Raw genomic sequence first — 68,792 nt, forward strand, 5'->3', positions numbered from 1 at the left:
GGGGAATGGATGAATAATGGATACAGGGATGAGCAGGTGGATGAATGTGTCGATGTATGTTGATGCGCGCATGCATGGGTAATAGGTGGATGAAGGGATGGGTGGATGACATGGATGGCTGGATAGATGGATAGGTTGATGGATGGATGGATGGATGGATGGATGGATGAATGATGGTTGGGTAGGTGGGTGGGTTAGTGACTTGAACACTTTCCAGGGAAACTCTCAGTAGTGAACTGCAAGCACAGCCACAGCAAGGAGACCTGTGTGAACTGAGGTATTGAGGGTAAGGGTATGTGGGAAGACGCTGGTAGCATGTGCTATCAGAGGCGCACGCATGCACGGGTGCACACACACACATCAACAATAGTAACTGCTATAATTAGTACACACAGGGCTCTGAATCAAAGCCTGGTCTGCAGGGTGGTCCTATTTGGGGGTGACTAAACATTTTGGAGGCCTTCAGGTCACTAGGGCATGCCCTTGAAGACCATGGGACCCCAGTGCCTCCCGCCTCCCCCTTGCCCTATGGCTAATGAGGTGAGCGGCTCTGCTCTTCCATATGCTCAGTCACTGCTGCCGCGAGTGATGCACCCATGAACATGGGTGTGCAAATGCCTCTTTGAGCTCCTGTTGCTATTGTGTGTGCGTGTTCATCTGTGTGCAAGGGTACGTGTATGCACACGCATGTGGAGGCCAGAGGTCAATCTCAGGTGTCATTTAAGTGCCATTCACCTTATTTTTTGACAGGGTTTCTCCCTTGGCCTGGCATTCACCAGTTCAGCAAGGCTGGCTGGCCAGTGAGTTCCAGGGATCTTCCTATTTCTGCTTGCCCAGTGCTGGAATTATAGACACATGCTTCAATGCCGGGCTTTATCTTTTTAGTTTTATTTATTTATACTGTTTATGTATAAGTGCAATGCGTGTACACCTTCAGGTCAGAAGTGGGTGTCAGATCCTGTTACTGATGGTGTGAACCACCACACGGGTTTTGGGAATTGAACTCAGGACCTCTGGAAGAGCAGCCAGTGCTCTTAATCTCTGAGCCATCTCTCCAGCCCTGTATTTTGTTTGGTTGGTTGGTTTTGGTTTTTCAAGATAGTTTTTCTCTGTGTAACATTCCTAGCTTTCCTGGAACTCACTCTGTAGACCAGGCTGGCCTCAAACTCACTGAGATCCACCTGCCTCCGCCTCCGGAGTGTGGGGATTAAAGGTGTGTGCCGCCACCACCACGCAGCTAACGTTTGGCTTTTTCGTGTGGTTTCTAGAGTTAAATCAGGTCCTCATGATCACAAGGCAAGTACTTTGCCACCTTAGTTACTTTTCTGCTGCTGTGAGAAAAAATACTCTGACTAAAGCCACTTAAGCAAGTAGGGATTTACTCTGGCTTGTACGGTCCACCGTGGCTGTTAAAAGGAGCGCAAAAGAGTTGATCACATCAAACAGTCAGGAACCAGAAAGCCATGAGGGCACGATGCCGTTCTGCTGGCTCCCTTTCTCCACCTCTACAGCCAAGGATGCCAGCCAGGAAATGGTGCCCACCATGCTAGAAAAGTCTTCCCACGTCCATTAACACTTCCAAGATAATCCTGCACAGGCACGCCCAGAGGCACAGCTCCAAGATTATTCTAGAAGGCTGGAGATGGAGTGAGTGGTAAGGTACCTATCTTTACCAGTTTAGTTGTCTAACGTGTATGTGTGAGACCTTAAGTTCAATCCCCAGTACTGAAAAAGAGAAAAATGTCAAAGCGGGGTAGTGTAGCTAAGCAATGGAGCCCCCGCCTTACCTCATATGTGAGGCTCAGGGTTTAATTCCCAGCACTGAAAACAAAACAAAGCTGGTTACCCAACTGCTTTCCAGTGCGCCCGCACTTCTTCGCGTGGCTGCCAACAATAGCAGGTGTTCCGGTTGCTCCGCACCCTTGTCAGCACTTGGCGTTGTTGGCTCGCCTTTAGCATCGCGTTTGTTTCGCACGGGCAGGATTTAGCAGCAGCTGTCTCGTGGTGAGTGTTTGGATCTCCTCTAGCTTGCAGAGCTGTCGACATTTGGATGTGGGAAAGCCCTCCCGACTCTTTGCCGAGCTGCAGATATTCAGATGTAGGAAATTGTAGGAAAGGCTTCCAAACGCACAAACTACAGAAATCCCTGTGTGAGTCCTTCGTCTGCATAACCGCCCCCCAGGCTCCATCCGGTGATCCTTCGTCCGCATAACTCCCCCTCCCCCGCCCGAGGCTCCGTTCCGTGACCCTCCTGGAAGTTTCAGGACCAGAAAGCCCTGTGTTGAGCCTCCACTGCTGTCCTGTGAACCTCTGCCCCAGCCCAGTGACACAGATAAGGCATTTAAGAGTCACACCGTGCCTTCCTATTTCACAATACTGCTTTGCTCCTGAAGGAAAAACAAAAACCAGCCCTGCAGTTAGAACTGGTGTCCCAGGCCTCTAAACCCAGCTCCTTGAGAGGATTGCAAGCTCCAAGCATACTGGAGCTACACAGTGGACGCGGGGCTAGCCTGGGCAATTCACCCGGCCTCAAAATAGTAAAGAGAGGGCTAAAAATGTAGCTCAGCAGTAGAGCTTCTGCCTATAATCCGTCAGTGAGGGGCGGGGTGCATGACTCCACACGAGGTCACCTGCCTATGTTCCCTCAGGAAGTGTCTAGAGGAATGGATTCTTAATAGAACATTTACCTAGAAGGCCAAGCATCTGGATTCGGTCCCCATCATGACAGGTGGTGCTGTGAGCAAGCATGTGACTACAAAGCTACGGGCCTGGGGCAGGGAAGGTGAGGGACAAAACACATCACTCTTATCTGTCCTGGAAAGTCCCTTTCTGGGGCTCTAGAAAAATTCTATTCTCCTCTGAGGGCCTCTATTTCCTCTTCTTTGAAATGAACAAATGGCAAAATGCCCCAAGGTTTCTGCTAGGATTGCCATAGTTCTAAGCAGGTGCTGAACTTTTGAGCCATGACCCCACCCCCGCCTGGGGGATTCTAGACAGGTGTCGTACTGTTGAGCCACACCCCAGCCCCTCCATTTCTCCTGGAGGGGGAAAAGCACACGCTGCAAGGCACTTACATTTAGACCGATGATCTTGACAGAGGCACAGGAGAGAGCAGGCTTCTTTGCCAGGGTAAATAACTTCTTAAAATATTGAAATAAAGGCTCCCAGCAATTGCACGTGGATCAAGCTTTCATTTCTTGGAGGGCTAAACAAATAGTTCAAGATATGGGGTGGTGTTTTCCAATATCCGAACTGAAGGCAGAGAGCGTCGGTTGAGAAGAGAAAGGTTGTCATATTTGAGCTTGACTAGTTTCGGCACAAATAAGCAGACGCGCTAACTCTCAATTCTGTGCCACTGCGGGATCTGGACTGACAATGAGGATACCCTTTGTGGGATTTTCCTTCCTTGTGGATTTCATTTGTTTGGTCTTGAACTGGACTGAGCTCCTGATCCTCCTGCCTCTATCTCCTGAGAGCTGGGATTACTGTTTCAGCCAATGCTGGGGATAAAGCCCAGAGCTTTGTGAATGCTATACATGCACTCAGCTAACTTCTATCAATACAACACACACATACATATCAGACACACACATCATACACACTAAATAAATGAACCCTCAGTGAAGCCCTGGAAGTCACCCAGCAGGAGGCAGGCAAGGGCACTTATGAGGCTGGGTGTCAACTGCAGAGCTTAGGATAGGAGTGTGGAGGGAGGAAGACATCCATCCACCTACCCACTCAAGAGTCCATCCACCTACCCAACCATCCATCCATCTATGCACCCATTCATCCATCTACCTATCCATCCATCCTCTTACCAACCCATCCATCCACCAATTCATCTACCCATCCTCTCCTGTAAATATCCATCCTTCCATCTATCCATCAGCCCATCCACCTACCCAACCATCCATCCATCCGTCCGTCCATCCGTCTGTCCATCCATTCATCCACCCATTTATCCATCCACCACCCAACTACCCACTCACCCATCCGTCAGCCCTCAGCTGAAGGGTAGCCAAAGTAGGGAAGGCTCCAAAGGCAGCCACTTCCCCTGGCCTGGCTTCTTCTTTGTTACCTACCTCTAAGCCATCATCCCAGAACTTCTAGAGGGTGTAACTCTTATGTCTTTAAGACTGCTTTCAGGCTTATGAGCCTGGGGCAGGAGTTATAGAGGCAGGTACATTACCCGCACTGCCAAAACTTGTCTTTTTTAAAATTATTTTTATTGATATGGTTTTCTTGATGTTTATTGGGTTTTTTTTTAAACAAAATTCAAGGTTCTCTAGAGAAACAGAATGGCTTTTTAACTTTGTGTTAAAAGGAGGCTTACTAGATTGATTTATATGATGTGGTCTGGGTAGTCCAGCAATGGCTGTCTCACACTGTAGAAGCTGAGAATTTGGTAGCCACCTGGACCATTCCCAGGCTGTCTCAACAGTCCCAGTCGGTGCTGAAGGCAGAGAATTCCTGCAGAGGAGCTGGTCTTTGGCCCATGCTGGAAGGCTAAAGAAGCTGGGTTCTGATAATAATGGCAGCAAGATGCCACAGAGTAGATGCACCTGTCAGCTGGACATGAAGGCAAGCAGGCAAAAGGGCAAAAGCATTTCCTTCTCAGACCTCTTTTTATCTGAGCTGCCAGCAGAAGCTACTGCCCACAGGTATGATGGGGCTTTCCACCTTAATTAAAAGGGTTGGTCCCTCACTGTGCGCCCAATGACTTACCTGTTGGCTGGGTCTGGATTCACTCACATTAACAACCGAGAACATCCATTGCGCAGAGTCTCACCAAGTAGCCCAGGCTATATAGGACTCATGCTTCCCATGTTTTGGCCTCCCAAGTTCCGGGAACATAGGCGTGCCCACCTGCCTGACTTGCCCTGCTTCTACTCGCAAACACTCTTGAGGGGAGAGAGCAGAGAGCAAGCCGGTGACTCACCACTTGTGTCCACGTGGCCGTGGCTTCTATTGACCTGAGAAGAGACAAAAGCTGTAGCAAGTCTCTTGGGTGTGTGAGGTCCTCCAGAAGGAAGCCTTTTGACAAATGGGATGTCATTTAATCCCCGCCAGGATCCAGGAAGAAGGAAGTACAGACACAGACTGTGCTGTGGAGGTCTTTGGAGATGTGGTGCTCAGCAAAGAAGCCTACTTAGTGAATTCCAGGCCAATAGATCCTGTAAGGGACCCAAGAGAGGACACCTGATGTTGTCCTCTGACCTCTGCATGCACGGTGCACACACAGGCAAGCATCGAGAACAGGGGACAGAATGTCAAATGATGATACTCCAATAAGAAGCTATTTGATTTGATATTCAGTGAGGATGTAACACCCTTGAAAAAAAGTAAATAAGTAAGTAAATACAAAACCACCATGCTCCTCTTTACTACAGAATTGGAAAATCCCCCACACCAGAGGATTATAGTCAAACCACCATCCAGCTTGTTAGAAAAAAAATTGTGACCCTTCCAATACACAGATCAGCTCTGGGATCCTTGTTATTTCTGTCATCTAACCCGAACTACATCCGCAGTCCAAAATGTGGCCTGTTAGTGGCCTTGTGGGTGCTGCAATTCAAAGTCGCTTCCTCTGGAAGAGCAGGAAAATCTCTTACTGGTTGAGCCATCTCTCCAGCCACCTCAATCTCAATCTTTTTGTTTGTTTGTTTGTTTGTACATGATGTCATGTATCTCAGACTAGCCTTGAGCTCACTTTGTGGCCCACACTGTCTTTAAACCCCTGTCTTGACTGCCCAGTACTAGCATGCCAGGTATGCACCGCTAACACTCCATTCCTGAAGGGCCGGGGATCAGACCTGACTTATATTCATGCCAGCAACAGAGCCTCATCCCCAGGCTCTCAAGTCAATTTCCTTTTCAGTCAGAGTCTCATTATATAGCCCAGGCTAGCCACAAATTCACCATCTTCCTGCCTCAGCCTCCCAAGGCCTGGGTACAGGTATGACCTACCGCACTTGGCCTCAAGGCTTACCCTCTGCGACCCACTTCCTCCAGCTGGGCTCCACCCACCCTCTGCAACCCACTTCCTCCAGCTGGGCTCCACCTCCTTAAGGCTTTAGGACCCCTACTGAGCACAAAGGAGATAGTACAGACTCAAATTACAGTTGTCATTTTATTATTATTATTAATTTTGTGTGTGTGTGTGTGTGTGTGTGTGTGTGTGTGTGTCATCAGTGAGCATCAGTTTCCCAGGAGTTGGAGGTACAGGTGGTTGTGAGCCACCCTAGGTGGGTGCTGGAACCCACCTTCAGGAGAACAAGAGCAGCAAGTGCTCATAACCACTAAACCATCTCTCCAGCCCCAACAACGGCTATTTCAAATGTGTCCACTTAAGGGTTTTGCTTTCCAGCCCAGCCCAGTGGTGCACGCCTTAATCCCAGCACTAGGGAAGCAGAAGGCAGGCCTATCTCTGTGAGTTTGAGGCTAGCCTCGTCTACATAGTGAGTTCCAGGACAGCCAGGGCTACATAGTGAGACCCTGTCTTGAAAATAAAAAGGGTGGAGGGAGTCTTTCTTTCCAGTGCAATCGCCCCCCCCCCCCACACACACACGGAAGAACAACCAAACAGGAAATGCGATTCCTCCTTTTGTTATCTCTGAGTCTGGTGTGTGTGTGATGGTGTGTGACTGGGAGGCTCTCATGCAATGGCACACGATGGAGTCAGAGGACAACCTCGGGCTTTGGTCCTCGCTTTCCACCTTGTTTGAGGCTGCTGCGCTCACCACACTAGCTGGTCCTTGAGCTTCCAGGGCCTTGAGCTTTCCGGGGACATTCCTGTCTGCACCTCCCATCTCTCCCTAGACGCACTGGGATTACAAGTACACATTACCTCAGCAGGCTTTTGCATGGGTTCTGAGTATTTGAACTCAGGTCCTCACGCTTGCACAGAAAGTGTTTTTCCCACTGAGCCCTGATTGATTGTACGAATCCCGTCCAGGCATCCGTTTAAGCCATGGGGGAGGTCTCCTCCCTGAAACAACAGCACGTCAGCCGGACACAACCTTTCCCCTGTTTTCCTTCAGGCTTGTTCTTTATCAACAGATCAAGATCCAAACCAGCCCTGAGTCAACCCCTCACCTAGCTGCTCAACAATGTGACCAGAATGCCGTCCACCTTGTTCTCCAATATCCCTTTTGCAAAGGTGATCGGTAGGTTTCCAGGGCTTCCACATGCTGGGGAGGCAGAGTTCCTGGACCTCTGTCTCCGAGAGAGAACGCCTAACAAGGTGGATCAAAAGCTTTTGAAGATTTCTCTAGGCAAAGCAACACGCCAGCAATTTGCTTTTGCGGTGTGTGGGCGGATGCATGTTTAAATTTAGAACCGACAAAAAGACTTTGCTGAGAAATCTATACGCTCCTTGCCTCTTGAGTATTAGTGCCATGAAACCCTAATCTTCCCCCTTCACGTGCCAACCGCGAGAATGCTCAGAAACGAGTTTCCTCTCGATCTGTGTCTGTTCCCATCATGCTTTGTATGCATGCCTTTTCTTTTACACCACCAAGAAATCATTTTGGAAGCAAGCTTCATACAGCTCGACGGAGCTTTGGATAAGGAGTCATTAACTCAAGGAGGGAGGAAATTTATTGAGAAGAATGCCTGAGCTGTCTAAGGACTTGAGTGTGTAAGCAGAAACGGGGATTTTTTGGGGGCAGTCAGCAGAGTGTACAGAAAAGCTTCTGAAGTGGGGTTTTCAGGACTCTGGGAAAAGGTCTCAAGGTTGCAGCTTTTCCCAGTGTCTGCCCAAGACATTCCCAGTCTGTGAAACCTCCATCAGGGTGGCAGGGGAGCTTTCTGGCTTGGATGCAAAACTCACCCCGCAGTTCAGGAACTTCCTCCTGCTTTTCCCTGAGACTCAGTGAGGTCAGGGGTTCCAGGAATTAGCTGGGACCTGGTGAGGGTCAGTGGCCCAGGCTCAAGTATCCTCAGCCAGCATCAGGAAACCAGGTCAGGCATCAAGCTGAACATCAGGGAAGGTCAGGGTGGGGTCAGACCACGCATTCGAGCATTCTGTTTTCAAAGGGGCTCATGGCGTTTCTAAGGCGGCTGCAAAAGATGAACTGATCTAGGTCTATAACAACAAAGGGATGGGTAAGGAAAACGTGAAGTATATACACAGTGGAGCCTCGGCTGTAAAGAATGAGGTGAGGCCAGCAAGATGGATGTCAGTGAAGTTCTTACCTTGCGAGCACAAAAAACAAAGTTCCATCCCCCAGAGGCCATGTCTAAAAGCCTGGAGATCTGGCACAGCCTGTAAGCCCAGCACTGGGAAAGTGGAGACAGGCATATACATCCCTGAGCTTGCTACCTAGCTCAAGAACCTAGCTCAAGAAACAAGGTGTAGCCGTGTGTGGTAGCACACCTTTAACCCCAGCAGAGGTGAGAGAATCTCTGAGTTTGAGACCAGCCTTGCGTGCATAATTAGTTCCAGGCCAGCTAAGGCTACAGAGTGAGAACCTGTCTCAAGGGGGCGGGGAGGGAGCAGAACAGAACAGAAAAAAGGTGGGTATACAGCTCCAGAGGAACAGTAACTAAATTGATCTCTGACCTCCACACATACCTGCACCCCCCCACACACAGATAGGAATATACACACACACGAATGAGGTTATGTCATTCTTAAAAGTAGTCAAGCCGGGCGGTGGTGGCGCACGCCTTTAATCCCAGCACTCGGGAGACTGAGGCAGGCGGATCTCTGTGAGTTCGAAGCCAGCCTGGTCTACAAGAGCTAGTTCCAGGACAGGCACCAAAAACTACAGAGAAACCCTGTCTCGAAAAAACAACAACAACAAAAAAAAAAGTAGTCGAAACTGGAGGTAATCATGGTAAGCAAATTAAGCCAGTCTCAGTAAGACAGGTATTGTATGTTTTCTCTCAGTTGCAGTTCCTAGGTTTTACATAGTCACAGGAAACGTGTGTGTGTGTGTGTGTGTGTGTTAAGTGAAAGAAATGAATTTGTTTGGGAAAATGAGGATTAACAGAAAGGAAGAGGAGGAAAGGGCAGGTAGAAGGAATAAAGAAAAAACGTTCAATTTGAAATCTATACTTTTATGAAAAAAATCGTTTTAGTTTAATGGCTCAATGTTATGAGCATTTGCTGCTCTTGCAAAGAACCAGGTTTGGTTCCCAGCATCTACATGGCAGCCCACAACTGTCTGTAACTCCAGTTCCAGGGAATCCAACTCCCTCTTCTGGCCTCTGAGGGTACTGCATGTACATTGTACACATACATTCCAGGCAGGCAAAAATACACAAATAAAAAATAAACAAATACTGTTTAATTTTTTAAAGCATTCTGTCAGATGAGCAATACCTATTTAAATGAGTAGATTTGTTTCTCAATACCCAAAAGAAAGAAAGGAAGAAATGAAAAACAGAGGGAAAGAGGAAAGAGATTAAATGGGGGCTGGAGTTTAGCTCAGTTGGTGAGTTTGCACAAACTCCTGGAGTTTTTTTGTTTTGGTTTGGTTTCTGGTTTTTCAAGGCAGGGTTTCCTCTTTGTAGCCCTGGTTGTCCTGGAGCTCGCTCTGTAGACCAGGCTGGTCTCAAACTCACAGAGATCCACCTGCCTCTGCCTCCCAAGTGCTGGGATTGAAGTTCATGTGCCACCAACACCCAGCCAAACTCCTGGATTTTATCCCCACAACACTTAAACCATGCATGGTAGGGCGTGCTTGTCATCCCAACACTTGGAAGGTGGAGGCGGGAGGGTCAGGAGTTCAAGGTCACCCACCCTTGGCTAACCTAGGCTACTTAAGACCCCATCTCAAAAAAAGAAAATAATCCCAGAACTCCGAAGGTAAATCCCCATGAGTTCGAAGCCAGCCTAGTCTACATAGTGAGTTCCACAACAACAGGGCTACATAGAGATACCCTGTCTCTAAAAAACAAACATACACACACACACACAGAGAGAGAGAGAGAGAGAGAGAGAGAGAGAGAGAGAGAGAGAGAGAATCAGTCAGTCAGTCAAAGTCAGGTACACACCAAATGAAAATAAACATAAACCGGGCGGTGGTGGCGCACACCTTTAATCCCAGCACTTGGGAGGCAGAAGTAAGTGAATCTCTTGAGTTCGAGGCTACACAGAGAAAACCTGTCTCCAAAAAAACAAAAAAGTAAAGAAATAGTAACTATTATGGCCATCCACTCCACAGCTGGGTCCACAGCCGGGACACGAAGCCCTCTACACTGGGTTCAAGCACCGCCCACAGGGTCTAGAAGCGCCTAGACCCAGAGGCGACACAGAGTTCTTTTGTCACGAAGCCTAGCGGTCCCCGCAGCAATGCGGAACCTAAGGCTCTGGGATTGCGGCGAACCACGGACCGGACTAAAGACCGGAACCGGAAGTTCTCTTCCCGCGCGCGTTTGCGAAGTGTGAGCTGGCTCAGTTGTGCCCGGACTTTTGTTTTTGCCGTGGTCGATGTGGTGAGCGCTGGTTGCTGCTGGTTTCAGACCCGGCTGCAGTCGGTAGTGCCCCAGCCGTCCCCAGCCCTGCGGGGTCGGAGAGCTCGGTAGTTTCCCTTCTCCCTGGTAATCTACAAGTAGGTGACAGCGGGGAGAGCGATGGGTTGTAATCGCAGGCAGTGTGGCTGGACAAAGACACTAATAGAAGCCTGTCTGAGCATGCGCACACTCGGTTTTGAGCCGGGGTAGGATATTAAGATAGTGTCTCTCCCACGTAACTCAGGCTGACCTCGAACTCGGGGTCCTCCAGCCTCGGCCTTCCTTGTGCAGGGATGACAGGCATGCACTACTACTTAAAACTTTAAATGGCTTGCTTGGCATTTCTGCTTTGGAGCTCCAGGATGGACCTGACTGAGTGCTCCCTCCCCTTTTTCTTTCCTTTATGACTGAAGCCCCCACTGAAGAACACAACCATGGAAGACAAACCATTGGTAGTATCTAAACAGAAGACAGAAGTGGTATGCGGTGTGCCCACCCAGGTGATCTGCACGGCCTTCAGCAGCCACATCCTGGTTGTGGTGACCCAGTTTGGGAAGATGGGTACGCTAGTCTCCTTGGAACCCAGCAACGTGGCCAATGACATCACCAAGCCAATGCTAACCACGAAAGTCCTCCTCGGGAAGGACGAGGTAAAGGGGTTGGGAGAACAATCTTTTTCTGGGAGTCATTTGTCCAGAAGGATATGGGGTGTCTGATAGGTGCCCCTCTGTACGCACCCAAGGACACAGTAAGCGTTCTCCAGGACCTTTCAGATCTGAGGGTGCCCTGGCTGCCCCGAATGATGCTTTTCCTGGCGTGTCAGCATTTTATTCAACACTCAGTGGAGGTATTGATTTTTGTGACACAGCCATCTCCTCAATTTGACCCCCATTGTGTGGCTTTATGCTAATGAAGGCTTTATGTGTATGTCTGCTTCTTGAGTCTTGACAGCAATCCCCTCTGCAGGCATGTCTGTCTGGGTTAGGGGTAACCACAAGATGGTACCCAGAGACACCCAGGGAAAATCTTAATGATGCCTCGTCGGCAGCTGGTTATGTCTGCCGTGTGCAGTCCACTCCGCGCTCTGAATCACTGTGGCCTTTTTGTCCCTGGAGGTGATTTAGGGAAGGTGTGGGAAGCTGGTCTGGATCCCTGATGGGTGCTTAAGGAGAGGAGAGCATCAGGAAAATAAAGTGTTTGAGCCGAGTGTGGTTGTGCATGCCTGTACTCCTCCCTTGGGAGACTGGAGCAGAACGGTTGCTACGAGTTTGTGATCAGACTGAGCTATGTGGTGAGTTCGAGGCCAGCTAGAGATAGACCCTCTTCTCCTCCCCCCCTTAAAAAGAAACAAAAACAAGGGCTGGAAAGATGGCTCAGCCGATAAGAACACTTACTGTTCTTCCAAAGGACCTGGGTTCAATTCCCAACACTCACATGGTGGCTCATAGCCATCCATAACTTCAGTCCTAGAGGATCCAGCACCCCCCGCTGTAGGCACTACACACACATGGTTCACACTCATACAGGCAGGCAAAATATCCATACACACACACACACATACACACACTACATATATATATGTATATGTATAACAGGGTTTAGTTTGTTTTTTGTTTTGTTTTCTGAAACAGGGTCCTCTGTGTAGCCCTGGCTGTCCTGGAACTACCTTGTAGACCAGGCTGGCCTCAAACTCATAGAGATCCACCTGCCTCTACCTCCCAAGGGCTAGGATTAAATGTGTGTGCCACCACCACCGGGCCAGGAGTTCAGTTTCATTCCCAGCTACATAAGGCCAGCGTGGGCTATATGAGACCCTTTATTCAAAAGGCAGGGAGCTATGAGAGAGCTTGGGGGTAAAGCGCTTGGCTTGCAAGCCTGTGTTCAGTGGATGGAGAAAGCTAACTGCCACAAGTTGTACTCTCACTCTCCCAGACAAAAAACACACACATACATAGACAGAGGCTGCTTGTTCATTTCCTGGCTGCCCAAACCCAAAATAATCGCACAGAAACTATATTTTAAAACACTGTTTGGCCTATTAACTCAGGTTTCTTATTAACTAACTCTTACATCTTAAATTAACCCATTTCTATTAATCTGTGTATCGCCTGTGTAGGCATGTTACTCCTTCTGCAGCTACATGGCATCTCCTTGACTCCGCCTACTTTCTCTCTCTTTTTTTTTTTTTTTTTTTTTTTTTTGGTTTTTCGAGACAGGGTTTTTCTGTAGCTTTGGTGCCGGTCCCGGAACTAGCTCTTATAGACCAGGCTGGCCTCGAACTCACAGAGATCCGCCTGCCTCTGCCTCCCGAGTGCTGGGATTAAAGGCGTGCGCCACCACTGCCCGGCTACTTTCTATATCTCTGTTTGGATTTCCCGCCTGGCTTTTCTCTACTAAGCCATTGGCTGAAACAGCTTCTTTAATAACCAATGGTAATAAAACGTATTCATAGCATAAAGAGGGGAATCCCACATCATCTCCTCATTTCTGTCTTAATAAAAAGGAAGATTTTTAACTTTAACATAGAAAAATTAAATATAACAAAACATATATATTTGTGTGTGTGTGTGTATATATATATATATATATATATATATAGAGAGAGAGAGAGAGAGAGAGAGAGAGAGAGAGAGACTAAATAGCCATGCATACATGCATATCAATGCATGTCTTTAATCTTGACACTTAGGAGATGAATGTAGGCCCTGGTCTACATAGCAAGTTCCAGATCAATCAGGGCTACATAGTGAGCTCTTGCTTTATAAACTAACTAAACAAATAAAATAGAGACTGAGGAAATAGCTCAGTTCCTAAAGTCCTTGCGAGCATGGCCTAAGTTTGAGTGTGAGACTCGGCTTGGTGATGAGCACTTTTAACTCTAGCATTGGTGAGGCTGAGGCCAGCCTCATCTACATAGCAAGTTCCAGCCATAGAGAGGGCCCTGTCTCAATATTTACAAAAAAAATAAATAAATAAAAGATATTCTCAGTGCTGGGATGGCAGAGACAGAAGGATCTTGGGGCTTGCTGGCCATGCAGTCTGGAGGATTCCAGGTCAATGAGAGACCCTGTCTCAAAGTAGATGATGGTGCTCTATGCCTCATACCTGGGGTTGTCTTCAGGCCTCTTCATACCTATGTATGTGCACACACTCTTTAAAAAAACAAACAAACAAAAAACCTGGGTATGTCAACACATGCCTGGAATCCTAGAACCTGGAATCCCAGGAGACTGAGGCAGGAAGATCTCCATGAGTTCAGTAACTTGCGCTATATGACTTCCAGGCTAGCCGCCTGGGCTACAGAAATTGACAACCTATCTTTAAGAAGAAGAAGAATAAAAGTGAGGTTTCCTGTCTTCTCCCCTCCCCAGCCGCTCATCCATGTCTTTGCAAAGAACCTGGTAGCGTTTGTGTCTCAAGAAGCAGGAAACAGAGCCGTCCTCCTGGCCATGGCTGTGAAGGACAAGAGCATGGAGGGGCTGAAGGCCTTGAAGGAGGTGATCCGGATGTGCCAGGTGTGGTGAGCTGAAGTCACAGTACATGACAGTCGGATCCGGTGGACACGCGTCAGGGTCTATGCGACCCATGTTTCTAGGACAGTCAGGTGGAGGCTCATTCTCTGGCTTTAGCCCTTGAAGCTGGGAACAACATTCAGATCTCAGGACTTGCCCTATGTGGCTACTGTGTTCTGCCTGGTGCACCGGAACTGTTCTGGGCTACAACAGAGGCATCTGCTGAGTGGAAATCACCCAGTTTGGGCACTGGCAGCCCTCGGTGTGCAGAGGCACCTGTGGGGAGACTTTTTTTTTTTATCAAAAATAAATCTAAAATACTTCGCTAGCCTTGTCAATAATGCTGAGACATTATGGTCATGTGTCAAGGTTCGCTTCAGGACACTGTAAGGAAAACCTCCTGTTTGGCAAAAGCACAGTGCATGGTTGCTGGCATGTGAGGTAGATCCCAGGCATGTGGGGTCATGGGCCAGAGCCTCAAATTACATAATATAGTGAGGGACAAGTGTGTGCAGAGACTGGACATGTGGGAAGCCAAGCAAGGGTGGAGTCCCTAAAGATGAGCTGGATGGGAAATCCATGGGGGAAGAAGAGGGCGCAGGTGAGCAATCCTCAGCTCAGAGAGGAGGAAGGCTTCTGAATCAAGTTGGGATCCGCTATTAGAAATACTTCCAAGGCTCACTGCAAGGATTGAGAGCCCAATATCAGGCCTGGACATTAGACTGGCATTGATGCCCAGAGTTGGCCTGTTGGTGCCCATTCCTCTGAAGATTGGCATCCTGGGACCCCTGGGGTCCCCTGCCATGGGAGGAGATGGGCAGAGGGTGGGGTCCCTGATCACAGCTGAGTGGGGATTTCTCAGGTCCGATAGGGAATCTGCTCTGACATTCTGATGGTCACCAGAGGAGAAGAGGCCACAGAGAAGCCGTGTAGAAGTCCAGGATGGAAAGCAAGCCAGTGCCTTTTCAGGGACCCAGGATGTCAGCTGTGTGCTCAGGAAACAAGGACGGAATTGCTGACTTGGCCTCTGAGCCAAAGATTCAGGAGTGCCTGCCAGGTCCGGGGATGGGCGGTGAGCTTGGGTAGCCACTTTCACTTAGAGTGGGTTGGGACAGCTGGGGACACTAGCTCAGCTGCGGTGGGAGTGGGGAGTTGTGCCCAACTTCTGGAAGGAGGTGTTGCTGCCTATAACAGGGGTGTCCCAAAGCCTCTGAGAGCCCCGTGCTTGCACCCCCATCCCTGGCAGGCAGCTCTCCCACACAACTTTGCCCTTTGTCCATCCTTTCCCAGACCCTGGTTTCCCTTCTCCTTTATGTCCCCTGGGTAGACTGATGGTGGGGTCTGGCACTTCTCAACCAGGCGTCCCCTCTGTAACCTCTTCCCCATCCTCCCAGTTGCCACCAGCCTCTGGAGAGTATGGGCCATCAGAAATCTCACAGGCCGTGAAGGAGAAGGACCGGTGTGGAATACAAACAGCTGGTAGAGCCAGCCAGGGCAGGGCATGCTCAGGTGCGCCCTGTAGGGTGGCGGCACTGGCCAAAGGTCTCTGTTTGGTATCACCCTGTGATTATTCAGATGGATAATAATCAGCAAGCCCCAGCTTCCTAGCCTTAGCAGATAGAGAGCACCCTGGGTGGAGCTCAAGGCCAGATCCAAGTTCTGGTTTGTGGCTTTGGTTTTCTGATTTGTTCCCTAGGCAGACAATTAACATGACCCATTGGGTGACCCATTACTTCCCTTTCACCAACCTTTTCCCGACACCTGTGCCCCAGAGAGGCTATGCAGCAGCTGTTCCCGGGTAAAAGAGCTGGGATTCGAGCCCAGATGAAGGACCCAGGCACCAGGCCCTTTAACAGCTCCTTCATCAATGTCAGCTCCATCCGCCAATAAGGCTCAGGGATGCTGGTTTTGCTTCCAGGCTTCTGGTCCTGGGTCAAGCGGTTTCCTTTCCAGTCATCTCTTTGGGTCCTCCACCAACCCAAAACGCAAGTGACAGAGTGTATTCCACATAAATGACAGCTGGGGGCGTAAAGGTAGCTTCATTCACTTTGTCTGCAGGGCTGGAGGCTGCCTGCTTGGGAAGGGGTACTGAAACTGACCTGTAGTTGAACCGGCTCTCTCTCCAAGCTGGGCAGTATTTACAGCTGCTTGGAGCTGTCTGGAGCTGTCTGGTAGCCGTAAAACACAGGCCCGTAACAAATGCCTTAATCATCTAAGCCAGTGCCCCTGGCCCAAATCTGCTGTGTAAATCAGCCAAGGCTCTACTGGAGAAGGGACCTGGCCAGAGCGTCCCCTGTGCTCCGCTGCTGCCGTAACTCAGGAGAGACCCACGTCACCCGGAAGCGATCCACAGCGCCAGCAATTCCTGGGTGGAAAGGATTTCTGTGGACACAGGCGCTGCACGTGGCACACACCTGGGGTAGATCTGTAATCGACTCCTAGCGCACGTAAACATAGACTGCTCTGCCTGTCACGTGCTCAGGCCAGGCTGCCCCCTAAGGGCCATGCCTTCGCCACCATGAGGTCGTTTAGCAGTTTTCTGCTGAGAGGAAGCAGCCTCCCCAGTGGCTAGGACAATGTGCTCTTGCTCAGTCGGTGACGGCACTAAAGAGGTCAAAGGAGGCCTAGGAAGGTATAAATCCTCAGGGGACCCTGCAGGAGCCTTTCCAGGAGCTTGACCAAGCCCTACCTTGCTCCCTATAGCCAAGTAAGCAGCACACAGGCAAGCCATTGAACTGTCCTGGCTTGAGGTTGAGGACTGGGAAATCAAGAGGCCCAGAGCTGTGATGAAAGACTTACCAAACTTGAGGGCTGGAGTTCCTATCTCCAGAACGCATGGAAAAGCCAGGCAGATGAAGCAGCTGCCCAAAATGCCGCATGCCACATACCAAAAGAGACAAAGACAAGCCCTAAGTGAGCAACTGGAGCAGGGGCCAGTGGTGAGTGAGGTCAGGAGCCTACATGATGCACAGGATGACTGCAGGGGCATTACCACTATGTCTTACAGTTTGCCATCACACATCGGGGCTTGTCCGAAGGATCAAGAGTGCTAGGCTCGGCTGAAAGTGGAAATAAACAGATTCTACAAGGACCACAAGATGTAAGACCCCAGAACCCTGCTCAAGTGGGAGAAATCTCTAGATACAAGCCCAAGTAACACAGCTTGAAAAGGCTATGTCCCAGGCCTCAGAGCCCACTGCAGAGTGGACATGGCACCTAAGGCCTCGTGGAGCCCTGAACCCAGCCCCACCACCAGACACTGGCTTCGGGGGTGACAGACTGCCAACATCATGATGGAAGGCCGAACACAAATGAAGCCTTGGGATTAAAGGGTGCTTGGAAGAAACAGGGAGATGGGGAGAGATCTTCAAAAAAAGATTTGGTGGTACCTACCACCCAGAACATGAGAAGCATTGGGCATCCCTCACAACTAGGTCCCAGCTGCAGCTCCCCAAGGCCATACCAAAGATGTAGGACAAACGAGATTTTTTTTTTACTTTTATTTTGTCCCATTTCATACATGTGGGGGGATAGTGAGAAAGTAAAGATTTTCCTTCTACCATGTAGGCCCTAAGGATCAAATCAAACTCAGGTCATCAGACTTGGTGGCAAGCACCCTTTTGTTTCCTGAGCCACCTTGCTGGTCCCAATCCCCAAGATTCTGTTAGTGCCCTGACCCACCCACTTTCAAAGCTCTTCCATGCCCTTGGACAACCATGGCAGTCACTTACTTAGCCTGTGTCTCCTGATGCCAGCATCCTGGGACAGACGTCAGTGACCTTGATTAGAGGTTAGAGGTGATGTCTGCCTTCAGGCGCTTCAGAGATGAAAGGAAAGGGAGCTGCGTGGATAAAGGGAGAAGCTGGAAATCATCCTTGCCCTTCAGTCCATACATGTCACTGGCATCATGACCCTACCTGAGAACCCATGTGGGATGTGGAGACCAGCTCCCACTGGGTTCATGGTCACAAGCCTGTCTATCCACGCAGCTCTAAGGACTTGGCCTGTGGACACTATTGACTGGGACAGGGAAAGAAAGGCTGGTCCCAGAATCCAGGATGACAGAGGGTGTGGCCAGGTGAAGGGTGTGTTCCTACAAGGCTGTTGGGCAGGCAAGGCAGGCCAGGCAGGACTGGGAGGAGTTTCAGGGCCTCTGAGAAGCCATGCTCGGGAAGCAGCAAGAGTATCCAAGGGGCCTGGGCTTCCCTGGTTGCTGAGAAGAAGGACAGCAGAGATCTGGAGACCACACTGAGGAGGGACCTCCTTAGGTCCGGAAACTGCAGAGTGTGTCCTGAGAAACCAAAGCAACGCACCAGCCCAGTGGGCCCTGCCAGCTGCCCAGAGCCACCATGGAGGTGAGCTGTGTGGGTGTGAGTGAGTGTGCATGCGTGTGGGGCTGGCTCAGGAATAGAATGGTGTCCAAGCAGTGGCCCCATGACACCAACACAGTGGGGACACACTTGCTGCCAAGAATCAGAGAATCTCATCCCCTAGCCAATCTTCTCCACCTGTGTCCAGACTCCCTCCTTACTATGAAGGGTCTCAGGACCAAGGCAAGGCTTTGCCCATCTCCAAGTGGAAGGGCCCCCAGGTCCACACCCAAGTCTGGCATCTGGCTGTGGGGCAAAGTCAAGCCCGGACAGGCCCCGACAGGTTCTCTGAAGGCTGAAGAGTCGGGTCTAGAGAGGAAGGTGGGTACAGGAGCAGGAGGGGGCACAGTTGGCAGACATCACGAGGATGACCCACCATGGGGTCTAGGGCCATTGGGCACAAGCAGATTCTACTCATCCTCAGGGATGAAAGTCGGATCCACCTGTGCTTCAGCTGACACCAAGGCAGCTGAGCTGGCTCTGAGCCCCAGGTCCTCACTGGCCTGGTGAGAGAACCTATAGCCACCTGAGATTAGCAACCCAAGTCCCCTCTGTGTGTCCAGACCCTCTGTGAAACCATAAACAGAAAGATAACAGCCTGGGGAAACTGAGGCAAGGCTTGATCATGTTGACTTGTCTGCCCCCACCTTTCTCAAGGCTACATCTATCCAAGTAGGGGCCACATCTTGGTCACCAGAAGGCACTACATACGCATTCTAGACTCGTATTCTAGGCAGGTAGGCTGGAAGTCTCAGCTGGAGGAGGCACAGGCAGAGAGAAGGGGTAGCTGTGGGGATCCCCAACACGGAAGGCCAGCAATCGGGACTCATCACCCAGACTTCCTGGAAGCCGCAAAGAGAGACACCCAGGGCCTCTCAACCTACCTGAGCACCTTGACCCATAGGGAGCTCTTGGCTTCATCTCCGCCCTGCCACGCCTCAGGTGTGGGTGCTAGCTGGATCAGGGCCAGAGCGCTGACAGAAACAAACCTCATTGACACCCAGCGGACACTAGCAGGGGATCCAGAGGATTTGGAGATCAGCCTGGGGCGACTGGATGCCAAAATTATACTGCCCACCCTGCAGGGCTGGCCCTGAATGTGTCAGCTGAGCCAGCGAGTTCTACCAGCAGGTTACTTACCCCGGGGCAAACAAACCCTGACCCCGACTCTAGAGAGACCACATGGCCAGCTAGAGACTTGCCACAGACCAGCCTGAAGCCCAGTGTGGAAACCTCAGCCCACATCAGAGGTGGAGGCCATGGGACAGTGGTGGAAGCTAGGAACAAGCAGAGCGGCTTTCCTGAACCCCCACCCCCAGTTCTCTCAGTACCACCTTCTGGATTGGCAGGAGTCTAGTGTCCTGGTCACAGTGAACAGTAGGCTAGTGGGACTATCCTCATATGGGTGTGGCCAGGGCCTAGCCCTCTGTGACTGTGGTCTCTGATACCAGCCTCTGGTGAGGCCTCACTCGGCAGTGTGTGTGTGAAGAAGCAGGGACAAGAAGCTAGCTTCTCAGCCGGGCGGTGGTGGCGCACGCCTTTAATCCCAGCACTCGGGAGGCAGAGGCAGGTGGATCTCTGTGAGTTCGAGACCAGCCTGGTCTACAAGAGCTAGTGCCAGGACAGGCTCCAAAGCCACAGAGAAACCCTGTCTCAAAAAAAAAAAAAAAAACCAAAAAAAAAAAAGAAGCTAGCTTCTCTCTTGCCGCCTTCCCCTGTGACCCCTCACTTCTCCAGCTGTATCTGAGCTCAGCACAGCGGCTCCCCCTCTTTCTCCAGCTTCCGGGATGTGGTACTCTGTCGAGACTGTGGACTCCCTCTGCAGGCGAGTCATTTGGCAAGCCCTTCCCTTGTTCCAGAGCCAGGCAGCAAAGATGGTCCCCAGCCCTAGACATATCAAGGATGTGTTTGCCAAAGCCACACGGTGCACCCAGCAGAGACCCATTTCTGCCCCCACCTCACATGCCCAGAAGGGGGAGCCAGAAAGGGAGCTCCACCACCCAGAAGGGTGCCATCGCCTCCATTAAAGTCCATTCCTGAGATGGCTACCTGATCTCTCCCATCTCACAGCTTAGAACCCACTAGGAAGATGCTGCAATGACCAAAGTTTTCCAGCAGGGGGCAGAGCCTGCTGAGGTCGAGGCATGATCTGGAGACCCAAGAATGGGGTGGGGGGGGGGGCTTCTGCGTTATTAAGGACCCAGGCACAGCGTCAGGTTCCAGAAACTCCTAACCAGAAGGACAGATAAACACCCAAACAGATCTCAGATGAAAGCTTTTAGCAATGGGATGCGGAGACATTGCTAGAAGTGACAAAAGGCCGGGACATCAGTATCTGGGAGGTGAGGGTGCAGCAGCCATGGTCCAGGGTCTATATGTCAGGGACAGAGGTGGCCTAAGCAGTCAGGGAATGACTCCCAGGACATGTGCAGTCATGGGAAGTACATGATGAGAAGACATGGATTATAAGGGATCATGGGGTTGACAGATCTCAGCCTTGTACAGTTGGGTACTTCTGGAGTATCCCAGACACGTGCTAAGCCTCCAGTGTTCGTGTCTCAACTCCAAAAGGAAAGTAGCCTGAAATCATCAGTAGGGTCACATGGCACAAAGGACCAGATGGGTGACATCATAATACACCCACAGTGGTAAAGCCCATATGAATCCAGAACAGACCTGAGATATGGCCAGAGCACCCACCTACTCCAGGAGCCAGGACAGGTGAGCCTCTTTCCACAGGCATGTCACATGGTAGGGATTCTAGGCAGGTGTTCTACCACTGAGCCACACCCCAGCCCCTCACTGGGGGATTCTAGGAAGACAGTCTAAAGATGAACTACATTCCCAGCACACTTTTTATATTTTATTTTTAGATAGGATCTCACTAAGTTGCCCAAGCTGATCTTGAATTCACTCTGTATCCTAGGCTAGTCTTGGTTTACCAGTGTTGCCTCAGATTCCAAAGTAGCTGGGATGACAGGCCTATGCCATGAGGTTTGATTAAATTTACCCATTTTTATTTTTTCGCTCATTTGTATATTCATTCATGAATATGTATAGTGATTGATTCAGTGGGACAGGCTTTCCACTAGCCCAGTTTAGCCTAAAGCAGTTTGTAGCAAGAATGACCTTGAACTTCTAACCCTCCTGCCTATAACTGAAGTGCTGGGAAAACAGTCGGACACCAGCCCACTTGGTTTATGCCACACGGGGTGGAACCCTGAGCTTCACGCATGCTAGGCCAGCACTCCACCAACTAAGCCACATCCTCAGCACTACCCAGTTTTAAGCGCACAATTCTGGAGTAGTAGGGATGCCCACAATAGGCAGCCCCCACTTTGTCTAGTTCTAGATCTTTCTCACCACTCAAAAAAGAAGTTCTATGTCCGCGAATCCCCCATGGCCTTCTTCCTCCAGCTGGCCCAGCTCACGCACGCCCTTCTCTCTTGTCCCTGCCTGCTCAACTGCCTGACAACCTGGTGCCAGCAGGTGAAGGCACCTGCCAGCTAGGCTGTTCCTGGAAGCCAGCTGCTGCTGAGCAAACAACCCCAGAGGGATAGAGTGTCGACAGGGGCGGGGACAAGCCTTAGCTTCCCCTCCCTTTGCCCCTCCCTCAGCCCTCAGCCTAGGTGGGCCATTGGCCAGGTGAGGCCCTGTGTACCTTTCCTGGCCTAGCGCTACCCTCCAGAGACCGGCCTTGCCCCAAACCGAAGCTTGACTTCCAGTGGGGGCCATGTGGCCGCGTGAATGACCAGCCAGGCTTCCCATGAGGCTAGGCCTCTCAGGCCTGGGCCAAAGAGCTTCCTGCTCACCGAGGTAGGCTCCCGCCCCCGTGACAGACAACTGAGGGTAGGAAAGAGGCCCAAGGTTGTTGGCTCCCAGCTGGTACATGCACTACTGCTTACTGCTGGAGCTTGTGGAGACCCTAAAGAGTATCTGGCCAGAGTCAGAGGCAAACAAGGGTCGGGTGGGGGTGGAGCACCTTCTCCTGCCTGAAGGTATGATTACTGGCCATCCCTCCCAAATGTCCCAGGCAGGTGGATCCCCACTTCCCAGACAAGTTTCGGGTTTATTGTTTGCTTTGGTAGAAACAAGTTTCGGGGTTTATTGTTTGCTTTGAATTTGAGTTTGTTTGGAGATATTTTTCTATTTTGAAACTGAGTAACTAGGTAGCCCAGGCTGGCTTTATATTTGCTAGGATTACAGGTGCGTGCCATCGCCACCTGCTTAGAAAGTCTTTGACTCCTAGGAAGTAGCTGTCAATAAGCCCAGAGCACAAAGGAACCTGAGGGGGCTTCCTCCCTGAACATCCACCCAGGATCTGAGCCCCAGGCAGCAAAGCGGCCAGGTCCCTTGTCCTTCAAGTGGGATCCCATGGCTACCCAGAGTCAGGAGAGTGGGTGGGAAAGCCAGGGCAGACTCCCACAAAGGGGACAGGTGGCCACGATGGGCCCCCAGGGAAGCTTCTGTGAATATGGGCGGGGTGCTAGGGATGGTAGCCAGGCAGGCAGAAACGGCTGTGGGCAGAGCTGGCCCCTGGGCGACACCCACATGGCCTTGCCCATCTCCTGCCCCACCTCCTGCCCCTCACACTCCTATGGAGGGGAGGGGGCTGCCCTGGCTGCTCACTCCTCTGTTGGCTTCTGCAGATGAGGAATGCATCAGGCTTTCTGAAAACAGCCGGAGCTCCTTTGGTGTCAGCGACCTGGATTCCACCCAGCCCCTCTCCGGCAATGCCCATGGTGGCAGCCGGGCCGCAGATGGAGCGCGTGGACAACGGCTCACAGGGGCCCCACCAGCTCTTCCTCACCAGTGCATTGGCTCGAGGGGTGTCAGGCGTGTTTGTATGGACTGCTCTGCTCTTAACCTGCCACCAGGTAAGCACCCCAAAACCCTGCTGGGCTCACAGTCTCTATGGGACCCGGCAGGGCTCAGATGGACCCCCATGGACAAGATACTGGGATCATGGAATCTCCAGTCATAGCCTCCAGTACTGGACACCCCATGCATAGTGTCCGTCTATGGCACTTGTCCAGGGCTTACATGTAGGGGCCAAACCCAAGGTGGGAAGTCTCGGCCAGACAGAGGGTACTTTGCTGGGTGGGCACCCCCAGTCATGTCTGAGGCCTCTCACTCTGCTCACCAAGATCAGTGATTGGTCCCAGGTCCCAGACAGCAAGAACACTAAGGCTCAGAGATGACTGGAGGCTTCCCCAGGCTCACACAATTGGAAGAGAAAGGGCCTCTCCCCCCCCCCCCCCAGGAACGTCCAGGGCTTGGACTTTGCTCTATACAGAGAACCTCAAGTCAGACATCGGGAGTTTGGGGAGGAGGGGCAGGAAGATGGGAGAAGGAGCGGAGCTAGGAGAGTGGGGACTGAGAGGAATGGGAACTGGGGCAGTGAAGAACTGGAAGGGTGCTGAGGGCAGTGAGCCGAGAGGTAGTGGGTGGAACTAGGAGAGTTGTGAAGTAAGAAGCTGGGGCTAGGGGCTGGGCAGGCAGAGTGGAGAACTGGGGGAGGAAGATGGCAGCTGGAATATGGTAGCAGTTGGGGAGCTGGAGCCAGAGAGTTGAGGACTTTTGGGAGCTGAAAGCCCCAGGCCCTTTGGAACACCCATTTGGCACCAGGGGAGGGCCTGAGTCAGTAGGTAAGCTGTGTGCAGGAACTAAGCAAACACCTCTGCCTGTGACAGCCACCTGCTGACTGGTACCTGGCCAGGTGTGCCTCAGTAACCAGGATACAGGCCTGGCCCTGAGGGCAGGCCAGGCAGGTGTCAGCCACTTGTTAGGATCAGCAGGATGACCTCTGGGAGGAATAGGGGCTGGCACAGAGAGAGGATCAACACCTCCATTTACAAATGGAGAAACTGAGGCAAGAGAGGGCAGCAAGTTGTCAAGGTCACCAGCCAGGTGGTGCTAGCCTGGGAAAGGTCTCCCCGCTGGCTGGTCACATTCTGTCCTCCCTCAGCGGCTGGGGAGGGAGGAAGGGACTGATAAGGAGCTGGTCTCTGACGCCAGCAGCCTTCGCACCCCACGCAGCCCCTGTACACACACAGCTCCCTCTAAAAGCATGACCTCCATGCCCCGCAGGGCACCTCCCCAAGGAGTCTTTCTCACAGTGGCCTGGAACCAGGAGGAGGCACCCAGCTCCTAGCCTACTTCCTCTTAGAGACTCTGTACAGAGGGGCTTAGGGGCACAGGCTGACCCGAGAGGATCACAAGAGAAGGCCTCCGTGGAGTCCACAATGTGTTCAAGACCAGCCTGAACAGCTAGCAAGACCCCCACCCCCAGATAAAACAGAGGAAAGAGAATGGCTCAGAAGTAGAGTACGGCTGAGGGCACACGAGGTCCTGGGTTCTGTTCCTGGAACTGGGGGTGGGTGTGGGGGGCATGTTCCTATTCTGTTTCTGGTAGAAAAAATGCAGAAAATTCAGAAAAACTTTAAGACGAACAGCATAATCACCTTCCTGGATTGGTTTTTGTTTTGTTTTGTTTGTGACAGCATCTTGTAGCCCAGCATGGCCGGCCTCGAACTCCCTATGTAGTAGAGGATAACCTTGAACTCCTGATTTTCCTGCTTCCATTTCCCAAGTTCTGAAATTACAGGTGTGCATCACACACCTCCCGGTTGATATGGAGCTGAGGATGAAGCCCTGGGCTTCCTTTGTACTCGGCAGGCACTCCATCGACTGAAACACATCCCCAGCCCTTTCCTTCCATTTTCGTTAGGCAGAGATGACACTTGAACCTGCTTGGCTTCCTATTCTGACCTTGGGTACCTCGTCTCGTCAGAAGATTTCCCTTAGAGCTGTGCATTGAAGCCCCGTTCTTACTGACTATATAGCGTGCCTCCACACATAGGCTCTATGGGGTGAGCCTGGCATCCCATGGTGAGCGTAGCCCCAGCAGTTGTAACTGGGGTTCATGTGATGAACCTCTTTACACACAGATTTTTTTTTCCTCTTTATTTCTGTAAAGGGACAGATTCCTTGAAGGGATCAAAGAGCAAGAGGCCTGCCATGGTCCCCAAGTTGAGAGCCTACCTGTACCACAGGGGACATTTAGGTCTCCTTACTGAGTTCTGACACTTAGCAGGACTCAGGAAACTCTTGTTGGATGAGTGAATGTCCTGACTTCGGGTATGTTCTTCAAGATGACCCCACAGGGCATCAAAATATGTTACAAGCTTGAAAATGCCTAAGGAATGAATTTTAGGCTTAGTGTGACAGACGGGCTCATCACTTCACCACTGGGCGAGGCTGAGGCAGAAGGATCATGCATTCAAGGCCAACCTGGGCTACATAGTATAACTCTCAAAAGCAACAGCAGTGTTTTTTTTTTTTTTTTAAGATTTCAGGGCTGGAGAGATGGCTCAGCGGTTAAGAGCATTGCCTGCTCTTCCAAAGGTCCTGAGTTCAATTCCCAGCAACCACATGGTGGCTCACAACCATCTGAAATGAGGTCTGGTGCCCTCTTCTGGCCTTCAGGCATACACACAGGAAGAATATTGTATACATAATAAATAAATAAATAAATAAATAAATATTAAAAAAAAAAAGATTTCATACCATGTCACAGAATCAAGTGAGGCATGAGGTTGGCTGGTCTCAGCCTTTTATGGTCTGTCAAAACAGGAGATGGCTCTGCCGCTGTGCAAGCCTGGGACCAGAGCTCCATCTCTGGGACCCATAAAAAATATGCCAGGCAGAGCAGGACACATCTATAACCCCAAGGAGGGATGACCAATCAGATCCCTGAAACTGACCAGCCCGCTCTAAGTTGAGTCAAATCCATGACCTCCAGATTCAGTGCAAGATCTCATCCTACAGTATGAGCATGGTGTCTGAGGAATGACCCTGGAAGGTACTTCTGTTCCCTCTTCTCAAGAGTGAACGAGGACTAGCGGTGTGGCTCAGTGGTAGAGCATGTGCCTGCAGATCCTCTAAGGAGGGGCTGGGGAGATGGCTCAGCAGTTAAGAGTACTTGAGGCTCTTGCAGAGGACCAAGCACCCGCAGACTCAACTGTCTGTAACTCCCGCTGCAGGGGATCTGACCCTCTTCTGGCCTCCATAGACACCCACACATAATGGCATATCCTCAGTGCAGATGCTATAGATGCATAATGTTTTTATTTGTTAATTGCAAACGCTTTTTTTCTTGGTGGTACTGGGGATTGAACCTGGGACTTCACACATGCTAGACAAGTGCTTTCCCAGTAAGCCACACTCCCTGCCCACTGATACTGTTTCAAAGAGCTGAAGATATGGTTCAGTGGGAAACCACTCACTTAGTCTGTGCAAGACTTTGGGTTACATACAATAATAAAGTCTGGCAGTGGCTCACACCTTTAATCCCAGCACTTGGGAGGCAGAGGCAGGCAGATCTCAATTCATTCAAGGCTAGCCTGATCTACAGAGTGAATTCCTGGTCAGCCGGGGCTACATAGTAAGTCAGGCTATACTGAAAATAAAAAAAATAATATATATTTGTATATATTAAGCATGTATTCAGTTTTGAGGGAGCATATCCTAGGGATTGAATCCAGAGCCTTGCTCTTGCTAGGTAAGGACTCTACCTTAGCCAGGACCCTGCCCTGCTACCTCCTGTATTATTCCTCAGGTACCATCCATCCTACTTTTAAGGGACAGTCTCTCACGGAGACCTGGAGTTCCCTGATTTGGCTGCACTGGCTGACCAGTGAGTTCTAGAGAGCCAGCTGTCTGGGATTAAAGGCATGCATTAATGTACCTAGTTTTTTGTCCATGAGTCTGGCTTGAACTCCGGTACTTATGCTTGCAAAGGTGCAACTGAGCCACCTCCCCAGTCCTACTTTCTAGTTGGAGCCAGGGATGCTCAACTGGTCTTGCACTCACCCACGATGCTCCTGTCATAAGCAGATTTGACTCTTCTAATATATACGCTACAACCTCCCTCTAACGGCTTCCACTGTCTACTCATCCTGTGCTCAGTGGAACATTAGGCAGTGTAGGAGAGGGAGGGCAGCCTGGAGCTCTGCCCGGCTCCGGTTCCTCTTGTATTCGGGCTGGCACCCATGTGGTGGACGACAGGGCCAGGAGCAGGGACAGAGGCGCCACAGAAACTCTTCTGCCACAGATCTACTCGCACCTGCGTTCCTACACCGTCCCGCAAGAGCAGCGCTTCGTCATCCGCCTCCTGTTCATTGTGCCCATCTACGCCTTCGACTCATGGCTCAGCCTCCTCCTCCTCGGGGGCCATCCATACTACGTCTACTTAGACTCTGTGCGAGACTGCTACGAAGGTGATACTCCAGGCTGGGCCTACGGGAGCTCAGCGGGGACCCTCAGCTTCACACACGCACACCTACCTGCACACACTTCCCCTGCCATCATCCCCAAGGTGCCCTGTCTCAGCTGGGACCTGCTTCCGGGGTTGTGCAATCGGCAACCTCGATGCCTGGGACTCACAGTCTGAGTAAGCTCGCTCCCTCTCCTGGGGTATGCTGAGTGGATCTGGTGGCACCTGCATGCAGAGGGGTTCTGTGACTGACCCTCACTATCATCCCCTGTCCCCCTGCAGCATTTGTCATCTACAGTTTCCTGGCCTTGTGCTTCCAATATCTGGGGGGAGAGAGCGCCATCATGGCTGAGATCCGTGGCAAACCCATCCGGTGAGTCCACCCACAGGCCCCGCCCCGTCTGGGGCCCGAGCCAGGCCACACTGTAGAACCCCCAATTATCTTCCTAGTGACCTTAATGACATCTTCCTCATCTGCAGGTCCAGCTGCTTCCATGGGACCTGCTGCCTCCGTGGCATGTCCTATTCCATCACTTTCTTACGTTTCTGCAAACAGGTGAGGGGGCCTGCTCACCCCACCCCAATGCCCTCACCCTACCCCACCCCATCCCAACCTCACTCCCTTCCCCCACCCATCCCAGGCCACACTACAGTTCTGCATCGTGAAACCTGTCATGGCTTTGACCACCATTATCCTCCAGGCTTTCGACAAATACCACGATGGGGACTTCAAGTAAGGGGGACTATGAGCAGGTGTCTGAGGGGCAGGGCTCCCCCGCAGGTCCCTTCTTCAAGTGGCCTTCTTCCTCCTCTCTGTGGTAAAGTGTGTGCCTAGCATGCATGAGCATCTGGGTTCTATCCCCAACTTCATATAAACTAAGTGTGGTGGTGGTACACGCTTGACATGTAGCACTTGGGAGGTTGATAGAGGAGGATTAAAAACTAGAGGTCATCTTTGGCTATCTGAGGAGTTTGAGGCCATCCTGGGCTACATGAAATCCTGCCTCAGAACAAACAAACAAAAACAATGCTAAGGTTGTGGGAGGGCTCAGGAGGACAGGCCACAGCTCTGGGGGAGGCGCCTGAACCATGTCCTATTCCTGAGGGGTAACCCCAGGCCCCCAACCATTACTCCCTTTGGTACTGTCTGAGGCCCTGGAGGGAGGATCTAGATGGAGCTATCCTGGGGGTTGGGTGCCCAGCCAGGGGACAGGCTAAAAGAATGTCATGAGGGACTATTCTAACCAGCACTTCCTCTGACCCAGCATCCACAGCGGCTACCTGTATGTGACCGTTGTGTACAATGCCTCAGTTAGCCTGGCTCTCTATGCTCTGGTCCTTTTCTACTTCGCTACCAGAGACCTCCTGAGGCCCTTTGAGCCAATGCTCAAGTTCATCACCATCAAAGCCATCATCTTCCTCTCCTTCTGGCAGGGTATGTGAGCCTGGGCAAGGGTGGGGAGCCAGGACTGGCATCCCTGGGACCTGGGTTCAGATCTGACCTCTATCTCAACCTTGTGTGCCTCGGCATCTGTAACCTTACGAAAAGTCAATAACTCAGCTGATCAGCTCAGAGCTGGCAGAGTCTGGAGGGGAGCCTGTTGACCGTGAGATCTGTCAACAGTAGGAAGCCTTGGCTTCCAGAACCCTGGTCCCCACCAAGCCCCCAGCAGGCCATGAGATCTCACTCAGTCCCCACAGCCAGCAGCATAAAAGCAGGGATTCCCAGGCCCAAGTTGGATATGTCTGGGTGAGAAACAGGAACCCTGACTTTGAGGTACCCAGCCCTTCTCAGCCCCTCCACAGCCCCTCCACCAATGTGGTCAGTATCAAAGAAATCCTGGGATAAGGCTAGCCTTTCCCCCTGCATACCCTCGGCTTCAGTAAGAACCTTGGCAGGGCTCAGCTTCCACCCAACAATGGGGCCTGAATGGTTGTCTATCTCTAGGAATGGTGCTGGCCATCTTGGAGAGGTGTAGGGTCATCCCTGAGGTCCAGGCCATGGACGGCACCAGGGTGGGGGCTGGCACCCTCGCCGCTGGCTACCAGAATTTCCTTATCTGCGTTGAGATGCTGTTTGCCTCGCTTGCGCTGCGCTATGCCTTTCCCAGTCAGGTGTACTCAGAGAAGAAGAACACGCCAGGTGAGCTGGGCCCCACCACTGAGGGGCACCTGCAATGGCTCAGCCATGATGCCTATCCCTGGAGGGGTCTTAGCCAGGCAGGCAAGGGGAGATTGTGAGCTCTGAAAGATGAGGACAGAGGAAGTTACTCTCTTAATACTTGGTGCTTGCCGAGGGTGTCAAGAGTGGCTGAGTTGGCTGTCCTAGTGAGTGTGCTGACTGGCCACATGGCTGGTGACTGCATGGCTCCTGGCCACTCAAGGCAGGAGTCTATTCAAAGATAGCCCAAGACCAAGGCTAAGACACAGGAGCGCCTTTAATCCAAGCACTCGGGAGGCAGAGACAGGCAGATCTCTGTGAGTTAGAGGACAGCCTGGGCTACAAGAGCGAGTTCCAGGACAACTAGGGCTGTTACACAGAGAAACCCTGTCTCAAAAAACTAAGAGAGAGAGAGAGAGAGAGAGAGAGAGAGAGAGAAAGAAAGAAGGAAGGAAGGAAGAAAGATGGATGAAGGAGCTGAGCTGGGTCTCTAGTCTAAGGTCACCTACTAGCCAATGGCAAGGCCTGGACATGCTGGATCCTCAGACCCAGATAGCCCAAGGTGAGACAGGGCTGAGGGACTGGGTTAATGAAGCGGGGTGCTGTGGACCAGAGGACCTGTGACTCAGGCCCACATGTTCTACCTTCCAGCCCCGCCAGCACCTATGCAGAGTATATCCAGTGGCTTAAAGGAGACCATCAGTCCACAGGACATCGTCCAGGATGCCATCCATAACTTCTCACCAGCATACCAGCAGTATACACAGCAGTCCACACACGAAGCTCCTGGGCCTGGCCAGGGTGGGCACCCATCGTCTAGCACCCACCCTGGCCCAGCCAGCAGCTCCGGAGGGGGTAAGAAGAGTCGCAACATAGAGAAACGCATGCTGATTCCGTCAGAGGACCTGTAGGGGCATGGGGTGTGTGGAGCCTAGCAGGGGACCCACCCATCAGCATTTCTTTTGACAGAGGCCCAGCCTCTTCTGAGAGCTCACTGGGGGGGCGCGTTGGGCCTCTCTATTCCCTATATATCGCCCAGAGCGAAGTCACCTGGGCAAATTGGACAAACCTAAGGACCCAGTGAGATGTCTTAGTTACAGCCTGCAGGTGGCGCTATGAGTTGGCCCTTCCTTCCACAGGCAGAAGCAGTGCGTGGTAGATCTGCAGAGAGAGATGGCCAGGGAGAATGGGCCCAGTCACTCAGGCCTGGGGAGTCACACAGCCTCGGCCTGGCTGTGGCTATCTTAGATGTATGAAGAAGGCCCTTTGTCCTGCGTTCTAGCACAGATACTTGTCCAAGCCCTCCCAGGGGCAGCCTAACCTATTCAGCACAACAGGGTTGCCAGGGCACCAGCCTGCCAGCTACTGACTGCTTATTTATAGATAAACTCCTTGCATTTTTTAGAGTTTGTTGGGCTTTCTTTTCATGTGGGGCTTGTCTTCTGAGTGATGGATCCCTAAGTAGTGGGTTTGCTGGTGCCCACGGAGCAAGGCTGGGTGTCAGAAACAGCCAAGGTGTGAGCCACGATGTGGCTCAGAGCAGTATAGGGCAAAGGGTGTGGACCTTGTCCCCAGATGACCAGCTCTGTTCCACAACAAAAGTTGGGACAGTCACCTCCCTCTGAACCTCAGGTTGGCCCAACCCTAAAGTGTTTTATAAAGCTTGTGGCACACAGCCTAGCATGCCTGAGTACAGGGACTCAGGCCTGGGAGCCCCCTTCTGTCTTTCCTCTTCCTGTGTACCCAGTTCAGTGCTCATGGAGTCTGGGATAGGCTAGACTGGCTTTGGAAACACGGAGGACAAAGGTAACAGGGGTAGGGAGTCAGTGACCAGCTGTCCAGGCAAGCAACCAGACAGAAGTGCCTGGTGGAAACCACCTAGGAACAGCATCGCTTTGCCCAGTTGCCAGCTCCCAGAGCCCACAGTATCAGACAAGGCAGCTGCACTTCTCTGCCTTCTTGTTCTTGGGGCCCAGACACAGGAGGAGTCAAGGCCAGTGGCGTCTCCCTGGCTCTTCTGGGTTGATAAGATAGACTCTGTTCCTCCCTGCACCTGACTGTAAAAAGCCACCCACACCCACTTATCTGCCTTCTGGGACAGGCAGGCCCACAGTGTGGCCCCCTCAGCCCACACAGTCAGCAGAACTGGGAGGGGCTCAATACTCCGAGAGTCCTACACTCTAGAGGCTCAGCGCTGGCCTTCAACTACAAGAGGAGGGCTGGCTTCCTTTGCCCTGGAGAGGCCATAAGCAGCGACAAGCTAGGAAGGATCCGCTTCCCAGGAGCTCAGACACAAAGTAAGATCCCAGGCCTTGGGCAGTATCTGGGGTCTGCACTTTAGAGAGAAGGCCAAACTGACATCACTAAACACCCACACATGCACCAGGAACCTCTGTACCCTGGTCCTGGGGAAGGTGTGCCAACCAAAGAAATTCAACAAGTTGCCTGCAGTTACTGAGCCAGTAGGGGATGCTACCAGTAGGGGTCACTGCGCCTTGCTTCCCTCTCCCCCTCCACCCCTATTCAGACATGCCTCAGTCCAACTTGACACCAAGCAAAGTTGGGCCATGGTTATCATGGAATGTGGCTGTGGACTGACTCAGAAGGATCTGACCAGGCCAAGGTGGTCAAAGAATAATGGGGAGTTATCGGAATACCAGAGGAAGAAGGGGGCTTCGGTCTCATCGCCTCTGGTGAAAGAACCAACTGCAAGTCTGACCCATGGGGCCCAAGGAGGGACAGCTTGCCAGGCAGTAACTGTGCAGATCCTGGCACAACCTTCTGCTATTTCATGTGTGTGTACATTTGTAAGGAGGTCAGAGGTCAATACTGGGTGTCTTCCTTGGTTATTTTCCACATTAGTTTTTAGGACAGGATCTCTCACTGAATGTAGAGTTTCATCATTTTGGCTAGGCTTGCTAGCCAGTAAGCACCAAAGATCTGCTTGTCTTTGTCCCTACAATTGCTGGGATTACACACACGTAACAGGTGTTTTGTTTGGGTTTGGTTTGGTTTATCAAGACAGGGTTTCTCTGTGTAACAGCTCTGGCTGTCCTGGAACTAGCTCTTGTAGACCAGGCTGGCCTCAAACTCACAGAGATCCGCCTGCCTCTGCCTCCCGAGTGCTGGGATTAAAGGCGTGCACCACTACTGCCTGGCTCTGCGAGTTTTTTATGTTGGGGTTGGGGATCTTACATTTACACGGCAGGCACTATTCTAAGCCATCACACTAGCCCTCATTCTTTGAGACAGGGTTTTACTTTGTAAGTTAAGCTGGCCTGGAACTCACTATTTAGCCAAGGCTAACCTCAAACTCTTATGTAGCCAAGGCTACCCCTGGACTTGGAATGATCTTGCTACCTTATCCTCCTAACTACAGTGATTTATAGGCATGAACCATCATGAAGGGCTCTTGCCATTTTTGAACCTGTTCTGACCTCTGGTCCCCATGTGTGAGGTAGCCCAAGTAAAACCCAAAGCAGTTTACATGGTATGGGTGTGCCACGTGAGTGGACCTTTTATAGTCTCTGCCCAGAGGTTGGTTACTACTCAGGAACAGGAAGACCAGAAGATTCAGAGGTCAGCTGTAGAGAAATAATCTGGCCTAGCTAGAGACTGTTTCTGTCTTGAAAAATCACCAAGCGGGCTAGGCCAGGTGGCCCGCGAGCCCCAGAGATCTACTTGTCTCTGCCTCCCTAACACTGAGATTACAAATATGCACCTGGCTATTCTGTGTGGTTTCAAGGGATTGAACCCAGGTTCTCATGCTTGCAAGGCCAGCACTTCACCAAGTCAACTGAGCTATCCCAAGCTCTAGTCAGACTTCTGAGAGCATTTCGTTAGCTTCAGCAAACTGGAACATTGCTTTGGGCCTTACTTAAGACCCTGTCCCTCTTGCAGTGCCCTGCATGTCCATCCTAGACCCCACCTGTCATTGCTCAGGGGCTGAGGCCAAGCAGCCGGTATGACCCACCACATGAGAAAGGGGGGCTCAGGTCTCAGAGGTTCCCAACTATGAAGCACAAGTTACATTGGCCATCAGAGACTTCTTGCCAGGGTAGCCTGGACATTCAGATATATGTGCCAATGACCAGGAGTGAAGGTGGAAGGTGTCACCTTGTTCTACTTCGTCCCTGTATCTCAGAAGATGGCCTGGGGAGAACACCAAGGTGTGCAGAGTAGAAGGCTAGGCCTCAGGGAAGGCCAGCCCAGGCTGGAGGGCAGGACACAGGGTTCCCAACCACATCACCATCCACACACCGGAAAGCATCTCAAACAGGAAATTCTTTATTGCAAAGATACAAAAGCAGTCACAGCGACATGTACAGCAATAAATTAGGTAGTGGCCATGAGGCGGGGCACAGACAGGGGGTCAACAGTCTGTGATCTCTTCTCAATAATTTATAACATGAGGGGAGGGAGGAAGCACAAAAATAAATATTGAAATGAAACTGCCAAGGTGGCTGGGGACACCAGGCCTCCACGTGGTCAGCATGCATCCCTGCCACCTTTTGAAAAAGTAAAGCTTGCTTTGAGAAGTCAGAGGAACAAGACAGAAAACTCACTTTTATCTTAAATAAAAACTCCATATATTAAATTGTGATGATGAAATTTCAGTGACAAAGAGCCACAGGGCACGCTCACACCCTTCCCAGCCCCTTTCAGGCAGGTACCCTGCACAGGCGCTCCAGGTGGCACTGAAAGCCCCATCCAGCCTGCAGGCCAACAGTATGGAGTCTCCTTCATGGAGACCACCACAGGCCTGCAGTGGGCAGCAACCCACAGCCAGGGGTCACCCTGCCTACCACTGGAGACTACCCTGGAGACCACGCATTTCAGTGTGATACCTGCTGGAACAAGCTTCACCAGTGACCCAAGCATGCCCAACGCCACCACAGAAAGACTAAGGGAGGCTGTTGGCACTCTGGGCCTCCATCCATGGCCAGTTCCCCACCTCACTGGCCAACCTACTCTGCATTAATAAAAGATCTACAGTATCAAACTGGGAAAGAAAACTGTATGAAAAAATCTGTACGATAAAATGTGTATATAATTATATATATATATATCTTCTCTCTCTTTAAATATCCCATGGTCCTTATTGATATCCAATATGGATTACCTACCAAGGCAATGGTTCCAACAGTGCTTCCTAAGTGCCTGACTTTGGCTCAGCCTGCCCCCGACTCCTTGTCCACCATATACTCCTCAGAGCCTGGAGGACATAATCCCTTCAGTAAGAAAGCACAAGATGGCCGATGGCCCAGAACGCTATGGAAGGAGGAATAGGCAGGTAACAATTGGGCACCAAAGTCGCAGAGTATCTGCACATACAGTCTGCCCTGGGCCCCTGCTGACACCCACAGGGCATGTCCACGAGGCCCTACAGATGCACCCTTTGTCCCTCCATACTAAGCCTCTTAGGCCTCTTCCACATCCCCTGGGCCGCCAGGACTTCACCCTGACTTCACCTCATTCCTATTTTGTTTTGTTTTTTTCCCCAGCAACAAGACACATCTTAACAGCCATTTCTGTAACCCTCAACACCTCTCAGGCTTCACCGGCTCCCCTCCAGCCTCTCCTCTCTGCTAAGCCCTAGGGAACCCGGGCCCTACTGTTTGCTGGCTCTATGGACAGATGGCCCCTGCACCACAATGGGCAACCTTAACACACCCCCAGGGACATTCCAGGACATCCGTGTAACCCTCACTACACATACTGGACAGGCTCTCCTGTGTGGCCACCTGGCCCAGTGGTTTCCTGTCTTCACACAGGCTGCCGTGACAGCCTGTATACACACAGGAACACATGAAGTAGCCTCTGCAGGAGGCTATATTGGGAACTGTTTCCCAGGGCGTGGACTTGGCTCTAAGGGCTAAAGCAGGTAGTAGCGCCCCTTGATAAGGACAAGGCCAGAGCCCAGAAAGTGACAGTATGGTGTCCACCCCAGCTGGAGGCCCTTAGGGGATGGCACTGATGGCGCTGACAGGCAGGCACCAGAGAAGTGGAAGACGAGTTCTCACTCCCTCCCACAGGGGGCCTGGAGTTGTTCATGCTGATGGCCCATGTGGTTCCTGTCAGCAACTAAAACCACACCCCTGGGGGAAGGAGAGATGTGAGTGGGGGTTGCTTGTAGCACTGGCTCATGAGAGCCTCCCTTTTATCCTGCATCCGCCTGTTCCTGCTCTCCTTGCCTTCAGCCCCACAGGGTGCACAGTGGGCAAGTGGACATGAGGAATCTGTACTAGGGAGCCCGGGAGAGGCGTGAGGGCTGTGCCACTGCCCACGCCCTGCCCGGCCCCGGCAGGCACTAGGAGGCAGCTGAAAATGGCACAGAGGTGGAGGAGAGCTCTGCGGATTTGACGATGGTGATGACACTGGTGGTGGCCACCTTGGTTGGTGTGACAGGCCCCCGGGCCACGGTGCGTGCAAAGGTCTGCAGGGCCTCGTACTTGGAGCGCAAGGCATCCAGCTCCAGTCGCATGCTGCTGTTCTCCCGGGCCAGCTTCTCTACTTCCTGTTGCAACTCTACACGCTGCCGCTCCAGCTCCTCCTTCTGGGTCACACGCTTGATACGGCAGCTAGCTGCGTAGCCACGGTTCTTGAGTGTGCGCCGCCGCTGCTTCAGCCGAGTCACCTCCTCTTTGGTGAGCCCCCGCAGGTGCTGGTTCAGCTCCCGCACCGACATGGACACCAGCTCATCATCACTAAGTACAGGGGCGTTCTCGCCCGCCTCCTTCTTAACCTAAGGAGCCAGATAAGCAAGAGTCAGCACGGGGGAGACAGGGTCCACCAGACTGGACACAGTCACCAAAGACTGGGATCTGGTACAACAAAGGCCCAGAAGTGCATCTACATTGTGTAATGTTCCCATTGTACATCAAGGTGGCAGCATGGGACTCCAAGATTATGCCCATGGCAGGGTACCACAAACAACCCCACTGCTGTTGCTGTGACCCCTCTTTGAACAGGAGGACCTGACAGTCAGTCCCTTGGGAAGTAAGGTCTTGAGTCAACTTAAGTTTTCTAGACACTCAAGGAACTGGGCTATTTCCCCTCAGATGTTCTTCTAGGTAAGGGACAGGATGATACAGTGGCCCTGCTCTTCCCTGACGTCTACCCACTGGTGCAAAGCGTGAATCTGGCTGGTCAGGGCTCACTCAAGGGAGTCCAGCACACAGCACTCAAAAGCCTGCGAGGCAAGAAAACTGACTCAGAAGCACCTTTGGTGACAAAGGTTGAAAAGGCCCAGAAGGGAGTAAGGGCCTGGGCCGGCAGACGGGACATCAGCTTACCTGAGGATACCACTCTGCCCACCTGGCACAGGAGGGGGGATGAGCTTGGGCAGATGAAGGGCCTGTGGATGCAGCTCCAGGTGGCTAGGATCTACGCAGCACCTGTCTTACCACCCACCCCTCCACCTGTGAGCTACCTTCCTGGTCAACAAGGCCAGGCTCTTCTGGGCCACTGTACCACCTCTCCTTCTAGGATCCTTCACCAATTCCTGAGGACAAAGCTAACCTCGTTTTAGGGGCTGTGCTGTACAAGTGGGGCTGCCAGGACAGGGTGAGTCTTCCCTGTGCCATGCCAGGACAGTGCCAGTCACAGCCCATGCTGGTCCAGCCCACCTTACCTTCAATGCTTTGTTCGGCTTGGGATTAGTCGTCATAACCTGGGCCCTGTCACCAGGACGGAACCACCAGGAAACTGTCGCTGGAAAGAAAGAAACAGTGTGGGTCAGGACCCAGCAAGCTACGGGCATTGCCTCTGAGTAACAATACTTGGAATCAGTTCTTCTCTCAACAACCAGAGACAGTAACAAGAGAACCTCAGCTCTAAAATAAAGGGGATGCACATGTAAATCTGCTTGTTCCTGTCCTAGTATGTCTGGCCAGCAACTCTACATGTTTCAGAACAAGCCCAATTCAGTTACAAAGTAACATGTTCCCCCCATCCAGTTCACAACGGCCTACAATAGTGATTCTCAACCTTCCTAATGCTGTGACTCTAATTCTGTTTCTCATGTTGTGGTGACCCCCAACCATAAAACTATTTTCAATGCTACTTCGTAACTAGTTTTGTTACGGCTGTGAATCATAACGTAAATATCTATGTTTTCTGATGTCCTTAGACAACCCCTGTAAAAGAGTAGTTTGATTCCCTAAGGTTTTGTGTCCCACAGTCCAAGAACCACTGCCTTAAGCAATCTGGAGTGGCCGTCCTGGCCATTCTGCATCTGCCTAGCAGGCAGACATGAGACCCAACCACGCCTCATACTCCAGCATCAGCCCTCAGAGCAGACAGGCCCCCTAGGTCAATGGGGGCTGCCGTCCTGTTCCCCGCCCCAGCTCATGCTGAAGCCATCAGCACTGTGGGGTATCTATCGGTCATGAGCAATTGCTGCTTTCTGCTCTGGGTCCCCACAGCCTGAATTCAGACAATATATTTACAGCCGTGGGAAACCAGGTACTGCAGCCTCAAGACCAGAGGGACCTGCCAGCTGCAGAGCTGCAGTTCTCAGCTCAGAAAGAGGGCCTTGGGACAGTGTCCCTTAGCAAGGACTCCGCAATGGCTCACCAGGGAGAAGAAAGGCCCTTTCCCGAAATTTCACTCACCCCTAAAGAAGATGGGGTACAGAACACCTGCCACTCCTCCCTAGCCCTGCCCTCCAGCAACCCATGGGACACCTACCGCCGTGAAGGACACTGCAGCTGTGACATCACCACTCCTCCCAGGCCACCCCAGCCCCTCAGAGTGACCCCAAGGCCCCTATGGGTGGGGTGGGGTGGCTACTGATGGGTAGCAGGTTCAGAGGATCCAGCCAGAGGCACAGGCAGAGAACCGCAGCCACCTGACAGACCCACTAGGCCGTCTGGCAAGGAACTGTCCCTGTGGCCGGCCCGCCAGCCCCCTGGCCCGCCCTTCTCATTCTCCAGTCTGCATTGTGTCACACACCCTCATCATTCATGAAAAAGCCAGCCAAAGCATCCCAAGCATGATTCCCCTCTGATAGTTGCCATGGCGACCTTGGGATGTAGCCAACCCCCCATGGTCTCCATGGCAACGGTGAAGCCCAAAAGCATTCGGGACTTGTGGGTCAAGCCTGTGCAGAAGGACAACACGAGGTTCTCAGGCAGTAAACAAACCCATTCATTCCCTGACAACTGGGGAAGGGGCAAAAGGGATGGGGATGGCCTTTGGTGGGATGCACAGCCATCTCTTGAATTTTAAACCGTGACAATGACAGGCACAGAACAAGGGACGTCAGGGAAACCACACAAAGGAAAGTGTGGAGGACAGGCATGAACAAGACAGTGGGTGACCTCCACTGCCCCTCACCCACAGACCTGGGGCCCTCAGGCCCCATCTCTCTACCCTATGATCCCACCTCTGATGGGGTCCTGTCTCCAGTGCCCACCACCCTCACTGTCAAAAAAAGTCATCACAGGTCACTCTCAGAGGAAATGGCAGTAAGAAGAGCAGGACAGGGACAGAGCCATCCTAGAGGAGGCTCAGGTAAACCACCATGCATCCTGACACAGTACCCATCTGGGACCTGAGCTGGGACCAGAGCTGGTGGGGTGATCTAATGGAGATAAGAGACCACACGGGGACATGGGCAAACTGTAATCACAGATCACCTCCAGCTCCAGCTGGGTTACAGTGGCACTAGGGAAGTCACGGGTTTCCGCCACTCCATTAGGAACTCTCAGGAACCAGGCGCCTAGGAGCCCCAGGAGCCCTGAGAAAGTTTTCCGTAAAGAGGGAGGAGGGGTTGGGCATCTCTTCCAACTTGTAACCCCAGCGTCAGTGACATAGCTATGTGGTGAGTCACGGGCTGTTTACAGAGTCGGCTCACATTCCCACACAAGGACACCCCTCCCACCCGCATGTTCACGGGCCCCAGGGGCCACTGCCAGCGGAAAAGGAAGGTGCTGGGGAAGAAGGGGGACTCAACTCGGGGAAGAAGGGGGACTCAACTTAGACCACGGGTGCTGAGACCCACAGGCCAGGGCTCAGCTTGGGGCAGGAATCTTTCCACCCCATGATGATGGGGCTGTGACACCAGGTGGCCAGGATGTGCACAGGGCAGGGGCCTGCCCCCAGGTGACACCATGAAAATCAACTGACCACTGGATGGGGCCACGCGGCCAGCAGGAAGGGCCCCTCCCTGGCTCTCTCCATCTACACCCACCTCATGGGCTTCTGCTGGGGTCTGAGTTCAGGGACCCTTCTTCAGTCCTCGGCTGGCTTCAAGATGAAACATGAAGCCAAGAGGCCATGGACAAATGCCAACCCCTCCCAATGCTCTGGTCTCTTCCTCAGAAAAAGATGAGAGAACCAGCACCAGCGATGGCCGGTGATGCTGGCTGAGAGGCCCCACTCAGTAGTCCTGGGGGCACACTTACAATGAGCTACGAAGTTTACCCCAGCTTATCCTGCCCCAGCTAGGTTTCTGCCTCTGGGACACTTGGACCCCTGTCAAGATAACTCAAACTTCATCCTGCATGTCCAACACTGTAGAAGTCTGTCCGGGTGAAAGGTGAGGCACACATTGACCCTGGGTCAGAGGTGTGCCCTTCTGCCTGCTGCCAATCATGGGGGACAATCTAGGGAACAGAGATCTTCAGCAACTCAGCATGTGGCTAGGATGGTGCTGGAAGGTGCCCCTGCCCCAAATACATCAAGCACATGGGTATCGTCCCAACCTATCCATCATAGATCAAGCCAGGCCTCTCATCTTAGTACCCTGGGAGGCTGAGGTAGGAGGATCACAAGTTGAAGACGCGCCTGGGCTACAGTGTGTTCAAGGTCACTCTGGACAACTTAGTGAGACCCTGTCTCAAAATAAAAAGGAGAGAGGGCTGGAGTTGTAGCTCAGTGACAGACTGTGTGCCTAGTATATGCATCCATCCACAGAATCATTAAAAAAAAAAAATCAAGGAATATAAAGGAGCCCAAGGGGGAATGTATTGTTTGGAGGTTTCCGGTGGTGCTGGGGAAAGAACCCAGGACTTGGACCACCCCTGAGCTTTGTCTGGGCAGCAGAGAGCCCTGCATTCGTGATAGAAGTTTGTAAGACAAACGTGATTTCAAAACAGTGAGTCACGTGGTGGCCATCACAGCACTTAGAACTCAAAGGCAAGAGGCTCAGTGCAATTTCAAAGCCAGCCTGGACTATCTGGGGAAGACCCTGTTGTAATAATAATAATAAAGCAGCCACACCTGTCATTACAGCAGAGGGGGGAGGGAAAGGCAGGGCGAGCAGGAGTTCAAGGTCATCCTTGGCCTGACTCGGCTACTTGTCATTCTGCCTTTAAACAAAAACAAATCTTTTTTTTTTTCTTGGTTTTTCATGACAGGGTTTCATCGTGTAGCTCTGACTGTGTATTGGAACTTGCTCTGTAGACCAAGCTGGCCTGGAGCTCACAGAGATCCCTCTGCCTCTGCCTCAGAGTGCTGGGATTAAAGATTTGCCACCACCACCCACAAAAACCAAACTACTCTTAATGGCTTCTGAACTCTCAGGGGAGCCTCAAGGCCTCCCTGCTGAGCCAGGGGTTAGAGATTCAGTAGCCACAGTCAAACTACACAGGGCAACAGGCTGAGGCAGAGGAACCCCCAGAGAAGCAGCTGACCCCCTCCTATCATTCCTGTTGCCTTTTGCAATTTGAAAAGGCCATTAAGACAGGGGTTCTGGGTGGCAGTTCTAAGTCACCAATCCAAGCTAGGCACATCTAGCCAAGAAGATCTGCCCTAGATCTTCTGATAAACACAGCCAGCCAGCAGGGTACAGAGTGGCCAGATCTTCCATTTCAAGATGGACTGAGGGAGAAGACCCTATGCAGCATAAAGAGCAGATGGGCATACTGCAGAGCGTGGGAATCCAGCCTAGGCACCCAGGAATAGCAGGCAGTCCAGGTAGACTGCAATCTAGTAAACTGTCCTCAGAGAGTGAGCAAGCCAGCACAACATCTCCCAACCCACTTCTCACCTCCATTAGCTGTCCCTCAGCCCAGCCTCAGACCTCCCTCCCTGAATGAAGGACATAGCACACAGCTAGAAGGACCATGCCCAGGTCCAATGGAAAAATAGACAAGAAGCCATGGGGGCCTTGCTACCAGACCTATGGTGGACCAGAAAAGAAAGTCCCAGTCTCAAAGGGTCTCCATCTTGCTCAAGGTAATGTGGAGCCTGGATCATCCACCTCACTCCCTGCTGCAGTTAAGGGTTCTAGATGATGCCCCCTGTTCCACAAGGTGTTACCAACTGCAGCTCCCTGACCCTGGCTCCTACTGCCCAGCCCAGCTGACAAGGATATGTGCTCTTCAGGTTCCCAGTATACCAAAATGGGGAAAGGGAGCAGGGAGCGGGGTGGATGCGGAGGAGGATGGGAGACCCATTCTGTGCAAGGGAACAGGTTCAAACCGCAGACACCAAACCCAAACCTCTAACAGCTGCAAGCCACAGAACCTAAAGCCACTAAGGATGTGGCCACCTCTGCTTGGGAGCCTTTGACAAGTACCCAGATCAAGTACCCTTTCCAGGACCCCAAGGGTACATAGGGCTGTCTTCACCTGCCACACACAGTGGGCACATGCTGATGAACCACACCACAGCCGGTCAAATGAGCCTCCTCCCACTACGGACCACTAAGTTTTTACTGTGCCGTCCACCCACAGTGCACGGCGGGGCATCTCCGCCCAGCTCTGGCTGGCCGCCCTCCCATAAGCCACAACTGTCTGCCTGGCCTAGAGGACGTCTGGTCACCTTGCATTTGCAATCTCAGGAAGCTGTGTCATCCCAGCTACATCCAGAGGTGACTCAAGCAGCTTCCAGGCTGACGGCAGGCTGCATGGCGCAGCCCCCTCAGCTGTGGCTGCCCTCCCTCTGCCCCTCACCCAGACCTCCCCTCCCTGACTGGCTGAGTGGTTCTCTCTGCCACCAGGTCCTTGTTAGGGTTCCCGTCCTGTCCCTGGTGGTCCTCGGGTTTCAGCCACCTTCTAAGCTCCATGTTTAGCTGGGGATGTCTGGTGGGAACAGCTAAGCCCAGATTTGCATATGTGTGTAAATGTGTACTGTCATTCGTCAGATTGTTTATCTGCTGTTTTTCTTTTTAAACTTAAAAATTACGTTTATTTGCTGGGTGTGGTGATTCACACCTTTAATCCTAGCATTTGGGATCCAGGAGTGTGAAGCTAGCCTGGTTTACATAAGGAGTGTGTGTGTGTGTGTGTGTGTGTGTGTGTGTGTGTATGCACATCTGTATGTATAAGTGTATATATACTTGCCAAATTATATGTGAAGGTCAGAGGATAATTTGTGCGTGTCAGTTCTCTCCTTCCACGATGTGGGTCTTGGGGAACTGAACTCAGGTCATTGGACTTGGTATCAAGCACCTTTACCCCCTGAGTCATCTCACTGGCCACCTCACTTTTTCAAACCGGGGTCTCTCAGTGGCCTGGAACTAACCACTAAGGCTAGGCCAGTGGACCAGCCAGAGAGGCTCAGTGATCCTCCTGTCTCTACTTCCCCAGCACTGGGATTAGAATGTGTGGCCACACCTAACATCTTTATGTGGGATGAGTTCTCTCTCCAGACCTGTCTGTTTAAGACAGGGTCCACACAGCCCAGGCTAGCAGAGAACTGATCTTCTTCTGCCTCTACCTCCTAAGTGCTGAAATCACAGAACCAGCTCTTAACCTCAGTCCCAAGGTCTCCTGCCCAGCCCCAAGTATGGTTCAGTGTCTCCCTTGGTACAACAAATCCCCAAGCTGCTCTTGGTGCAGGTCGTGGAGTTCCCTTCTCAGCTTCCTGCTCTGGGCTTCCTTCTCTGGCTGGTGAGTGCTCCTGAATGTGGAGGGCACAGGGTCTCTACGCCACCCTCAACTTCTGCTTCTTCTACAAAGTCCTAGACCTGGTTCTAGAATTTTCTTCCAGTAGCTTTGTTGTACAATGAGCCCCTCCCCGTCAAGCAGAAAACTTGTGTTACTGACACCAGCTCCCTCAGGGTATCAAGATACTAAAAAAGTTCTGTTTTATAGGCAGAGGGGGGATTCAGACAGGGAAAGAAGCCTTGGAGAAAGTGTGTGCCCTTGCCCCACCATACCAGATGGTCTCATGGAAGAACCAGGAGTTGTGTCACCACCAGACGTGACAGCCCCTAGCTTCTAACCCTGACCTCTGACCTCAGGCCATGCCATCAGGCAAACAATGTAGGCTTCAGGATCCTCCCCTAAACCAGGCAGTGCATGATCACCCAGGCCCAGGGCTACCCCCGTGAAATTCTACAGATTTTCAGATAACACTCTCAGTTTCCTGAAACTGCAGTTAAGAGGAACTATAACGCATGTGTGACTTATAAAAAGCAAAAGTAAATACGAGCGACCAGGCATCTTCCCGGAGTGGAGCAGGGACAGGGAGGGTGGGGCGGGAGAATGAGTCACTGTTTATAGCTCCCGAGATCGGCCACACAGAGAATTCTCCCAGCTGGCCTGATTTCCATTTCCCGTGTGGACTAACTAGACCCGAGATCCAGAAAGTCCACTCCAAGAAACCTTTAGACTCAGAACAGCCGGGGCAGAAACAGACACAACTTCTTGGTCTAGACTGCGAGGAAGAATTGCCAGCGGCAGTAAACAAACCCTGGGGCTGGCAGAGCCGGGACTGAAAACTGAGGGTCCCTGAGATAGAGTGACCAGGAAGGTCTCACTAGAAGCCTTGAAGGGGCTAGAGGAAGGGCTGGGACACAGAAAGAGCCAACTCTGGGGGAAACATGGCTTCCCAGGACCCTCTGTCCAATTCCCATTTTTAGCAACTACCTGGAAAGTACACAGCCCTGAACTTGGAACCCGGCCCTGCAAGCCCAGCTCAGTTCAAGAACAAGAGGAGAATGTACTCCAGAGAAGCCTGGCTTGGTTTTTTACTCCAATAAATGTTTTATTTTAGAATCACAAGAAGTTTAGTTTTAAGTTATAACAGACTTCCTTTCTTTACCAAGGTCAAACTCATGACATTTCTCCAGCTGATATATCTGAGGAGCAAGGAAGCTTTTGTCGTAAGGGTTGTCCACAGTGACACAGGTTATAGGTATGTCCTGCCTATCTACAGCTTTCCTTGCTCCATCCACATGCCTAAATCCATACCTTGTTGTTTGGGTTTGTTTTTTGGTGACAGAATCTCACCATGTAACCAAGGTTGGTCTTGAACTAGCCATGTTCAAACTCAGTATCAAACTCAAACTGACTTCAAGCTCAGTATCTTCCTGCCTCAGACTCCCGAGTGGGCACGAGCGGGCATTACAGATATGTCGCCACCATAATATAACAGCTTTAGATCAATGCCTAAAAAAAAAAAAAAAAAAAAAAAAACCTCCCTGGCCCTAGAAACACCAGGCTTGAAAATGCCATAATGAGGCATCACAGTACCCACGTGCAAGCCACCAGATGCCTTTCGAAACGTGGTTGTCACAGTAAGACCTCAGCAGCGCCAACCCTGGGGTTCCAGAGCTGTTTCTGATGACTCCACAGAAAGCAACGCTTTGAGTTAACTACCAGCTGTGGCATAAGCTGGCTTTTTGGGACTGAGGGCACCAGGCAAGGGAAAGCTGAGTGCCTGTCGGTCCGTTGGCGGGTGAATTATTAAAGTGCATCTGTGCTGGCTATAGAGCTGTGTGAAAAGCAGGGCACAGCAAAGCTTCACAAAGGAAACAAGAGCACCAAGCAGCCTGCCCTCCCAAACATCAACCGTCTGTGAACAGGGCAAGCTCTGGGAGGCTGGAGTGGCTGCCCTCTCTGGGTGTAAGAAGAGTTTCTCTCCGGCAAAGGGAGCTAAGCCAGGCACCTAGGACCCACGAGGCTTTCCCCACCTGTGGTCTGCTAGATTTTGCTTCCGATTTCTCATGACACACTCTTAACACACCTATCCGCTCACCCGACAAGGGAACCTCACACTTCAGAGTTGGAAGAGACCTTGGCCCCTGACCACACCTGAAGAAAGTGGCGGAAGCGATAGGCTGGCCAAGACGGTCACCTGCCTCGCTCCCCACCCACAGCTTCCACATCCGGCACCGCTGGCCGGTCAGCTGATTATAAAGGGACACCAGTTATCCAGGCCCCTGCCGGGTCGCGGCTGGCGGGGGGGGGGGGGGGGGGGGGGGGGCGGGGGGGATCCTACCGCGATGGAAGTGGCCAGGTGAGCACGGCTCCCGGGAGCTGCTCTCCCGCACGTGGCGGGTCCCGCGTGGGCCCTTAGCCAGGTCCTGCGTGGCACGTGCTCGAGGCCCAAGCTGGGCCTCACGGCCTTCGCGGTGCGCCGCCTTCAGGTGCGCGAACTCGGGGTCCCCCTACCCTGTCCCGAAGCCCCTCACTCACCCGGGTCGCGCGCGGGGCCGGGCGCGGCGGCTCCTCGTGGACACGCACTCTCCACCCGCGCTTCTGCTCTCTCCCCACGTATTCGCCGCCTCCGCCTGCGCGCTCAGGACTCCACGCTCCGACTCGGCGAAGAACAACAAGTCCTCGCCGCCCGCCGTCCGCCGCCGGCTCCCCAGTACTGACACCGCTTCCGGGATCGCGCGTCAAAGCGCGTCACCGTCCCGCCCCCGTGTGGTCACGCCCCCTATCCGATCACGCCCCTTGTTGCTCACGCCTCTTCGCACACTAAAACCACGCCCCCTCCGACCGAGCGTTGGTGCCACGCCCCTGTTGGCCACGCCCCTTGCCTCCCTAGTCGCTGACTCCACCTAGATCCTTCCACGTGCTGTTGTCTCGAGGCTGAATCCTTGGCCCTGTCCACCTCCTGCACACCCGGGGCGGAGTCAGTGCGCCCTTCCCAAGGTGGGGAATGATCGGCGAGCGTGGCACACACCCGGGGTGTCTGTGACCCATTTTTCCCAGGCCTTTTCAGTCGGGCCACCATGTCTCTACTGTTGTCTGTGCTACCTACTATGATCCTGGGGTCGTGGCTGCTGGATCCTCCCGGGGCCTTGGCAGAGGGAATGGAGGCCAACTGGTATTGACCATGTTCCGGACATAACACCAAGTCCAGGTGAAGGAGGCGAAAGGAGCTGAGCACTGGGAAGTGGATCCATTATACCACCTAGTCTGCAGGGCAGATGCACCCTACAAAGAAGGAAGGGGTACCTAGCGTCCTCTTCTGACCCACACTCTCACCTTTTGACTTATCTGAGACAGCATAAGGTCGTAACTATGCAGCTCAGACTGGCCTGGGATGCTTGTAAAACTTTCAGTTTTTTTTTACTTATTTATATGTGTAGATGTATGTATGTGGACTGTTGTGTGCATGCTACCTCGCACGTGTGGAAGTCAGAGGACAACTTTGGGGAGTCAGTTCTTTACTTACATCATATGGGTTCCAGAGATCAAACTCAGGTCGTCTGGCATGGAAGCAGATACCTTTACCCACTAAGCCATCTCATTGGCATTGGCTTAGAGCTCTTGATCCTCCTGCCTCCACCTCCTGAGTGAGTGAGTGCTGGGATCCCAATGTGGTAATATGCTGCTATATGGCTCTCCTTTATAGGCCTCGATGAGGGACAAAAGCACTGTCCCACACGGAGCCTCCTATACTCCAGTCCAATGCTAGGAGTACCAAGATATCCTTAGATAGGAGCCATCCTCCCTCTACCTGCCCCAGAGGAAGGACAGAGTTGGAGGGTGGTGGTCCTGTGACCCTTGGATGGGAAGCAATGCCCAGAATGCATTTTAACATTCTTCTTTCAGACCTAAGTGATGCCCAGGGCTGAGAACCAGATGAACAAGAGTCATGCCTCTGCCCTAGCAACAGTGACCAAGGCTCTCAAACCCACACACTGAGCCTTCTCAGGACTTTTTGGTGTGAGTCGTGAGGCACCCAGGACGTATATTGGGGGCAACAGTAGCAAGTACCTGGAGGTCCTTAGCTTTCTGTGTCGTCAGTTCCACACTGTTGCCCCTTATGCTGCCGCAGACCCCATGACCTCTGACAGCTGACCTCGCGTCTGATCTTACTCCTAAATGTCCTTCTGGCACCGACCACTAGAGGGAGCCATCCAAATCTGCCTACAGCAGCAGTGACTGCAACGCCCATCTGGCGAAGATATTTTCAAAGCTATCCCCTAAGATCAGGAGGATGCTTCCCTTCATTCTCACCAGTGCTCCCACGACCCCATGCACAGCTGGACCCGTCCCAGTTGGTCCTCTCTGAAGGATTCTCCCAGGGGTCGGATGGTTTTGCTGTCATTTATCTGACTCCATGACTCTGTTCTCGTGGGGATTTTGTTAGGATAATTTATTCTCCTTAGTTCCTTCAAAGCAAGAGATCTAGAAAAGCCAGGCTTCGTGACTCACACCTTTAACCCCAGCATTGGAAAGGCAGAGGCAGAGGTGAGTTCAAAGCTAAACTTAGTCTATACAGAGAGCTCCAAGACAGCCAGGGCTACATATGGAGATCCTGTTTCAAAAATAAAAATCCAGAAAAATGGTCAGGGCAAACATGAGAACTTGAGCTTGACCCCAAAACCCAAATAAAAAGGTGGGGCGTTAGAGAGATGACTCAATGGTTAAGAGCATTTGCTATTTTTGCAAAGGACTTGGCTTCAGTTTCCAGTTCTTACATGGCAGCCCTTAAGCTGCCTATAATTCCGAACTGGATCACAAACCCTTTTCTGGCCTTCGAGGGTATTAGGCACACATGTAGTACACAGACATACATGAAGGCGAAACACCATACACATTAAAAAAATAAATAAATAAATATTGGGCCAAAAAACCAACCACAGCAAGTGTGGTGGTGTGCATATTGTGTTATTCTGAGAGAGGGAAATAGATGAGGCCCTGGGGCTTCCTTGACAAGCCAGCGAGAGACCCTGTCAGAAGAAACAAGTTGGGTAGCACCTCAGACACAATACCTGAGCTTTCCCTCCGGCCTCAACATGCTAGTGTGCGTGCACGCGCCCCGTACGCACGTGCATGCACACACAAACACAGAGTCACAGCTGGCTGTGGTGGTGTGCACCTGTAATAACAACTCCTGGGAGGCTGAGGCAGGAGGGTCGTGAGTTGAACGACCTGAACTATGTGCCTTAAACTTGGGATTCCCATCTTTACCTCCTGAGCGCTGGGATGGTGGTCATCGGATGCCCCACCCGACCCATGTCACATGGGTTCAGTTGCTGAGTGGTTGTGGAGACCAGGGGCCATGGCTTGGCTTGCCCAGATAAATGCTCCTTTTTATGATGGCTTTTATGGTAGAGGTGATGTGGGTTACACCCTGGTAATCTATCCCTTGTTGTCCTGGGAAGGGTCCTGTAACCACCACCAGTGCCCAGGGCTAAAGCAGGGCACGCCCTTCCTCCCAGCTGTCCTGGGCTGGTACTAGTGGGAGGGAAATCCACCTCCATAGGGAGGCTGGGCATTCTGGGAGGATTAAATGCCCTCCAACCCACCTACAGAAAGCAAGAGATGGGAAGAACTCAGATGGCCCTGGCAAAGCTAGAAAAAGGGATGAAGCTACTAGCATCAGAGGTCATTAAGTAATAAAGCTACAGACAAGAGTGGGCTAGCACCAGCCTGATGGAAAAGGGTAGCAGTTCTACAGACATTGGTGACCCTAAACACCCCTTTCCCAGGAGCCCAGACTCCCTGAAAAGGGAGACTAGATCCTTGGAGAGGCCAGACCCCAGAACATTCTGTGGTTTCCCCTTAGACATGGGAGCATGGCCCTCAGTGTCTGCTGCCGAGGCCTGTGAGATGGATGTCATGGCAGACGGAAGTTCATGCCAGTACGGCGGCTGCCTCCTGCTCGAATGATGGATGTAGTGTTTAGCCAGGATTGCTCTCTTCATCTTCATGAGGGTGGAATCAATGAATGGACAGATGGAGACTGTGAGCGATACAACCCACTTGTCTAGCCACAGCCATGCCCTCAGGGATGAACTATGAGTTCAGTTCCCTCCCGGGAGGGTAGGGGTTGTAAGATCCCATCCCTGGCATTCTCTGAGGCTAGGAGGAGAGCTACAGGTATCTATGATGGCTTCTGGGGTAAGGAAGGCAGACCGGCTATGACTGCCGGCAGACGGGGTCTTAGCGCTATATAGGAGACAAATGGGAGCATGGCGGGCTTGAAGGGAGCGGGGAGAGTTTAGTTTTCAAAAGTACCTTGACCTTTGTCCAGCTGTATGGCCTTGGGCACGTAGTCCCCACCTCTGTGCCCTCATCCTCCACTTTAAGATGACAATCCCTTCGATTCTCCTGTGATTCCAGGTAATCCTCCTGCCTCAGCCTGCTGAGTGGGAGCTACTGCACCCATTGTATGGCAGCTTCCTGGGCATTAAGAGATTCCTTCCAGGAGACTCATGGAGGTAAACAAAGGGCCACTGTGTCCAGGAATGTGAAACTTGGAAGGCTCTCGAAGACCCCTCCCCAGTTCTATAAAAGGAATAATTGCTGGGTGAGGTGACGTGACCAGCTGCCCTAGAGAGGGAACAGATTCTCAGGCTGTCAAGTTGCCTGTGCATCTTGCAGAGAGCGCCAGGGTTGCAGCTTTCCTGCATTGTCTCCTTTGTTTGGGGTGAACTTTTCCATGATGCAACCACTTTTGGGTCATCCCTGCTCCATAAGTAAACCCCTCCCCCACCACACACACACACACACACACACACACACACACACACACACACACATTTCCATTAGTACTGCCACGAAAACCTGATTAGTTTACAAAGTTGGGCTTTGATGCAATCGTTACTTTGGTCTGTTATAGGGCTGGCTGGAACTTCTGTGCAGCTGAGGAGGGGCTTGAACTCCTGACCCGCCTGCCTCTTCCTCTGAGAGCCTGAAGTATGGGTGCGAGCCGCCCATCATGTTTGACTTGCGTGGTGCTGAGATGGCTCCCAGAGCTCCAGGCTTGTCAGGCACGCACTCTACAGTGGAGCCACATCCCAGGCCCTGTTTCCGTATCTTAGTGGCAAAGCCACTTGTTCAGGGTCACCACCTTCTTAGTGGCCAAGGTCAAAGGGTCCAAATTCATTTCTACCAGGACCTGTGGCCCAACTCTTGTGAGTCACAGAGGAGGTGGACCAGAGGTGGTCACAATTATGAGACCACATTCCTCACCCTGGGTATCTCAGCAGTGTATCTGGAGTGGGTACCTGCCAGGGAGGTACATTCCCCTTACCTAGGTGACACAGCAAGCCGCCAGTGCTGATCACTCCACAAAGGGTCAAAGATTTACAGAGTTCTAGAATAGTATATTTCATCTATGGGGTGATTGGTAGGTGGGCAGACAATTTTCCCAGCTGGATCTTTCCTACACACACACAAAGTCGAGCTGGCCTCATACCCACTATGTAGCCTTGGACGGTCTTGAACTTCTGATCCCCCTGCCTCTACCTCCCATACTCTGGGATTACAGGTGTGTGCCACCACCCTACGTCTATGTAGTGCTGGGACTAGAACCCAGAACCCTGTGCATGGTAAGCAAGCACTCTACTGACTGGGCTATGTCCCCAGTCCCAGTCCTTTTCTTTGAGACAGTCCTTCCTCAGCTTCCTGTATGCTGGAATGACAGACATGCTCCTCCAATGTCCACTATTCCCAGTCTGACTCTAGTCAAGCTCCTCTGAACTCTTCGACTTGGCTCTGACTTCTGGGGTGCTGTGCTAGTCTCTGCACAGTCCAGTTTGGCAGGAATCTCTCCCACGGCCTTCTATGGTCTAAATGTTGATGTCTTCCAGCTTCCAGAGCCACATGTTGAGACCTGAACCTCTGCCCTTGTGACGTGGCCTTGGAACTATTAGTAGATGAAAGAGCCTGTGCTCAGTGTGATGGGCCAGGCCTGTCATTCCAGCGAGGGGACCTGAATTAGAGGAACAGAACCTATAGAGTGTATGTGTGTGTGGGGGTGGGTGCATGTAGAATGGGGGGATGCTTACATGTCCTCTATATAGGTTGCCAGTAGAAAGTGTGGTTCAGATTAAAGGTGGATCCTCCCACCTCAAGGATCTGCATTAGAAGTGGGTCTTCCCAGGCCAGGCCATGATGGCACACGCCTTTAATTCCAGCACTCTGGAGGCAGAGGCAGGATCTCTGAGTTCAAGACCTGCCTGGTCTACAGATTGAGTTCCAGGATAGCCAGGGCTACAGAGAGAAAACCTGTCATGAACCCCTCCCTGAGAAAAATGTGGGTCTTCCCACTTCAAATGATTTACTTAAAAAAAAAAATCCCTCAGGGCTGGAGAGATGGCTCAGCGGTTAAGAGCACTGACTATTCTTCCAAAGGTCCTAAGTTCAATTCCCAGCAACTACATGGTGGTTCATAAGCATCTGTAATGAGATCTGATACCCTCTTCTGGCCTGCAGCCATATATACAGACAGCATATTAAGAATGTATACATAATAAATAAATAAATTTTTTTAAAAAAACCTCTCACAGATGTGCCCAATCATTTGGGTTTTAGGTACCTCCAGACACAGTCAAGTTGACAAGCAAGAATAGCCATCACGGGACCTAAATTTGAAGACAGCCTGGGCTACACAATGAGACCCTGTCTCAAAACAGAAGTGAGGTGGCTGGTGAGGCGGCTCTGGCAATTAAAGCACTTACCACACAAGCCTGGCAACTCTGGAACCCAAGTAAAAAGCTGGCTGCAGCGGTACACATCTTTAATCCCAGCATTCCTGTGGGAAGGTGGGAAGCGATAGACAGGAGGATTAACCAGAGCTCCAGGCCAGGTAGCCTGGCGTATGCAATACTGCAGAAACGATAGCAAGACACTGCTTGAGCAGGACGGAAACCGAGAATTGACTCCCAAAGCGGTTCTCTGACTTCCACACATGCACCATGGCACATACATGCCTGTGTGTGTGTGTGTGTGTATGTGTGTGTGTGTGTGTTTGTGTGTGTGTGCTCAACACACAGAGGGGGAGAGACAGACAGAAAGACACACACAGACATGCACACACACACACACACAGAGACAGATAGACAGACACACACACACAGAGACAGACAGACAGACACATGCTTTTAATTTTCTACGAAGAAAAGAAAAGAAGGCAGAGAGATAATTCTATTGGTCCTGAATTCTGTGTTTTAAACTCACACACAGAAAATCCCAGGACGGTGGTTTGTGCTTGTAATCTCAGCTCTGGGGAAGCAGAGACAATCAGACCCCTGTGGTTCACTGGTCAGCCTGCCTAGCCAAATCAGTGAGTTCCTGGCCAGTGAAAGACCCTGTTTTCCAAAAACAAGACAGGAGCTGGAGAGCTGACTCAGCAGTTAAGGATGTGCGCTGCTCTTGTAGAAGACCTGAATTTGGTTTCTAGCAGCTCCAAGCATGATGCCTCTGACCTCTGAGGGCACCTGTACACACATCCACATACCTTCTTCACATACACATAACTGAAAAATAAAAGTGAAAACAACTCTTTTTTCATTTTCTGAGACAGGGTTTCTTTCTGTAGGCCTGGCTGTCCTGGAATTCGCTCTGTAGATCATGCTGACCTCAAACTCAGAGATCAGCCTGCCTCTGCCTCCTGAGTGCTGGCATTAAAGGTGTGCATTATTACTACCCGGCAAAACAAACCTTTTTTTTTCTTAAAGGGAGGATGGGGCTGGAGTTCAGTGGTTAAGAGCACCTGGCTCTCTTCCAGAGGTCCTGAGTTCAATTCCCAGCAACCACAGGGTGGCTCACAACCACCTATAATTGGATCAGATTCCTTCTTCTGGTGTGAATGAAGACAGAGCACTCAGATACATAAAATACATGAATAACAAAATCTTAATATATACATATATATGTATATGTACATACATACATGACCTGAGGAATGACCCTGAAGTTGATCTCTGGTCTCTACATTCATACGTACACACATGCACCTGTACATGTGAACATGTATACACATACATGACAATGACAATCAATGACTGGTGTAGAGAAATGGCTCAGCAGTTAAGAGCACTTGTTGCTCTTTCAGAGGACCCAGCTTCGGTGCCCAGCACCCACATGGAGCCTTACAACTGTCTATAATTCCAGTTCCAGAAGATCTGATGCCCCCTTCTGGCCTTTGAGAGCACCAGGCACACATGTGGTGCACAGACAGACATGCAGGCCAAACACTCAAACAGAAAGGGAGCCTGAGACCTGGAAGGGGTGCATTAAGACAGACAGACACATTGTCAGGTAGGACCAAATGTCTCCCAGTTCTGGCAAGTCTTTCCCCAGCCCACCTGTCCTGTCACACATTGTCTATCATCCCTAGAGGCTCCCCAGGTGACCACTGCCCGCCCCCCTTCCATCCCTGATTTCTTAGTTATTTTCCCCCAGGCATTTGGGATCCAGGGCTGACAAACCAGCGCACAAGATTCTTTTGAGGTCAGGAGGCCTGGAGGTACCTCCTCTGCGTGCTGCCAGTGTCAATAACTCTTCCTGTCCCACTGTCCCTCCCCATGATCATGACGAGGATTCATTTCCTCGTGAGCTGCCTGGGCTATTTTCAGACAATTGTTGAAAAGCAGGTCTCAGTCCCTGGCCAGAGTTGCTCTCTGGGCTTCCGCTTGTCAGGCAGAGTTTGCCCAGGGCTGGAGGCTACCAGCACGACGGGTCTCAGGTGTCAAGTGCAGAGGCTGCTGGACCAAGGCTGCCTGGCCCCACCTCTGGTCCAAGGGATAGAAACCTAGGATTTTGCATATTCTAGGGAAGTGCTCTACACCCCAGCCCCTCACTGGGGAATTCTAGGCAGGGGCTCTACCACTGAACCACACCCCAGCCCCTCACTGGGGAATTCTAGGCAGGGGCTCTACCACTGAGCTACACCCTAGCCCCTCACTGGGGGACTCTAGGCAGGTGCTCTACCACTGAGCCACACCCCAGCCCCTCACTGGGGGATTCTAGGCAGGTGTTCTACCACTGAGTCACACTCCCTAGCCTCCTCTACTTTTAGAATCATGAAGAATTGGGAACATATTTATCATTTAACAAATACTTTGAAAAAATATGAACCCTGAGGCCATGACAAACACTTTACTAACTGAGCCATCTCTTTATCCCAGCCCTTGGATTTTTGAGACAAGATCCTGCTCTGTATCCCAGGCTGGACTAGAACTCAAAATCTTCCTTCCATAGCCCCTTCAGTGCTGAGATATCAGGCATGTACCATTATGCCTTGCTCATGGGCTTCCTGAAGCTGCTGCTGCTGCTGCTGCTGCTGCTGCTGCTGCTGCTGCTGCTGCTGCTGCTGCTGCTGGAACATTGCAGCAGGGAATTTAATTAGCCCCTGTTAGGAACATTCTTCCGCAGAGGAAATCCTGGACACTTCCCTGGACTGCAGATGGGCAGCAAGCTGCTCTCTCGGGGGACGCAGACATGTTGTTGGTTTAAGGCTCTGAGACCCAGCCAGCAGGAGGCTTCCTAGACAGAGAAGCTGATTCTAAATTTAATGGACAGAGAGGCTGGGGAAGGATCCACACATCCAGGGCACGATTCCAGGCCTCTCCACTATGAAGTTTCCCCCGGGGCCTCTCAGCAGCACTCCTGAGTAGCCATGTGACACATCAGTAAACTGAGACCAAGGATGAAACTTGAATGCTGCTTTTGTGTCAACTTGACACAAGCTGGAGTCATCATGATGAGAAGAAGGAGCCTCAGTTGAGGAGAGGCCTCCATGAGACCCAGCTGTAAGACATTTTCTCATTTAGTGATCAGTGGGAGAGAGCCCAGCCCATTGTGGGTGGTGCCATCCCTGGGCTGCTGGTTCTGGGTTCTATAAGAATCCTGGCTGGCCAGGGTGGTGGTGGTGGGGTGGTGGGGGTGGTAGGGGTGGTGCACGCCTTTTTTTTTTTTTTTTTTTGGATTTTTCAAGACAGGGTTTCTCTGTGGCTTTGGAGCCTGTCCTGGAACTAGCTCTGTAGACCAGGCTGGTCTCGAACTCATAGAGATCCGCCTGCCTCTGCCTCCCGAGTGCTGGGATTAAAGGCGTGCGCCACCACCTCCCGGCTGGTGCACGCCTTTAATCCCAGCACTCAGGAGGCAGAGGGAGGCAGGTCTCTGCCTTCTAGGCCAGCCAGGTCTACAGAGTGAGTTCCAGGACAGCTACACACAGAAACCCTGCCAAAAAAAAGAAAGAAAGAAAGAAAGAAAGAAAGAGAGAGAGATCTGGATTAAAAGTGTCTCTTCCCACTTTGAATGATTTAATTAAGAAAAAAAAATCCCTCACTGATGTACCCAAGCCATTCAGACTTTAGTTCGTTCCAGATGCAGTCAAGTTGACAACCAAGAATAGCGATTGCACCGACCCAGTGGCCTGGGGACAGTAACATGACATGACAATTGTTTCAAACTGGCTGTGCTGGCATACTTGTGTTCCACCCGCCGTAGGAAGCTAAGGCAGAAGAATTCTAAGGTTGAGCATACGGTGTGAGATTCTACCTCAAGAGCAAATCTAGAAGGGCTAGAGAAATGGCTCAGTGGTTAAAAGCACGGGCACATATAGCTGTGGGTACACGTGCGTGTGTTGGGGGCCAGGTAGAGATCCATGTTAGGTGCCTTCTCCAGGTAGAGATCCATGTTAGGTGCCTTCTCCAGGTAGAGATCCATGTTAGGTGCCTTCTCCAGGTAGAGATCCATGTTAGGTGCCTTCTCCAGGTAGAGATCCATGTTAGGTGCCTTCTCCAGGTAGAGATCCATGTTAGGTGCCTTCTCCAGGTAGAGATCCACGTTAGGTGCCTTCTCCAGGTAGAGATCCATGTTAGGTGCCTTCTCCAGGTAGAGATCCATGTTAGGTGCCTTCTCCAGGTAGAGATCCACGTTAGGTGCCTTCTCCAGGTAGAGATCCATGTTAGGTGCCTTCTCCAGGTAGAGATCCATGTTAGGTGCCTTCTCCAGGTAGAGATCCATGTTAGGTGCCTTCTCCAGTTGCTTTTCTACCTTTTTTTTTTTTAAATCTGTGTCTTTAAAAACATGTATAGTCTTGGCTGCCCTGGAACTTGCTATGTAGACCATGGTAACCCCCAACTCACAAAGATCCTCCTGCCTCTTCCTGTGGAGTACTAGGATTAAAGGCATGTGTCACCACACCTGGCTCATCTACCTTTTAATTTTTTAATTTATATATATATATATATGTATATATATATATATATATATATTCATCTGTGTGGGTATGTACACGTGAGTGCGGAGGCTGACAGACGCCATGGGGTGTCAGATGTCCCAGGAGCTGGAGTTACAGGAGATTATCAGCCGCCTGATGTGGGTGCTGGGGATTGAACTCTGGTCCTCTGAAAGAGCAGCACAGGCATTTAACCCCCAAGCCATCTCTCCAGCTCCACTTTTCTACTTTTTTAAAAAATTATTTATTATGTACACAGTGCTCAGTCTGCATGTTTGCCTGCAGGCCAGAAGAGGGCACCGGATCTCGTTATAGATGGTTGTTAGCTTTTCCTGTTCTTGCTAGGAATTGAATTCAGGACCTTTGGAAGAGCAACCAGAGCTCTTAAACTCTGAGCTCTTAATCTCTCCAGTCCCCACTTTTCTACTTTTTTTAAGAATAATTTTTAGTGGTTTTTTTTGTGTGTGTGTGTGTGTGTGTGTGTGTGTGTGTGTTTTTTGTTTTGTTTCTTTTTTGCCTGAGTTTGGGTCTATGCAACACATTCCTGCTTGGTGTTTGTTTTGTAACTGGAGTTACAAACAGTTGTGAGCAGCCATGTGGGTGCTGAGAATCAAACTTGGGGCCTCCAGAAGTGAAGCCAGTGATCTTAGCCACAGAGCCATCTCTCCAGCCCCTCTACCATTACACTTATTTTTTTTTTGTGTTTTTTGTTTTTTGTTTTTCGAGACAGGGTTTCTCTGTGGCTTTGGAGCCTGTCCTGGAACTAGCTCTGTAGACCAGGCTGGTCTCGAACTCACAGAAATCCGCCTGCCTCTGCCTCCCGAGTGCTGGGATTAAAGGCGTGCGCCACTTATTCATTGTGTGTGCGTGTGTGTGTTTGTGAATGGCTGCCACAAAAGGCATGTGGCAATCAGAAGACAATTTTATTTTTCCAAGATTTACTTATTTTTTTGTTATGTGTATGAGTGATTGCCTGGATGTATGTATGTGTATCACATGTGTGCCTGGTGCTTGTAGAAATCAGAAGAGGGCATCAGATTTCTTGGAACTGGATTTGCATATGATTGGAAGCTGCCATGTGGATGCTGGAAATTGAACCTAGGTCCTCTGTAAGAACAGCCGGTGCTCTTAACCACTGAGCCATATCTCTAACCCCAGAAGAGAGTTCTCTAGAGACAGTTCTCTCCTCCTACTATGTGGGTCCAGGGATTAAACTCAGATCATCCTTCATCTCTCTAACTCCATCTTGTCTCATCTCACTGGTTGGCCTGGAACTTACTATGTAGACCAGGCTGGCTTCAAACACAAAGATCAGCCTACCTCTGCCTCTGTGTCTACCTCCTGAGTGCTGGGATTAAAGACATGCTCCACCATACCCTGCTCTTGCTCTGGCTTTTACCCAGGTGCCGGGGATCTGAACTCAGGTCCTCGGACTTGCCATGTAGGTATTTTAGTGGCTGAGCCATATCCTCAGCCACGAGGTTTACATTTAAACAGAGGGCAGGGCTATGTGTAGCTAAACAGTCCCAATCAAGGCATGGTCCCTGCCCATCCCTGATCCATCACTCCCTAAGAACTCCAACTTCTTAGGGCCCATTGTTTCAACAGTCTGATAATCAACAGGAAGGCCACAAGTCTCCTTAAAATGTCTTCTTTTAGCTGGGCATGGGGCACACACCTTTAATCCCAGGACTCATGAGGCAGAGGCAGACAGATCTGTGAGGTTGAAGCTAGCCTGGTCTTCCGAGTGACTTCCAGGACAGGCAGAACTACACAGAGAAACCCTGCCTCAAAACACCAAAAAAGGAAAATTCTTCATTCCTGGTGGGTTATGGTCACAGGTCACAGGGGATGGTTGTTTGATGGATGATGGTCACAGGTCACAGGGGAAGGCTGATTGATGTATGAGGGTTAGTGGTCATTTGAAGGGTTGGGTTTGCATTGGCAGAGATGTATCAACTTGCTCAAGGTTTAGAGAGAGAGTTGGCTGTCCAGCAAGGAAGGGGAGACTATAGGCGTGGTTAGGAATCACCAGTGGTCCTGATGGAGGAGATTAGCTTAATTTTTGATGGAAAGGATGAAGTTCAAGACCTCAGTGAACTTCCTGAACTTCCTGAATTCTTTTCTCATCTTCAGGTGTCCCTACTTCTCATGTCCCCATGTTCTCATGGATGATAGGGCAGGCCTGACGTCTGCTCCTTACATGCCAGAGCTTCCTAGGCACCCTGGCCCTGCTAGGAGGGCTTCTGACAGGGCCTATCTTGGCATTGCTGTATGGAACTGCACATGGTAAGGAGTTCCAGCAGGAATGAGAGGGAAAGAAGACTGCGGGTATTGAAGCTGGCACCACGGAGAGGGGAGTAACTGTAAGTAATACAGGCAGAACTGGGCTGGAGACACTAGGCTCATGCAGGGAGCCACAGAGCTCTGGGGACACTGTCCATTGCCAGGCCAGCAGTATGAGGCCCAGGCTGGCTGATGGGGACAGCTGCTTCCTGCCACTGGGGCAGTTAGACCGCAGCAGCTGCTGGTCTTCTCTGTGTCGTTTCCAGCACTCTTACCTAGGTTCTGGGGCCCCTCTGTTCAATCTTCCCCCAAGAAAGTCCTCAGAAGGACTCAGAGGTTGAACTGGGCCACATTATCACTCGGGTCTAGTAGAGTAAACAGGCCTTTCATTTTTTTTATTTTGTTTGTTTTTGTTTTGAGTCAAGGTTCTCTCCCTGGCCTCAGCTATCCTAGAACTCACTGTGTAGACCAGGCTGACCTTGAACTCACAGAGATCCACCTGCTTCTACTTCCTGAGTGCTGGGATTAAAAGCCTGTGCCACCACACTGGTTTATCTTTTTTTAATCTAAATTTTATTTAATTGTTATTGTGTGTATGTGTGTGCATGGTATGTCTGTGTGGGCAAGCATGGCATGACACACATATGTAGGTCAGAGGATAACTTTGTAGAGTTGGTTCTTTCCTTCCATTTTCACGTGTGTTTGGAGAATCAGCTCAAGTCACCAGACTGGCTGTGCAAGCTCCTTCACCCACTGAGCCATCTTGCTGGCCTTCGGTGGTTACAGCAGCTCTGACATGACAGTAAGCCCCCAAACTGTGGGCATTGCCTGGCATCAGGAGGCATGTTCCTGCGGCTGAACCAGGCTCTCTGCCGCCGTGCCAGGGTGTTCACATACATTCCTCACTTTGCCCACAAACATTTTTTTTTGTTAAAAAATTTATTTATTTACTTATTATTATTGCAGAATTCTACCCTCACATATGCATGCATATCAGAAGAGGGCACCAGATCTCACTATATATGGTTGTGAGCTGCCATGTGATTGTTGGGAATTGAACCCAGGACCTCTGGAAGAGCAGTCAATGCTCTTAATCTCTGAGCCATCTCTCTGGCCCCACCCACAAATATTGACTATACATCTCTGGGCCTGTTGGCACTAAGAAGGCTGGGCGACATGGGGACAACTTACTAAGGGTGCCTGGTCTTGGACTCCCAATCCTAATTCTACTACCTTGGAATACCTATCCATTCATCCACCTATCTATCTATCTGTCTGTCTGTCCGTCTATCTATCTAAGTGTATATACATACATACACACAGGCAGGCAACACATACACATATATATGTATACATGTAAATGTACACACATACATATATAAACATGATCTCAGAACCATGTTGGTCCCAAAGAAAGATCTGGAATTTTGTCCTTGTCCCGGTATCTAGGCAGCCTGCCCAAGTACTCAGCACTGGGAATAAAACATGGTCAGACCTTGGGACTCCATGGAGGTGGGAAGCTGGAAGTAGCTATTTTAAGGGAGATTTTGGGCTCTGGTCTCCATGTAGAGGGAGGTGCCCAAAGCAGGTCAAATCCAGAGGCCATTGCAGGAGGCCTTTAGCATCTCTGACTTCAGAGCATGTCATTGATGGATCAATAGGAAAGTAGGATCCTGACTTTTTGATCTAGGACCAGCCTCACCTTCCAAAAGAAGCGGGAGAATTTAGGGCCCTCTAGCGGCGCTTTCAGAATGGCGCGGGGACGGTCTATCCAGCCTCCCACCACCAGAGGGCGGTGCACACACTGCACGTTCTGCGGTTCTCTCTTGTCTCTTCTTCTCCTTCGGGTCTGTTTTACTTCCGGTTATGTGAAAAAATCGGCGCTGGGAGCGAGCTCCGACCAGCTTCCACTTCCGTAGCGACCGTACGGCGGTCCCGCAATGATGTGCAGGAGGTGAGAGGTCCGTGCACCCAAGTGAACTCCACTCCCTGCGGTGACATCCGTCTCCGCGCCCGGCCGCGTGTGCCCTGCACCCGGTCCCGTTCTGTGACTCCAGCGAGCGGCCCTGGGCACTCAGCTCAGTGGCCACGGCGCGAGGGATGAATGACTGAGCGAGCGAGTGACTCCCGTCGCCTCCTCCCAGGTGACGGCGCTTCGGCGAGAGGCGCCAGGGCCGCGGGCAGGATGAACCGAGCCAAGCCCACCACCGTACGGAGGCCCAGCGCTGCCGCCAAGCCCTCAGGTGCGTTCCCACGCGCGGCGGGGCACAGTTAACCTAAGAGTACTGAACGGCATGGTTATCCAACACAGCATTCCTTCAGGACATGGTCACCCAACCCAGGGTTCCTGCAGGATAGCTACTATGGGGGCTCTTGAAGGACAAGGCCGTCCATGTTCTGCTGAACATCTGGAAAAAAACAGGGTGCCTTGACCAGAATCACAGACCCTGAAGCCAGATGATCTTGATTGGGGTCCTGGAGCTGTTCCTTGCTCACTGTGTGACAGTGGATTCATTACCTAACCTTCGGGTCTTATTTGTTTTGTTTTGCTTTGGGCAGGTTTGGTTTTTCAAGACAAGGTTTCTCTGTAGTTTTGGAGCCTGTCCTGGTACTTGTGAGTTAGAGATGGCTTAGCTTATGGTCCGCACTGAATAACTGTCAGCCACTGCTGGCCCTGGCGGGGTCTTGCTGAATAATCTTGAGCTCTACTTTTGTCTCCTCTGGGTCTTGTTTATCCTCTCTGAGAGTGGGTATCACAAAAGTGGGTGTTCTTTTCTTCTGCAGGGCATCCTCCCCCTGGAGACTTTATCGCTCTGGGATCCAAGGGCCAGGCCAACGAATCAAAGACAGCATCCACGCTGCTGAAGCCGGCCCCTTCGGGGCTGCCTTCAGAGCGTAAGAGAGATGCTTCAGCCTCTCTGACTAGTGCCTCTGCGCTGACTGGCCTCACTAAGCGCCCCAAACTGTCCTCCACTCCCCCACTGAGTGCCCTGGGACGTCTGGCTGAGGCTGCGGTTGCAGAAAAACGAGCCATTTCTCCCTCGATTAAAGAGCCGTCCGTGGTACCCATTGAAGGTAAGGTGAGACGGCTAACTTGCCCAGAGAGCTTCCCTCATCCTGTCCATCACCCCAGTGCCCACTGGGGCCACTTCAAGCCTGGGTCTGTTAGCACGGCAGGGTCTTCTGCAGGAGTGGGTGTGATGAGCTCTTGGCTTCCTGTGGGCTTGCTTCTTGACATTGCACACAGATGTGCCTCCCAACCCCGCACTGCTCTGGCCTCATCATTCCAATGTTTTTCTGGCATGTGTGTGGCATGTCCCTCTTTAGCAACACTGTCCTGAGCCCTGCTGGGGGCGGGTGCACCAGCAGGTGGTTCTAGCCTGGTCCTCAAGTGGGAGGAGATCTTTTCCCCACAGTTTCTCCCTCGGGGACAGGAAAACTTTTCCTGATAGCACCAAAGGGACCTTAAAGGGGAGATAACTGTGCCCACTGCCCTGTTCCTACTAACACTTGTAAATGTGTAGCTGTTTAATTGTTCCCTGCTTCTTGTCACTTATCCAGTGACTTCTTTGATGGTGTCAGGATTGAGCCTAGGTCCTGGTGCATGCAAGGCAAGTGTTTTACCTCTGAACTACAGCCCAGTCCCACTCGGGGACTCATAACAGCTCCATGATGCCTGTAGCATAGACCTGTCACCCACTAGCTCTGCCAGCCTCTGAGCACCTAACACTCCAGTAACAGACACCACTGTCTGCATGCCTGCTCAGAGCACTTTCTAGGAGACTTCTGTGTGAGAGCCCAAAAGACAAGCATCCTGTCCTGCAGGTGTTTGAAGCTGTGTCTCATAAAGCTACACTACCCCTTGTTACTGAGATGTCATTTCAAAGACTCAGAGAGTAGCCAGGTGTGGTGGACCTCAACTGCTTAGCAGGCTGAGGCAGGTAACTTGAAAGTTCAAGGCCAACCTCAGCTACTTAGTGGTAGAGCACCTGCCTAGAATCCCCCAGTGAGGGGCTGGGGTGTGGCTCAGTGATAGAGCCCTGCCTAGAATCCCCCGGTGAGGGGCTGGGCTGTGACTCAGTGGTAGAGCCCCTGCCTAGAATCCCCCAGAGAGGGGCTGGGGTGTGACTCAATGATAAAGCGCCTGCATAGCGTTTGTGAGGACATGGGTTGGGAAGAAAGGCACTAACTCTAACCCTGGGTGTGTGGCTTCTGTGAACTCAGAGCCTCCATGTGCTGGTGAGATTCATCTGTGTTGCCTCTAGTTGTCTGCTCATCCCTGTGGCTCTGGGTGTGATCTCTGCCCCCACCCCTGCTCTAACTTGAACCTCCCGTGTGGTCAGTTCTTCCCACCGTACTGCTCGACGAGATCGAAGCTGCTGAGCTGGAGGGCAATGATGACAGGATAGAAGGAGTGCTGTGTGGGGCGGTGAAGCAGCTGAAGGTGACGCGGGCCAAGCCTGACAGCACGCTCTACCTGAGCCTCATGTACCTGGCCAAGATCAAGCCCAACATCTTTGCCACTGAGGGTGTCATTGAGGTAAGACTGCAGCCTGCTCTCCCCACCCTCCCTGGACCTGCTGCTGTCTCTGTGTGGTGTGAGCATCTCATGACAGCTGTGACTTTACCGTCCTTTCAGGCCCTGTGCAGCCTCTTGCGGAGAGATGCCTCTGTCAATTTCAAGGCCAAAGGGAACAGCCTAGTGTCTGTACTAGCCTGCAACCTTCTCATGGCCGCCTACGAGGAGGATGAGAACTGGCCTGAGATCTTCGTGAAGGTGAGTCGTCCCTCTAGGGACTCAGGGAGGCAGAGCATTGTGGAAAGGAGGATGCTGGAGACCCATACAAGCGAGGGAAGCGAATGGAGGCCCCTAGTGTGCTAGACCTCCTCCCTGGGTGTTGACGAGGGCCTCTTGGCTGCCCCTGCTCTGGGTACCTGGCCAGCATCAGGTGTGGTCCAAACGTAACTCAACTGCAGGTGTACATTGAGGACTCACTGGGTGAGCGCATCTGGGTGGACAGCCCTCACTGCCGCACCTTCGTGGATAACATCCAGACAGCCTTCAACACCAAGATGCCCCCAAAGAGTGTGCTGCTACAGGGAGAGGGGGCACGCGGTGGAGGTGACCTTGGTGCCGGTAAGAGATGTCAGGTGTTGGGTGGGGGCCAAGGGCACTGCCTTCCACATCCCTTGGAGAAGCTACCCATTGGCTCCCATGGTGCCTGCAGGCAGCAGCCCCCATCCCTCATTGACGGAAGAGGAGGACAGTCAGACAGAACTGCTGATTGCTGAGGAGAAACTAAGTCCTGAGCAGGAGGGGCAGCTCATGCCAAGGTAGGTGGGCTGACAGCCTCAGTCTCAGGAGACCAAAGTGGGGGCCCCGGAGCTGGCATCCTTCCTGGCCTCCCTTTCCCCCCTCTGGCCTAGGTACGATGAACTCACAGAGAGCGTAGAAGAGTATGTTCTGGACATGCTTCGTGACCAGCTGAACCGTCGCCAGCCCATCGACAACGTGTCCAGAAACCTCCTGCGTCTGCTCACAGCCACCTGTGGCTACAAGGAGGTGCGACTGCTGGCCGTGCAGCGGCTGGAGATGTGGCTGCAGAACCCCAAGGTGCGCTGTGTTGGTGAAACAGAGTTCGTGGGGGTCCTCCTTGGGGGTCCGGACTGTCATGGTGGTGTGTTCAATGGTCTTCCTGGCCTCCCTGCAGCTGACCAGGCCAGCACAGGACCTGTTGATGTCTGTGTGCATGAACTGCAACTCGCATGGGCCAGAAGACATGGATGCCATCTCCCACCTGATCAAGATCCGCCTCAAGCCCAAGGTGCTCCTCAATCACTATATGCTCTGCATCAGGTGTGTGGCCAGCTGGGGCAGCAGCTGGGGAGACAGGCCAGTGGGGAGCGGGGGAGCCTGACCTGTGCCTCTCACCTGCTCGGCTCTTGTGTCCAGGGAGCTACTGAATGCACACAAGGACAACCTGGGCACAACCATCAAGTTTGTGATCTTCAACGAGCTCTCCAATGCTCGCAACCCCAACAACATGCAGATTCTCTACACTGTGCTGCAACACAGCTCTGAGCTGGCACCCAAGGTGCGGACACTTAGCACGGGCCAGCCCATGGGTTTATGTCCAGCTGAGGCTGGGGACTTGTGGAGCTGCACAGGGAGGAACTCCTGGCTTCGGGTGGGAAGACCCACTGGCTCCTGGTTTCTGAACCATCCTTGTGAGCTAACACTGTGGAGGAGGAAGCGCTTGGTGTTGAGTGAGCCTCTCAACTGCCCCTGCTCCAGCCTGGTGCAGCCTCCTTGGTTGGGATCTTCCTAAACCAAACAAACATCTCCACAGATCTTCAGCCCTGGTCTGGAGTCCTGACTCATGGGTGACAGGTCTGGCAGCTCTCTGGACCCAAGAAGCCAAGGAGCCAGGCTGTGGGGTACCATGCTGGCATCTGGCTACACCTGAGGCTGCCCTCCTGGCTCAGTGTTTTAAGATAATTGATTGGGTAGTTGCATATCTAGTTGGCATCTTTGGTGTTTGATATTCTTTGAGTCCAGGTGGGTCAGGTGGGGTGGGCTGAGGTTTCTGGTCAGTGTGGTGTCCCCATCCCTGTGTCTGCCAGTTAACCCTTTCCCAGATCAGAAGAGGACTGGCCCTCTCTTGCCAACTACCAGGAGAGTAAAATACAGCATGCTCATCCTCCCTTAAGAGTTCACATCCATGAAGAGAAGGCTGGCACCTCTTCTCAGGACAGGCAGCCCAAGATGTGCTGTGGGAACCTGCCCAATCTTACCACATTAACTGCTTAGTTTTTTGGAGAGTCTTTCTCCTGGGGGAGGCTTTCTGCAGGTCCCAGTGAGGTCCTGGCAGGTTGATGTGGGGTATGGCAAAGGGACCTGGATAGCCATTGACCCCAGCTCTTTGTGGTTCCTCTCTGCCTCAGTTTCTAGCCATGGTGTTCCAGGATCTGCTGACCAACAAGGATGACTACCTCCGTGCCTCCAGGGCCCTGCTGCGTGAGATCATCAAGCAGACCAAGCATGAGATCAACTTCCAAGCTTTCTGCCTGGGACTCATGCAGGAGCGCAAGGAGCCACAGTACCTGGAGATGGAATTTAAGGTGCCTTGGGGCCCCTGCTCACCACTGCCCACTTTGAGATTTCCTGGCCTTGACAGGCTTACCCTGTTGTAGGGATGGCCACATGCCAGGCTCGTGTGCAGACACGGGCTCCGTGTGTGAGGTGTTGCTCCATCCCTCATAAGGATGGGGAGGGGCTGACCAAGCTGGGGAGCTGGTGACCCCAACATGGATATGGACATTGCTGTTGGCAGGACTGTGGAATGACTGGGAGGATGAACAGGGCACCCTAGTAAGAGGTCTGCTTGACTAGGGGTGCAGAGCAAGAGAAGGAGGAGGTGTTGCTGAGCAGATGAAGCAGGGAGGCTGGGAGATCTCCACGGTCCTGGGCAGGACGGCAGTCCACCCAGGTGGCAGTCTGCTGTTGGGAGAGGGTTTTGTCAGCCTGGCCAACTCCTCGACCCCAAGGCCTGCTTCTGCTAGCTGTTGTCTGAGCATGGTGGTCTCTAGATGTGCAGACATGCTGGCCTCCTCTCTATGTTGTCTGTGTGTTCATGTCTGCTATGCACATACATCTCTATGCCATGTGGGTCCTGTGGGAGGGCCCCTTGGTCATGCCAGCCTTGCCACTCCGTCTGCCTGTAGGAGCGGTTTGTGGTTCACATCACGGATGTGCTGGCTGTGTCCATGATGCTGGGCATTACAGCCCAGGTGAAAGAGGCTGGCATCGCCTGGGACAAAGGAGAGAAGAGAAGTAAGACCTGCTGGGCTGGGGGTCTTCAGGCAAGGACATGAGAACCAAGCCTTGCCGGGTGGTGGCGGTGTGTGCCTTTAATCCCAGCTCTCAGGAGGCAGAAGAGGCAGGTGGATCTCTGTGAGTTCAAAGCCAGCCTGAACTACAGAGCGAGTTCCAGGATAGGCTCCAAAGCTACACAGAGAAACCCTATCTCAAACAAACAAGCAAACAACAAACGAAAAAGAAGGAAGCCTTGAGTAATTGCACATTCCTGAAGCTGAGCTGACTCTTGGAGACAGCATGGGGGTGGGGGGCGGGGTGCCTCAGCATGGCTTCTGGCGGAGGTGGAGGGGCTTCCAGCAGCAGCGGTGCCCTCCTGCCATCTGGCTGGGAGGACTCTCTGTGCTTGGGACCTGCTCACTTCAGGCATCCTGTTGATTTTTGAGGCTCAGAGTGGGATGGGATGTCCATAACTGGGACAGGGGTGGTTTCTGTTGTGGTTTGGCCTGCTTGAAGCCATGGCCAAAGGGCACCCATGAGCCTCTCACCTTCCTAGACCTTGAGGTGCTACGCACATTCCAGAACCAGATCGCAGCCATCCAGCGTGATGCAGTATGGTGGCTTCACACTGTTGTCCCCTCCATCAGCAAGCTTGCCCCCAAGGACTACGTGCATTGGTAAGAGTCAGGTCACCTGTCAGCCTCCCAGTGCTACCCCTTGGTGCCTCTTTGTTACCTCTGCTGCAGCCGCTGACTGTGGACCTGAGAGCCCCAACACGGGTCGACAGCAGAAGGGCCCTGAGCATGAGACCACGCGTGGGGCTCTTTCTCACAGAGCCCCATCATCGTCACTCGTTCACTAGTGGCCACTATGGGCGGGAGGCTTTGGAGTTAGGAAGCCCCGAGCACTTTTCCACCGCTGGCTTTTGCCAAGGTTGTCCGTGTGGGGCACTATTGGTGTGGAGACTCCCTTCCCAGCCTCATCCTGATCGACACCTGCTCTTTCTCCGCAGCCTCCACAAGGTGCTCTTCACCGAGCAGCCCGAGACCTACTACAAGTGGGATAACTGGCCACCGGAGAGCGACCGCAAGTGAGAGCTGGGGTGTGCAGGGCAGCCAGAGGGTGCAGCCTGTGGGCACCTGCTTAGCCCACCCTGCCAGCCCTGTACTGTTGTTCACCTACAGTGCTGTCTGCCCCAATTCCTGCCTCTTCCCCATTCCCTGGTCACAGCCTTAGGCAGCCCCTTCCACTCTGCACTGCCTTGGCTGACTGGCTATCCCTTCTGACCCACTGGTCACCTGCATATCTGCCCTGCCCCCCACTATCCAGTCCAGCTAGTAGACCCTGCTGTCCTCTTGTTCCCCAAGCTCTCTTCCTACCCTAGCTGCTACATTTCCCAGCTGCTTTCCAGGGGTTATATACAGCCTGACCATCCACTCATGGATGAGTGACCATGAGTAGAGGAGCTGTGGTCTCCCACTGTCTAGCCATTAAAGGCCAGGACCTAGTGTGCATTCCTCGCATGGGCCCCTCGACTGAAGAAGATTGCATTTGTGGAAAGGTGGCCTGGAATCTGGCCACTGGCCACGGAGACCCCGGGGCCCTCACCGCACATCTCCCAACATCACTTGTAGTTTTTTCCTGCGCCTCTGCTCAGAGGTTCCCATTCTGGAGGACACCCTGATGAGAATCCTGGTCATCGGACTGTCCCGAGAGCTGCCTCTTGGCCCTGCCGACGCCATGGAACTGGCTGACCACCTCGTGAAGCGAGCCGCAGCTGTGCAAGCTGACGGTAACA

The 68,792-nt window shown here is 52.0% G+C and overlaps 4 protein-coding genes across 11 annotated transcripts in view; 3 read left to right on the top strand and 1 right to left on the bottom strand.

The window, feature by feature from the left end:
- Positions 1-10,371: 10,371 nt before the first annotated feature.
- On the top strand, positions 10,372-14,296 carry Psmg3 (proteasome assembly chaperone 3). Of its 4 annotated transcripts, none has more exons than XM_041648853.1 (3): positions 10,372-10,529; positions 10,875-11,111; positions 13,833-14,296. In XM_041648853.1, the coding sequence occupies exons 2-3, from the start codon at positions 10,896-10,898 to the stop codon at positions 13,983-13,985; spliced, it is 369 nt and encodes a 122-aa protein (XP_041504787.1). In that variant the 5' UTR covers positions 10,372-10,529; positions 10,875-10,895; the 3' UTR covers positions 13,986-14,296. The 4 variants fall into 4 exon arrangements, with proteins under 4 accessions (XP_041504787.1, XP_041504788.1, XP_041504790.1 ...); XM_041648854.1 differs by having other exon boundaries at positions 10,375-10,559; XM_041648856.1 differs by having other exon boundaries at positions 10,375-10,548.
- Positions 14,297-18,132: 3,836 nt separating this feature from the next.
- On the top strand, positions 18,133-32,848 carry Tmem184a (transmembrane protein 184A). 3 transcript variants are annotated; one of them, XM_041649317.1, is made up of 10 exons: positions 21,958-22,159; positions 22,993-23,220; positions 27,459-27,624; positions 27,903-27,993; positions 28,101-28,176; positions 28,262-28,353; positions 28,886-29,055; positions 29,569-29,763; positions 30,433-30,636; positions 30,921-32,848. In XM_041649317.1, the coding sequence occupies exons 1-10, from the start codon at positions 22,091-22,093 to the stop codon at positions 30,938-30,940; spliced, it is 1,311 nt and encodes a 436-aa protein (XP_041505251.1). In that variant the 5' UTR covers positions 21,958-22,090; the 3' UTR covers positions 30,941-32,848. The 3 variants fall into 3 exon arrangements, with proteins under 3 accessions (XP_041505252.1, XP_041505251.1, XP_041505250.1); XM_041649318.1 differs by lacking the exon at positions 21,958-22,159 and adding an exon at positions 18,133-18,328 and having other exon boundaries at positions 30,433-32,848; XM_041649316.1 differs by having other exon boundaries at positions 30,433-32,848.
- A 1,204-nt stretch (positions 32,849-34,052) lies between these two features.
- Mafk (MAF bZIP transcription factor K) lies at positions 34,053-46,350 on the bottom strand. Its single transcript, XM_041649067.1, has 3 exons — positions 46,155-46,350; positions 37,415-37,494; positions 34,053-36,526 (listed from the first exon to the last, which is right to left on the bottom strand). The coding sequence occupies exons 2-3, from the start codon at positions 37,448-37,450 to the stop codon at positions 36,092-36,094; spliced, it is 471 nt and encodes a 156-aa protein (XP_041505001.1). The 5' UTR covers positions 37,451-37,494; positions 46,155-46,350; the 3' UTR covers positions 34,053-36,091.
- A 14,705-nt stretch (positions 46,351-61,055) lies between these two features.
- Ints1 (integrator complex subunit 1) overlaps positions 61,056-68,792 on the top strand; it is a 24,696-nt gene continuing 16,959 nt past the window's right edge. For 2 of the 3 annotated variants that reach the window (XM_041648824.1, XM_041648826.1), the window contains exons 1-14: positions 61,056-61,421; positions 61,963-62,253; positions 63,522-63,718; positions 63,818-63,955; positions 64,156-64,315; positions 64,407-64,512; positions 64,600-64,792; positions 64,890-65,035; positions 65,132-65,273; positions 66,124-66,300; positions 66,904-67,012; positions 67,551-67,671; positions 68,007-68,084; positions 68,629-68,786. In XM_041648824.1, coding sequence (XP_041504758.1) covers positions 61,283-61,421; positions 61,963-62,253; positions 63,522-63,718; positions 63,818-63,955; positions 64,156-64,315; positions 64,407-64,512; positions 64,600-64,792; positions 64,890-65,035; positions 65,132-65,273; positions 66,124-66,300; positions 66,904-67,012; positions 67,551-67,671; positions 68,007-68,084; positions 68,629-68,786 — 2,155 coding nt within the window. In that variant the 5' untranslated portion in view covers positions 61,056-61,282. The remainder of the gene's footprint in view (positions 61,422-61,962; positions 62,254-63,521; positions 63,719-63,817; positions 63,956-64,155; positions 64,316-64,406; positions 64,513-64,599; positions 64,793-64,889; positions 65,036-65,131; positions 65,274-66,123; positions 66,301-66,903; positions 67,013-67,550; positions 67,672-68,006; positions 68,085-68,628; positions 68,787-68,792) is intronic. The other variant, XM_041648825.1, reaches the window with a different exon arrangement.

The sequence above is a fragment of the Microtus oregoni genome, unplaced genomic scaffold, assembly GCF_018167655.1.
Source record: "Microtus oregoni isolate MIOR12 unplaced genomic scaffold, Mior012 000003F_ref0000135, whole genome shotgun sequence".
In the NCBI taxonomy this organism is placed as follows: domain Eukaryota; kingdom Metazoa; phylum Chordata; class Mammalia; order Rodentia; family Cricetidae; genus Microtus; species Microtus oregoni.

Bases quoted from the DNA above. Each gene is read 5' to 3' on its own strand.
- Psmg3 (XM_041648853.1), top strand. From the start codon at position 10,896: ATGGAAGACAAACCATTGGTAGTATCTAAACAGAAGACAGAAGTGGTA. The intron at 11,112-13,832 runs GTAAAGGGGTTG...TCCCCTCCCCAG, and splicing joins TCCTCCTCGGGAAGGACGAG to CCGCTCATCCATGTCTTTGC.
- Mafk (XM_041649067.1), bottom strand. From the start codon at position 37,450: ATGACGACTAATCCCAAGCCGAACAAAGCATTGAAG. The intron at 36,527-37,414 runs GTAAGGTGGGCT...CTGGCTCCTTAG, and splicing joins AGCCGAACAAAGCATTGAAG to GTTAAGAAGGAGGCGGGCGA.
- Tmem184a (XM_041649316.1), top strand. From the start codon at position 22,091: ATGACCAGCCAGGCTTCCCATGAGGCTAGGCCTCTCAGGCCTGGGCCA. The intron at 27,994-28,100 runs GTGAGTCCACCC...CCTCATCTGCAG, and splicing joins ATCCGTGGCAAACCCATCCG to GTCCAGCTGCTTCCATGGGA. The intron at 28,354-28,885 runs GTAAGGGGGACT...CCTCTGACCCAG, and splicing joins TACCACGATGGGGACTTCAA to CATCCACAGCGGCTACCTGT.